Raw genomic sequence first — 72,089 nt, 5'->3', positions numbered from 1 at the left:
ATGTTTAGATGCAGAATGCTATAAAACAGTGAGAAAAAGGAGCATGCATAGAAGACAGTAGATATTCAATCTGGGGAAGAAATTAAGAAAATTATTCTGTGAACAGAACTTGAAGATCAGTTTTACATGTCGAGAGTGTTCCCTTTAACATTAGAGTAGAAATAATTTTACTAGGCATTGTGTTGGGGACATTCATTTCCCTGACACGACTTGGAGAGTAATTGGTATTGGTAATTGTAAGACCACCAGTAGTGTGTTGTGCTGACAAGAGAACAATGCAGCACATTTGGGGATGGATTTTATTTAGTATTTTCACTATTGAAAGTGCTATAAAATTCTGGAGGATGACCATGAGGTTTCGTGATGCCATAAAGTGAAGACGTACTGCCAATATCCAGCAGGATCAGACTATCGTATGAGAAGCATTGGGTTACTTTGAGAATTACAATGCTAGCTAGAAATGGCTGAACGTTACAAGAAAAATGTACAAGTGTTTTTGAAATAAGCCAGGGATTCATTAATGGAAGACAATAGACACATTGAAAGATGTGCCTGTGCTAACCTAAGGCTGAGAAGAATCAGGAAGACTAGCTGATCACGGGACCACCCCATAGTGCAGAAGCTGAAGAAGGCACCAGCGGTCATAGGACGTGTGAGATGAGCTGTTTCTGAGCGAGGAGGATGGAGACGATCCTTGGCACCCGCTGAGCAATTGCACTCACCTGTGCTTGGGGAAGCGAGCTGCCCTGAAACAGAGGAGGGACGCTTGACTGATGGGGAGCCAGAGACTCTGCTTTGTGAGAGAATTTAAATCAATTCTCAGGAAGAAGACTGAAAGGGAACACCATGATAAATACAGCATGTGTTCAGATCAAACTGGGAGTGAGAAGAAATATCGTAGCCACCAGAAGTGGAAGGTTGTGGAACAGCCCTCCTACTGCAATAGTGCAGGCAAGACCCTAGCAGCTTTTAAGGTGGAGTTTAATGCATGGGAGCTGTCTGGCATGAAGGCGACTCAGTAACCCAGATGCTCCTGTCCCCCAGCAGTCAGCCAGGACCCCCAGCTCCACCTGCGGGTCCAGGAGCTCGGGGCAGGCACAGGCTGGGACCCCAGGTCTGACGGCGGCCATGTTGCCGGCGGCCATGTTACCGGCGGCCATGTTACTGGCGACCATGTTGCCGGCGGCCATGGGCCCGGCCCTGGGCCCAACCCAAGCCTGCAGAGCCTGGTGGGGCTGTCCGGACGGACTCCAGCCCTGCCGCCTTCCCTCACTGTCTCCAGTGATCGCCAGGGGTTGGCAGTGTTGTGGCTGTCACCATCATGGCCCTGCTTGGGGGCTGCAGGCCTGCACCCACCAGAAGGTTACTGCCTGGCCAGAGTGTGGGCTGCCTGCAGCTCCTGGCTCGTCCTGAAGTGGGCAACCCCACTCTGGCCACTCCATGGCAATTCCCTTCCAACCTTAGGGGTACCTTCCTAGAACAAGGCAAACAGGAGGGTCATGTAATCCAAGGACTGTTAAAGAACCTGTGTTAGTATGGATCCAGGTCTTGAGATCCTAATAAAAATGATAATTGCTAAGTAATTATGCACTGGTTGTGCATGGTTGTCTATAATGCACCGGTTGTAATTTCCTCAGTGGCTTCATGGCCTTTCTAAGGAGATCAATGTTTGCATACATATCTTCTGATTGGAGAAACAGCAGCCACCCAGCAAAGTGGGGGCAGAGACCGAAGCAGAACTGAGCTCTTCCTAAATCTGCTTGGGGTCTGGCCGACACCTGCTTAGAAAGACCTCAGAAAAACTGCATTTCTTATGGTGGCCTGACTACAGTGAGTAAAAACCAGGCCCATGGACTGTGCTAATGCTTTGCCCAGTATCTAAAATGCTAAATAACCTATCAGTGACATTAGATCTAAGTTTAAAAGATGCCCATTTTTTATGGCAATGCCTAGAATGGAGGAACAATAATAGTTGTGTTGGTTATAGCACTGAAAACAACTTTTAAAATGTTTAGAAACATCAGTCATTGCTCTAATGGCCAAATTGTCATGGATGGTCCAAGCAAAGGAAGCTAGTCCCTGTATTTGGTTGAAACTCTTTTGAATGCTCATTTGTCTTGCATTTTCATGAAGGCAACAGTTTTTCCTGTCTCTTCCACTCAGGGAGTTAACTCTTTTCCAGCGCTGTATTGGAGGACTGTGAAACCCTGCATCCGATCCTGTGACTGGCAACAGGCATCTCTTCTGTCGAGCGACCCAACATATCATCTGTCTTGCATGTGGTTAAAAGTAAGAGCTTTAATATGCTTGCTGATGCCACGGATGCTTCCCTTGGAGTATGCTTCAGTGTTGGGGAGTACATCCCCTGAATTGCATTTTTTAAAAAATCTGGTCACAACATATTGTACAAGGACTCAGTTGATTAAGTTTTCCATTTTTTTAATGGACTAAATATCAGATCCTTTGGTAATTTAAATGAGTGTAGCTTTTGGAATGGCTTGTGTCAGCTGATAATCTGTCTCTGTCTCTCCTAATAACATCTAATCTCAGTTCACTCTGGTATTCAAAATGATCCAGATAGATTATCTTGGAAGTTATTGCAAGGTGAATAGGCTCCTAACATACAGTTAATGCAAGTCAAATGCTGTACTTACCAAATTTTTCTGGCTGAGCTCGATACCTCTGAAAACCAACAATAGAAGTGTTGACAAAGCCTTTAAGCAGGGAATTGTAATAGAGGTGTTAGACTAAATATATTAGCATGTATTTGAGAAGATTGAATAAAATTGTAGCTTTTCTGGAGATGAATGTCAAATTCTGTAAAGAGAAAATCAAGGTCTTTGTACTGAAGTGTGGCATCCAGGGCAACCTTTTCCAAGGTATGGAATGCTTTACCTAGAACAGGCTTGGCTAAATCCCTCTATTTGCTTATGTGCTATAAAGTGAATTTAAAATAACTGGAGCAACCAGCAGAGGTTTTCCTGCTGCAAGGGAGTCCTCTGCCTGCAGAAACATAATGGCGGTGTGGAAGTATCTTGTGCATCGGTCATGTTTTCACCCTTGAAATAAATGAAAGCCGTTTGCCACATGTGGACAGTGGGGCAGGCTAACACTGAGGTATGTTTGCTGAGGCTCTTCATTTGGCGGAAAAATAAAAAGATCTACTTTTAAATACAGATCTCCTGGGATTAAGGAATTACAATCAGCTTTTTTTGCAGCCCTTTTCTCTGCTATCTCCAAATATAGATGAGCTAGAGTGGAAAATCTAACTCTTAGTGGAAGTGTATTCAGTACACAAAATTGGTATGTGCCTATATATTGGTAGGTTAACCACTTTGCATGCTCTGCTGGGACTTTTAGTATGTACTCAGCTATTTATGTGCTGGGATTTTTCACATAATTTAGGGGTACACAAGCTCATACTGCTAGTTTAAAAATGTAAATCCATTTATATAAACATGTGCAGCCAATACGGAATTCTGTACATGTGACAGCACTGAAACCATGAATGAACCAACTGAGATGAACAAACTCTAGACAAAAAGTGCCAGAGACTTTAAAACAAAAAAAAAAGGAAATGTTTATGTTGGATGATCTTGAAAGTATATAACAATACCAGCAATGTCAGTTTCTTCATTCTATGGTCACCATGGGCATCCCAAATTCCCTATGAATATCCAGACATGTGCCATTTTAAAACAAACTGACCCTCCCATAATTATTCCTTTTAACTATTAATATGTGTTCTTGAACACACACTTGCATTTATATGCAGACAGATGTCTATGATCTATGCTTTCCCTTGTGCTAATAATTTAAAACAGAAATATTTAAATTTGACTGTCTCCTTTGTTAAAATATTTGCTACTTGAATATCTGAATGTTGTAGTTTTTAAGAAACTGCATGAAACTAAAACATCATGTGGCCACACTTGATGCCTGATGAACAAATATTGTGGCTTTTATCTACAAAGAATTTTTGTGATGTCACTGATAGGACATGACTTGTTTAGAACAAATTTGGGGAGTGGCCTTATAGTCCTCATTCTATTCATTAAAACTTCAAAAGAAACTAGGAGGCATTTGGGATGAATGACACTACAGGAGCAAGTTTACTCAGATGTCATTTACCCTCAGGTGCCATTTTGCTGGCATAGAAGGTTTTTCGGATTATCACTACCTTGTAGCATCTAAATACTGAAATCGTAATTTGCACAAAAATTTTTTTTTTTTTTTAGGATTAACGTAAGAATAATATTAAAGATGGAGGAAGGAGTAGGTCATCTGATGTGCTCCTACTCCCTTGCATCTGGAAATTTCTTAGTTTTCATATACTGAAAGCATTTGTGGTGTGTTTTTTAAAAAGTGTAAGTGGTGGAAGAAGAGTCTGAAGGAAGAAGTAAGACAGGGCACAGAGGAACCTAGGGAGAAAGCTAAGGTCCAGAAAGTCTAGTATGAAGCCCATTTGCTTGTTGAAATAACTGCTATTTGCAGCTGAGAATGCTCATCAAGTTCCAAATACTTGGCTGCGGTTCTCTTTCCATAAACATTGGAGTCACATCATACATGTCTACAAGGCTCAGCCACACCTCTTCTGCCTGTGCCTCAGAATCCCTGCCTCTAGTGGTGCAGCCAACACAACAGTCCAGAACACTCTCCTTATCATTCGCAATTCCTCCATTTAAAGTTTGTTTTGGGGCTGCAAGAGGCAAAGTCTTTCCCCTATCTTTCCAATTCAGTGTGGCTGACCTCTTTGGACATTGGCAGACCAGGTTTTTCTTATGTTTCATGAGAGCCTGAGTTTAATCTATGTGTTGATAGAAATAGCTGGTGATGTTTTAACTTTCAAGAAGAGTTTGAAGCTTTAGGGGCTATCTCCACCCTGTTGACCTATTTAGCCTAAACAGATTGCCAAAGCTTTGGGGATGCCAAAGGTTGTGCTAGCTAGTTCCATTTGGGTCTCCCACCCAAACAAAAGGGTGGAGAATTCCAGATGCAGTGTGATTCAGGAAGGCCAAAAACCCTTCAAGACTCCATGAAAAATATTTATTTTTCATTTTTTAAGCCAATCCAGAAGAAGCAGCACGTCCTTTTTGCCTTTAACTCAGGCATGAGAGAAATTTGAACCACCACTGAAGGTGGAAATTCTGTGTACCTGATCTTATTACTGTGTTTTTAAGCAGAACCACAATGTTTTTAGTGGAGTGTTTTGGTTAAAACAAAGGTCAGTCTACTGCTTGCGCTGTTTTGGTTTGTTGCATTTAAACATACATGGTAAAATGTAGTGACAGCCCTTTGCCTGTGTGTTGACAATGTATGTGCAAGTAGTGTTACTTGTAGTTACACTTGCGTTTTAGGTGTAACATGCATACAAAACACAGCTTGTCACCAGTGCTAACTGACAGGCTTTGCCAAAATGGACTGATCTTGTGCTTTCCCCAATATCCGTTGGATGAATCCTAGGAAGCATTTCATTATGGCATAGATAACCTGACCAGGAGTGCAGCAAAAAACTCTCTCTAGAGCATAGTGGAGGCAGTAGCTATCTATTACCTATTGGAGGTTTTCTTTATTCAGATTTGCACTGGTTTTGGCTGGGATAGAGTTAAATTTCTTCACAGTAGCTAGTATGGGGCTGTTTTGGATTTGTGATAAAAACAGTGTTGATAACACAGGGATGTTTTGGTTACTACTGAAAGGTGCTTACACAGGGTCAAGGCCTTTTCTGCTTCTCAGACTGCCCTGCCAGCAAGTAGGCTAGGGGTGCACAAGAAGTTGGGACAGCTGACCCCAACTGACCAAAGGGATATCCCAGACCATAAGGCATCATGCTCAGCAAGAAAAGCTGGGGAGGTGGAGGTTGGTGGGGGTTGCCATTGCTCAGGAACTGTCTTTATCTCAACCCATGAGTTTTCTCACTTTTACCCTTCTGATTCTCCCACCCATCCCACCGTGGGGGTGTGAGTGAGCAGCTGCATGGTGCTCAGCTGCCTACTGGGATTAAACCACCACAAGATTTGAACTGCCACGTGAGCCCATTTGACTCTCTTCTGAATCCCTGGAAATCATAGTTCAGAATGTGGTTTGGGTACTTGTCATGAACGTACATCTATAGTGCTTAATTGGCCTTGTTTCTGCTGTGCTGCACTCCTAACCAGTTTTATTCCAATAGTAATGGAGAAAAAGAATAGATAAAGTGGATTAAATTCATCTGACTAAATATAAACATCTACAATAAAAATAATCACTTTTGGCTCCCTTTGTAGTTAATGGAGAGAAACAAACATTTGTGGAGTATGATTCATCTTGTTCCGAGGTAGGTGTCTAAACTCGTTTGGATGAATCATGTCCTAAAAATGCCTGATTCTCTACATAATGAGAGCTGCTGGTGACAACTTCAGGTGTAGGTTTCTTCACTTTAGAAACCCTTATCCAAAGGGAGATGAAGTGAATCTCACCTAAGGAGATTCTAAGAACAGATAAACTACCACCTAAGGCCAGACCATCTAGCTTAGTACCACCAAGGACTGATGCCTGAGACAACATACTTAAAGAACAATGCAAGACCCAGGCAAGTATTATCTTTCCTCGTTACACTCCCCCAGCTTCTGGTTGTCAGCATATTTGAGTCTCCATGTGCCAGAGGTTTCACCCCAGTCATTGTTTATTGTAGCTATTAGTGATGTCTTCTATGCATTTGTCTAGGCCAGTGAATTAATGTACCCCACTAACCCTCCCCACCATACTCTCCTCTGAGGCTTCAGCATTCTTGTCCAGGATTAAGAGTGTCATACTATCTGTCCATGTATGGAAACTGTTTCAATCTAACCACTGATACTTTTCTCTGTATTTTCTCTATTTCTATTATATGCTCTGGGTACCAGAACTGCATGTTGTATTCAACACATACGTACTGCACGGATCATACTGATATATTTTATTCTCAATTACCTTCCTAATATTTCTTAATGTTCTAGATGTCTTTTTGATCACTACTGAGCATTACATTATTTTTGTAGGTAATTATTCACCATGTCTCCAGAACTGCTTTCCTTAACAGTGAGTATTAATAAATTAACGAACCGTAAGGTACTTTTTCCTGTGTGCATTGCTTTACATTTGTCAATAGTAAACTTCAAATTCCATTTTCTATCTTAGCCCTAGAATATTCTGAAATTCTGCTGCAATTCTTTACATTTATCTTGGTTATGGCTACTCTGGTTTATTTTATATGATCTGCAAGTATTGCAAGCATATTTGTTCATCCAGTTCCTGTGTAAATGTAAATCTGTTAAACAGAACAGATTTGGGAACAAATTGACATAGTACAACAGAGATACGCTCCTATAAAAAGTGATCTCTTAGCCTCAATCTTTGCTTTGTATATTTTAAGCAGTTGTTTATCCTGTAACAGCTTAGTTTTTTTAAAGTTTCTTCGACAGAGGATCTCACCAAAATCTGTTACATTTTATGGTGAGTCTTTGCCAGTTAGAGATTAAAGGGGGTTTTCACCACAGAGAGAGAAAGTGAATTGTGAAATATTCATTGTATTAGCAGAGAACTGGGATATTAGGTAGTGGAGGAAAAGCACGTAAGATCATTTTATAATAAATAACAAAGGAATTCTGTGGAAAAGGGAAAGAATGGGAAACGAAAAGATAATTGCTTTCAACATACAATAAATTAGTTTAAATAAGTTGCGATTCTAGTACTTGGAAAGAGCAAGATTCAAAGGAGGAATCTTCCCTCTCTCTCTGTTTCCAGCCTGCTCCTTTAGAGTCTGCCTGCTTCTGATGTGAAGCTGTAGCACACCATGCAAAGTATAAATATGGATTCCTTCAGAGGTTTGATGACATTTTGTTGGAAGACACAAACATGTTTCTTGCAGATTTGTGATCTGCAAGAATTCCGTGTGTGCCAGTACCTTAGGGACCATGCCATAGATCACAGTTCAAAATTGCCAGTTCACTCTATTTATTTACCTGGGTTAATAGTAACAAAAGAATATTGAACTGCAATTAAACTGAACTTGGAAAAGGATTTATGAAACCTTGTCAACTGTGTTATCCAACACAAAACCATTTGTGGGAGAACAAAGATAGTTCATTTAGAATATGTTGAAACCATAAGTGAAATCACCTTACAAATATTTTTCTCCTTGAACGGATAACATCTGACAGACGGGAAAGCAATGCCTAACCCACTATTAACCATTACCAGGTTACCATTATAGTTAATTAGCAAGGCATTACCCATAATCCTCTGAAGACAATTGTTCTCTGGCTGTCACCCAGGCCTGCTGCAGTATAGGCTCACTGACTCCAGAAGGCTGAGGAGAGTTTTTTTCCCTGCAAGAAACATGTTGTGAAAGAAGCCTGGTGAAGGTGAAACACATGTTGTTACTTCAGCTTTAGGAGACCAATTTGATCACATTAGCTGGCAGCACTTCTGATGTTCACTTCAATGTCAGGGAAATTTCTGCATCAATTTTCAAAACATAACTCTATATATTAATTGCTTTTTCTCTTTGGCAGATGCCTAATTTTAACTATGAACTAATTTGAAACCTGTGCCCTTGTTGAGAGCTCATCAATAGGTCATGAAAACCAGGTCACACTTTGAAAAACTGCAAGTTTTTTTCACTCTGTGAAGACAAGAGTTTAACATGTTCCTTAAAGATCTGGATGTTGGGGCAGAGTGTACCCTCATGAAGTTTGCTGATGACATAAAACTTTGGGGAATGGCTGATACACCAGAGAGTCTTATTGCACTTCTCTACAAGGATGGCCTGACAGTAATGGTGAACGCGTTTATGTGGCGGATGTGTGTTTCCTCTTTGGACTGTGCTGATATGACCCACTCTCTGACTTGGAAGATGCTGGCATTACTGTGGCAGCAGCCCATACAACTGCTGAAATGAATGAAGTGCCATGCTTTAATCCATAATGACATATCTTGATCACTAAAAAGGAGACTCAGAGGCCTTCAAAGTGGTAGCTCCCAGGTAGCTGACTGGCATCTGGATGGACCATGCAATAAGCATGTCACTGGACTGTCAGACCTCTATCACACACAACTTGAGAACAGTCCAGCAAATATCAACACTGACCACTTCAGACAGTAAAGGAACATAAATAGGGATTGCTAAGTTTCTGTTCCTTACAGGATTTCTGACTCGTGGCAATAAGCTACTTCTGATGCACATCCTGGTATTTAAGCCCACATATTTTCAAGGACTTTGGAAAAGAATTCTTGCTTTTCCATTCCTTTCATACTTTTGACCCTTACTTTTATTTTAACAATATTCTAGCTGGTGATGCCAGAAGTGAAGATTGGAAAGAAAAACATATGTCATTACTCAGCAGTCTCATTGCTCAATGAGGCTGCATTCTCCATAACCCGCATTCAGTGCTTTGCTCGCTGAAACACCAGTGTGCAGATTGCATAGCCCAGAACCCATGTTGCATTATAGGATCTGTGTCAGGGGTATTGGAAAAGAAGACATCATGTGACAGTCACTGCACAGGGCATGGTGGCTTAGCACTTCCATTTGTGGAGCAAAATTTATTAAACAGAGTGTGTATATATATACATGGGCTCATTCACCTGCTTTTCTTGCCATCCTATCTGCCAGTGTCTAGAGGCAACAGAACGACCAAGGTTTCATGGTTTTAGTGGTGACAAAGGACCCCTCTGTGAATTTTGTTGTTGGGCTGCTGAGACAAGAGTCACTTGGCACTCTGTACTGGTTCATGGGTCAGGAATGGTGAGGGACAAAAATGGAGCATGTGAGAGAAGACTGCCCCAGTAAACTAAGTAGCCTTGGATGGATGTTGTGCATAAGCTCATCTGGGGTTCAGAATTTAGACACCTCTTCACCAAGCACACTGAAGAGGCTTAATCTGGAGAGCAGGGCCTACACAAAATGTACTGACAAAGGCATTTCTCTCAGAATTTGTCTGTGGGTGCCACCTTGACTATAAAACTAGAGCATCCCCATCCTCCTCTCTATAATAATCTAATAGTGTGAGCCTTCGGCCTGGAGGTATAGGAAATCTGGATTCAGGCCATCTTCATCTTAAGGACATGCAGATTCAGATCTCCCACTAGAGTGCCTTAATCCTTGGCTGTGGGGAAGCATAGGGAAGTGATCTTAGTCCATTTTGTCAAAGTAGATGCAAAGAAACCCAGCCAAGATTCACTAGGCCAGAAAAAGAGGGGGATCTGGGCAATTTCCTGAAGGAGGGGAGTCCTGCACTCCTGATCTTTACTTTCAGAGAACAGTTGCTGTATATTATATCAAGTCACTGGGTGAAATGAACTGAATTGAAAAAAACCCAAAACAAACCCTTTTCAGGAGCTTGAGTCTTTTTGGATCTAACCATAGGTCCTTTCATTGCTAACTTTTATGGTGCTATATCGCTTTGATGACCCTGTTGTGAATTCCCTTCGTTTTACTGTAGCAAGCATGGTGGCCTGTTACTATAACTTTCCTTCTGAGAACAATGACATGACTGTAAGCTGTGCATGTACATGCAGAATGCATGGCATACATTTTAACCTCACTTCCCAGAGCAGAGGTATTATTCTTACTTTGGCTCGCTTAGTAAGTTCACTAACAGGCGGGAGAAGAATAACGGAATCCTGGAGATCTGGCTCATGAGATACAGCTGTGTGCCATGAGTAAAGCCCCCTTTGGAGATATCATTTGGGGCCAATTTCTTTATTTTGTAGTCAGGCAAAGCTCCCATTGACGTCAATGGGAATTTTCCTTCCATAAAAAATGGGGACTCAGGTTTGGCCCTGATTTTTTTGTCAGTTTGGGCCACTTTAGATAGTGCCAGTATTCTGAACGCCCACTGGTGGGCAGAAAGCTTTTGTAATGTACTTAAGATATCCTCAGGTTGGCATAAAAAGGTAAAAATAAGGAAAAACAACACATCAACCAGCCTTTTTTTCAGTATTCCCAAACATAACTTGTATGAATAGTTGGACCCCCTCAGATGCATAAGGATAGCAGGTATTTTGAATTTAATCATTCAAAAATGCTTTTCAAATCAGACATCTGGTAATAGCTTGTAAATAGAAGTGTTAATAAAAATGCATCGTATACAGGGATATTCACAATGTGAACCGCTTACTCCACCCCAAGCTTAGGAAAAGTAAAAGTTATCCATTTTCACATAATTTTTTAGCCAAAGTCTTTTAAGCATATAACTTTACAGTTTTCATAAAAAGGGCATAAAAATGAAAAATGTGTTTTGCAATGAATCTGCCACTGATATGAGTGTTCAATTAAATGGACCGTGCAAGAAAAGAGGAAAGATTTGCTACTGGGATATTGCCAGTGGTATCCTTTGACACTTCTATGGTCTCATGTGTTCCTGATCAAGCAGCACAGAGCACTGGAAAATCCCAAACCAATAAGCTTGAAACCAGAGCAGTCTGCATGCATTTGATATGCAGTCAGAAGAGGCTGATTTGAAATGATTGGCACTGAACTATGGCCTTTCTATTAACTTACCTTAAAACATTTTTGCCCTTTTGTTGACACAGAACTTCACCAACTCTATTTATACCCTGGAAAACTGCATGTTTCTGCTCAGACAACAGATTCAAAGTGTGTTTTTACTAGTGGCAGCCATTTGGAATTCTTTCCTACCACACCGTATCCCATTTCACTTTAAATCTTCTCTTCTGGACACATAGAAGATTCATACTTTTGTAAAATCTAGTTACCAAATCTGGTAATTTATCATTGACATTACCTTACCCAGTGAAATATGTAACTGGTTTTAGTCCAGTTCCTGAATTTGTGTATTTTGTTTCCTTCACAGAAATTTCAGTGTTCCTGATGCAATTCAGTATGGTTCCCACTGTAAGATCCAGGTTGCCATGCATGCTGTACTGCAGGTGCAGAGACAAGAGTGTCAACTGTGCTGTCTTGTCCTTTCTCTCCAGCTCCAACCCTTTCTTCTATGACCCCAGGATGCCTGTCCTTCTGTGCACCTGGTTTGAGGATAGATGAACATAAGCACTGGTAGTTGATCCATCTTGGCCATCGTTTAAACCCTTAGTAGCTGATGGATGCCAAGACTGTCATGGGTCATAGAATTGCCCACCTTTGTGGTGCAGGTTTCTAGGAGTGAGGAAGAGAAGTTCCAGGGAAGAAAAGACAGGATATCTTCTGGTGCCAGAAGGTCTGCCTGCAACCTCACCTGGGAACCAATGTTGGGTTCCCATGGCTTCTCTACCTGTGATCTTTTGGTTTTGGTGCAACCTTGTGAGCACCAGATACTAAGAGCACCATTGGTTTGGGGAGACAACTCCTCTGCTGTTCCCTCATTGGGACAGCAAGCACTCATTCTGACTGATGAAATAAAAGGAAACCCCAAGAAAAGGGTGCATAAATGTTTCCATCATCTACTCTGTCACACATACACACAGAAAGATGCATTTAGAGCATAGTAGGAGCTCTTAACAAAGAAGGTGTGAAAAACAGAATGTCACAGAGACAAATTCTCCTTGTAAAGCTAAAAAGCAGAAGTGCATCATGAATATATTTGCATTCTTGCCACTCACTGGCTTACCTTCCATAAAGCTGAGGTCTTCCTTTTCCAGTGCTACAAATCTGGCACCACTCATAATGCTTAAATTCTCTTAAAGAAAAATAAGAAAGAGAGAAAAAGAATTATTTTGCTGTGGCCAAGGAATGCACAAACTACTGGAAGAAGAATTTTTTAACTGCTTAACACAACATAACAGAGAGGTTATGCCAGTCTTCAGGATAAAAAAAACTCATGAGGAATTCTGCTTCTCACTTGCTCTCTCATGTAATTGCATTCTCATCTGTCCAGATGCCACTTAGTTCTAAGTATAAAACTACTATCAGATTTATTTTTCATATGCAAGAAATCCTATTTCCATCAGTTCAAGATTCATCTGCTATGACTGATTTTGTTTTCTTGTGCATGAGGAAAGATACATAGCTCATTTGTCAAACAAATGACATGTAAAGGACCTGTCACTACTCTTCCAAACACATCCAATTCAGATATATCTTGGTCTTTGTTGGTGAAGAACACAGTTGTTCAAGCTCTGGCTCTCTTCATGGCAACTCACTCAATTTCCATCTTTGGCTGCATTGACCACTGCATCCCCAGCTGGCACATTGACTCCCTGCCCTGCATATGGACAGTTGATTCCCACAGTAGAGAAAATGGGACAGATCTCAATCTCAGGGACAAGTACCATGGCAGACCTTGTGATTGCTAAACGTGTTTCCTCCTCAGAACAGGACAACCTTGTCCATGCTCCTCCTGGGAAAAGTCTCTGCCTGCGCTAACCTCTGTATCATTATCATACTGGGAGAGTATTAATTGTCTGATGCCAAAACTGGGAAGTATTCTAACAATTACATTTAACAGATGATCCTGGGAAAATGTTCACACTGATGTCCTGACTGTAACCTTTTTACTAGCATAAACGTAGTCCAAAATATCTGAAATCCACCCCATTAAACCTGGAACACTAAGGAGTAAGCTTGAATTGGTTTGCAGGGGAAGCACACATTTTAGTGTGTTATGAGTTCTCATTGGTCTTTCTGACTTAAATTGAAGTATCACTGAATATTGCCATTTAATGGTAATTTGGGAACAGAGGAAGAATGCTGAAGATAAGTAAGCACACCATTAAGAAATAAACTGAAGCCTTTGAAAATGTCGAATAAACGTATCTATGTAACTTTTAAAACAAATGATGGACATCTCTCTAGACTGCTGAAATAACATTATCCCTCCATTTTTTTCCATAACATTATTCCCTTGTCTAACCAGGAATAATTCAGTGCAGCTGAAATTCAGGAGCTGAAATGAAATGCAACTGGGACTAATCCCAGTAAAGTTACTTGCCTCATGCCAGCCAATGACTTCAGTACAATGAGTCATTTTAATTGCATCATGAGTGTCCAAAACACCTTCTGTTTCATTGACCTCTTGGAAAAGTGAAGGCTCCTAGTTGGGATAAGTCCTTTTCATTTTTCTCTTTGTTACAGTGTGTGTATGTTTGTCTATGATATGTATGGAGGACTACAAATAACTGAATCATCCAACTCCAGACAAAATTAACAGTGGTGTTCAGAACAAAGCAAGATGACTGGCAAACATACAACCCTTTATAATTCACTTTCAGTCTAAGTGGGAAAATAAACAGAGATGTCATTAAAATCTAAAAGAAAAACTAGTTATTTTTTGCATATTGCTACATGGACACCTTCAGAAATGAAAACTTGGCATTCTCACATTTGTTGAAGCAAAGAGAAAATACAAATCTGTACTTGCAACTGTATTATTTTTTCCCTAATTATTTCAGACCTTTCATCTATTGTATCATGAACTTCTTTACAGAGAAAAACAAACAATCCAATAATATAATTTGTGCAATTTCATGGCTCTAATTTCCTTTCTTGTGAAGTGGTCAAAAAGAGTGTGTTTTTTCTATTTTGGTTACAGAGCATTTTGGCAAAAACTTAATTTTGGAATAATTTCCTTGACATTTGACTTACCAGTGCAAAGAAGAATGAAGGAGAAAGAGGAATTTCCATCTGGAATCTTTCTATTTGGTGCTACCACTTATTCTGTGACAATCAGCAGCTATTCAAAACCTTCCTCAGGTATAAGCAGTGAATTATATTTGTATGTTAATACATATTTTATTTGATTTCATTTTGTTTATTACAAACAGTGTGGTTTGTTTACATGCAAGTTTGAGGTAACAGTTTACAGTGATTTTAAGAAGTGTTGTTTGATAAATAATCTAAAACTCTTCCTAATCTGCATGAGACCTAGGCTTTAGGAAATGAAAAGAACTTGAGGAGGTCACCTATTCTGAAGAAGATCTTTACAGGCTCAGGGCAAAAGTGTTCCTGGAATTCCTTCTCAGCAGAAGATAATGTTTCAGGGAATCATGACTGGGGAAAAGCCATGCGTGGTACGTTGATACGCAAAATTCCTGCGCAATACCTCTGTATCCCATTAAATCCCAAATTAGCCCAGTATAATTTGTGTGATGTACAGGCTTGAGTAAGCCTCTGCGCAGTTAAAATAGATTTATAGAGCAGTGTTTTCTTTACTTGTCAGGAGAGTTGTTGAAGAAAGTACCCCATAATAGCAGGAAGTGGGAATAAAGTGGGAATGTGGTTGCATGTAAGGATAGAAACCCCTAGTAAACACTGTACTCTGAGACTGAAAGACTACGATCCTGTTATTAAGCCCATTAAAGTTAACAGGAGCAGTTCTGACCACGAGAATAAGTGCGATTCACATATGGACTTGGGCTCTGTGAACAAGTTTGCATAAAACAAGAGCAAACCTGAAACCTTGCGAAAAAACTTGAACTGAACCAAGCCTTTTCCTGAGGGTTGGAAAAAATTTGATTAATTGTTTAATTTTCACATTCCTCATCTTTTCCATTTTCAGCTGGGAGAAAAAGTGGACAAGAGAGTATTCTGTGGTATTTTTACTGGCCTGACTGAAGCTGAAGAGGTATTAGAGGTAATCTCATGAGAAAGTTTGACCTTGCAAGATTTCCGATTGATTTCCAGAGCCAAAAGATTCAGATACATTTGGATAGACTTTGAACAAACATCCAAACTTCTGCATGCTTGTCTGAACTGAAGATCCAAATGTTTTCATACACTCTCCTTCCTCTCCTTGATGAATGCACATGTATATTGTGTGCGTATTTACATGTGTTATTTGCGAAACTTGGGAAAATACGTGTACATTTAGGCTCTTGTCAGAGAGGTTTCTGGGCTGAAGTGCTAATTCATTACTGGAAATAAAAGTTGATATAAAACATAAGTGCTAAGTACTCCAGAAAGTACATTATGAAAAATAGTTGAGCTATATGCAGTCTTCAGTCTCATTAGGAAGTGAGAAAGAGATGGCATGGAAAAAATTAACTTGTCAACATAGCCATATATAATTTTCAAAGAGCACAATGTGAACACAAGATGTTGCACTGACCATTCAAATAAATCAGAAAGCTGTGAATTGTTTCAGAGATTTATTGATTTAATTACCGATCATAACACAATGTGTTTGTTCTAAAGTAATCCCATAAAAAAGGAAAAACATGATGTATTTATGCAGCTCTTGGACAGAAAAGCAGATCCTTTGAAACCGGTGAGTTATGGACTGCATGTAAATCACGCATTTACTATGCAAAGCTTTTAAAGTTTCTGTAGAGAAGAGCAGCATCAACAGGGCATGTTAAATGTTAGAGATTCCAATGGAGATCTTTTTGACCTCAGAGTAGCTGAAGATTTCTCTATGATTTTAGTAATCACAGAAACCTGAAACAGCAAAGGAGCACACTGACCAGGAAGATGATTTAGCATGGGAAAATCATTGGCACTTTTCAGCTTTGCACACAGACAGCACCTGAAAATAACTACCCTGCAAAACTCATACTGAGACGGAGGGAGCCTGAAGACAATTACCTGATGTTCCTATCTGAATATTTGCCAGAATTTCAATATTTAAACACCCTGATCAGAAAAACTCATTAGAGTTAAGCACAAGCTAAAGTCTCCTGAGGCAGTTCACATGCTGAAGGTTATGCATGTGCTTAAGTAAGTGCTGCCCTGGGGCAGGTCTGTGTAGATATGGAAGCCAGTATACTGGAGCAGTACTGGGAAACAGGAGCAAACCAACAGACATATAATTAAGGATAAGGAGCAAAAGAAGCAAATAGCCACAACATAGTGGAAGAGAAGTCACAATGATTAAATTCACTGTCTTATGATGGATCCCTTTGTCTAAGGCAGATTTTCCTCCTCAGGACATGCTGCTGAAAAACCTTGGTTCAGTTACCCTAAGAACCCACAAGGCACATGAGAGGTCTTTTTGCCGTAACAGCACAACACAATTTATACATATATTTAAACAATAATTGTAATCCAGAAATTTCTAAGGTTTTGATTTTCTGGGACTTGGTTCATCCAGAATGGGACCAGAGTAAGCTGTGTGTGCTTACTGTGAGCAGTCAGGGTACAAGGCCCAGTGAAATGGGAAGTGAAGTGAGTGAATTAAACTTAGCAGTTTAGACTAAAAAGTATCACCTCCTATAAGGGATGGGGAACAAACTTAGCAAAGCCACAAGGATTCCTGTCTACCTGACTTTTGGTCCATGTTCTATGTGCAGGGAGATGAAATTAAACATAAATGAATGTGATTTGTTTGGGACAAAATGTAATTTTCCAGGCTGTCCACTGGAAAAATTAACCTCTAAACTAAATCTCTGGGATTTAATTCAGGCCTGATTTTTATTGGTCCTTAAGGAATAAAAGTTAGTAACATCTAAAATAGTGTAACCTACATCTCCCTCAGAGCTGGAATAAACAGAAATTTTAATGATCTATAAAGTTTTATGAGTGACTGAACTTTAGTCAGCAGTGTTTCAGTGGGATTTCTAGAAACATCAAAAGAATAAAAAATCCAAATATAACACCATTCCACTTTGGTGGCTAAGAGTTAATAAAGTTAAAACCTCTTCCATACTCTGTCATTTAACTCCATATCATAACTCTCGTTACACTAAGGTTCATTGCCAAGAATTCAAAGTAGTAGAATCAGCAAATGAAAAATGGCCAGAAAGACCACAGTTTTGTTAGGCAAAACAGTTCAGGTACAAGATTTTGGCTGCTGTAAAAGAAGGGGAGGTGGCCAAAACTACTTGAGTATAACAGCCTCCCCATATTTTGCAATTATATAACAATGAGTCTAGTCATTAATATCCATTAGCTGTCTCAAAGTCCTGAGCAATCCAGTGCTATAACCCCTCCCGGACTGCATCAAGCCAACAGCCTAAAGAGGTTCCCAAGACCTAAGCAAGCAGAATAATAATGTTAGGTGGGAATAAACACCTTTGTTCAGTAAAATTAATCACTGCAATGCTAGAGTCTGTGACCAGGTCATTACCTTAAAGGCAGGTCCTGATTGTGGCAGCTGAGCAACCTTAATGGAAAACCTCATATGCAGAGGACATGAAGCAGCTCTTTCGTAACATGTAACTAGGCCAAGGGAGCAAGACCTTATGAGTGACAAGGTGAGCTGGAACTGGCCACCATGTCGCTAGTGTAAGCAGGAATACTACTATGGCTATAGGCTACTGCCAGTATCTTGGGGTGACATTCACTGACTGGCAGAAGGAGAAATGAGAAGAGAAAGAGGATAACTGTGTAAGGCAGAGAAAGCAGATGAAGAAGCAGGGCTAGCTGAGACTAACACAGCACTACCCCAGAAACTGAGCTTCCCTTGCTGGGAAGAGATGCAGTTATACGGAAAGCCTTGCTCTGTAGTTGGGCGTAGGCAGTGCTAACAACCCACAGCCTCTGCTGCAGCCATTAGTAGTCTTGAGGTCTCCAAGACATACCTGCAGAGCTGGGGGGGAGGAAGTAGTCTATTTTCTATAAGGTACCTAACTTGCTACAGATTGCCTGGGAGGTTAGGCATCAAACATTAAGTTAGGCACCTAATACCCTGCATGGACTTGGCTCCCTATCCTTACAAACATAAGGTGATTTGGTTTCCTTAGTAACAATTCCAAAGAGAGATTTCTCACAGTCACTACTGCCACTTCTATAAGGAGCAAGGGTTCCCATGTAGTGTCCAGGTCGGAGGCAGATAGCAAAGGATACAATTCCTGTCCATGTCGGTCACAGTGGTTGAACTCAGTGGGAGTAAGATGAAAGGATAAGACAAGTATGAAGTGAACAGGGCTTAGTAGCTATGCTGAAATCACAGCTTTGCATCTGCTTGGCCAGTGCAGGAGGGCAGTTACGGAATTTATTTCTCTGTCCCCAGACAGAGAAGCCTGCAGGGGAGGTTAAATTAAGAATTCTCCATAGTAGTTTTCCTTATGCATAGGGGACAGGCAGATGAAAGCATAGAGGTGGCTGAGGAAGAAGCAGACATGGTGATCAAGGCTGTCATCTTTGTCAGATCACAGGCAGGAGCTGACAGTTTGATAGGCCAATATATTTGACATATAGGGTGAGGCTAAATGTGAAAGATCTTAAAGGCAAAGATAAGATGCTTCTGTTCGACAATGCGAAGCCACTGGAAGGACACAAGGAGAGTGGTGATGCAGCCAAAGCAACAAGCCAGGAACATGGTTCTAATAGTGTTTTGAATGGAAGTGAAGGCAGCAGTAGTGCTGGAACATGGCTGGAGACCAGATTATTACAGGCGAAGTGCAAAATGACGGGATCCTGCTATGAGCCTTAGCTGGCTGCTGAGAGAAAGGATGAATCTGTGAGCTGTTATGTAGGAGGAGGCAAATAGTCTTGGATCATACAGTGACTGAAAGAGGGAGCAGAATCTTAAATGTTCCTGATCATGGACTGGAGGAAGTGTGAGGTTAAGAGCAGTGGAACAATTGGGAAAGATGGACAGAAAATTTAGTTTTAGCCATTACTGATTGTCAGAGATGTGGAAGTGAAGTGTTAGAATGAGAATTACATAGAGAAAAAGATAGTGAGAGATACAGGAATCATCTGCAGAGATAAATTTTTCGGAGAAGGGCACCTACAAATGGGATAGAGCTAAGATCTTTAAAGAAATCTTTCTGCCTCTCTGGCTCTCTTCAGATGTGTAGGCAGCTGGAAAAGTCATGGGCATCACCAATAGCAATTCTTCCTTTATTTGCTTATGAAAAGCATAATTTTCTTAATTTTGCTATGTTTTCTCACTTCTACAATAGCTTGTGCACTGCCAATTGACTCAGGTCCAGATATTGCAGATATTCCAGATACTGATAGGGGTTACTGGCAATGCTGGACTCAATAGAGCTTGTGAGTTTTATGAAAAGGACAATACTTTCAGTGCAGTGACAAGACCCATCCCAAAATGTGACAATCTACTGGATGCACAATGGGTTCCGTCTTCTATGGATTCGATATAAAATAGCAGGGATATATGACAAGGCCCTGGGTATTCTTAAAGCAGCTTTATGTGGCTGCTTTATTTTTCACAATGAGATAATCCTGTGCTTTTCTATCTGGTGAGAAATGAGAGTCCTCATGGGAGTTACCAGACTGACAGACCAGGAAATACTTGATGAACATGTCATTCTTATCAAAGCCACCAGCTTTGCAGCCAGGTTGGATTAAGTCCCATCAGCATGCCATGGTTCAGCCTTTCTGTACTCCCCACCCTCCCATCATTCTTGTTGATGGACATTACGCCCTCCTTGCCAGCCTCAGGAGGAGAGGGGCAATAAGGGCTCCTGTGCACTTTTTTTGCTCACTCCTTTAATCCCAGAATGGCAGACTTGGTCTCTGATGCAAGATGCCAGGATGAGCTGGCCTTCAAACTTGTTCCATGACGCATCTCGTGACAGGTTTTTACTCCATCAAAGAGTATCAACAACATTCTCGCAGATTTCTGCTGAGAAACCGAGGCCAAAAGCCAAGGAAACTATTTGAAGAGATGGTAGTGATTCCTTTTTCCCAATAAATTTCTAGCTAATGTCTAAAAACCAGGGTGATGGCTGAAGTGCTGAGAGTAATAAACAGAACATCTTACCAATCGTTTTGGCTTAAGAGAAAAAGAAAAGCAGCAAGTCTTTGTATACTTGAAATAATTATTAACGTTTTTATTAGGAAGAGACCAAACTTGTTCAGCTTCTTTTATAGTAAACATGTCTGGTGGGGTGGAGGGAAAGGAGGGAAAATCACGCATACTTTTCGTACAGTCTGGTTGGATAGCTGGCAAGTGCACCTGTAGGGCATATGTGAATGTATAAACCCACACATGTTCACTTAAAAGGACACCGTCAGCTTGCTTCAGAGCTTTTGTTTGCTCTTTAATCTGCATTATTTTAATACCCTCTTAGAAGCTTAAAACACATTATTTATTTCCCTATTGATTTCCTTCTTCTCTTTCCCCTTGTCAAACCCTTTCTGTGCGTGTTTATTTTGCTTTGTTTTGAGTGGAGATAAAATTAACACAGCTGGTCTTATTTAACAGCCCAAACAAATGCAATTTGTACCACACTTTATCAGGCCAGTGTGAGCAAGGGCAAGAGCATCAGTGGACAGCAAGTTGAGTGGACACACTGTGGGAGTGCCGCTTCGTGGTGCCATGCTTAGACTGGCCTTTAATGGGACACCAAGGCAATGCAGTTCCTGTTTTGGTCACCTGGGGCTGGGAGAGAGGACAGACACATTGAAGAGGTTCAGTTCCTGTAAAAATGCGAGTAGCCACTTGCTGTCCCTTCTTGAACAAAATGGATGAATTAAAAAACCACAGTGGCCTTCCTCTTAGTCTGTGCAGTCAGGTTAACACCTCTCTGACAATGCAGTAAGACCTGGTGTTAGTATAACTAAGTGTGAGAACCTCTGTTTTCAATTGTAACTGACTGCTATTTTCAATTCTTACTGCTGTTATGAGGATGGGTCTGTTTGCCATGACACAGAGCTCCACGAAGAGCCCTGGGGACAGAGGCTGCCTGTCCTCGCCATCCCCTCGGGGTGCTGCAGGCAGCAGACACACCAGGAGAAGCAGCCTGGTGGGAGACAGCCAGAGAAAGCCCCTTGCTCCTTGCAGGGGAAGAGGGTTGCCAAGAGGAGCTTGCCAGAAAAACAGGGATGGTAGGGAGCCGTTCTGAGTACTGGGCTTTCCAGGTAGATTGAAGTGGAAAGAGCGGAGAAGTGGGTGAAGGGGAGCTTCCTCGTCAATCCACTGTGCCATAGCTCTGCTGTGGGACCTCCAGCTACCTTGGGACATTTAGCTGTGGTCACTGCTCACTCAGCCATTGCCTTTAGGATCTGTTCCAGGACAGAGTAGTTTAGCTGCTGACTCTGATTTTTAGATATTAGATCAAGTGAGGAGGCTAGAGGGAAAGCAACAGACGTCCAAGGATCAAATAATGTTTCTGTCTTCAGCCTTGCAGGCTTTGTCAAAATCTAATAACCCCTCTTTAAAGTTCCATGTGGATGAAAGGATTTTGTGATTTCACCAAAGTTTCACTTGAAAGGAAGAAGCATGGCCTTTGACAGCTTGCTTAACACTGAATGAAAGCAAGCGGGACTGGCACCGCCACTGTTCTGTTGTTTCTTCTTCCTGATGGTGCAGTGGGACCGGCTTGCAAATGAACCCTTGCAAACTGAAAGTAAGGGAAGGCCTTATTAAGCAAAGCACCAGGCTAAACCATACAAAATAAGCCGCACAAGAGCTCCAAATCTGGTGTTTCAACCATTTTTGAGAATTCACAGGATTGCTGTCCTTTGGAACGTGACTCTCCAAAGGTTGCCACAAAAGAGCAGAATCTGATCTCAGCAATAGCCATGGCTACAAAAGCAGTATGAAATAACAGGGTGAAAAGAGAAAATCACACCCAGCCCATTACTGGATTAAGCCTTTTACGTTCCCACAGTGTTCAGCTATTCTCCAGTACTTCTGGTGTCATAGAAACATAAGACACCAAGGCAAAGAAAACACCCCAAAATGCCAAGGTGAAAAGCCTCCCTCGCATGGAGATCAGATGTGGCTACTTCTTCCTCTGTGCCGAGCAGCTCCGGACAGGGCTTTCCCACCTGGGCTGGTGGGATGCCATTTCAGGGCTTCCTTCTGCCATCTTCTGCCTCTTTGCAGTATTGCGAGCCGGGGAACAAACGCTTCAGGCTCCTGCACAGGTCTTTGGTCAGTGGCAGCAGGACCTGGGCTTTTGCCCAAGGGCAGAAGATCTGATTATAGTTGTACACCGGGAAACAACTGAAAATAACTTGTTTACAATAGTAATTATGCCTTATTGAAATGATGCTCTGATGTGCTTATAGGCATCCCTGCCTGAGATCTAGTGACTGAGCACATGCATGAAGACACAGACTAGCCGACGTAGGTAAGCGACCATTTTTTCCCTGAGGGTTTTCCACCTTGACCTTGTGTTGCTAGCTGTCCCCCCTCCTCTTGAGGGAGGAGCTTTGTCCACCCCGACAAGGTAAGGTGCCCAGCACCTCTGCAAGGAGGTCTACAGGTTGCATCCTTCAAGACAACCGAGAGGGCAAAGACAGAAGCAAGAAACCATCTACTTCACCGGGTTAGTAGATGGCTGTGTGCTCCCATGGGTGCTCAGGTGTTTTGCTTCCTCCTAACAAAAATGCATCCAGTGACTGTGTAACTTTACCATTTGTGTCTCAGGAGACTGTTGTCTGATGGGCCCGGCTTACAGTCGTCCCTTTAATTTGCTCTGACCAGCTAACTGCGTACCGAATGCTGCCTTATGCCTGGATTTTAGATAGGGATTGTCTCCTTGGGCTACTGTAGCAGAATTATACCCAGTAACGGTTATCATCCCTGATCAGTTGTGATGGAGTAGACTGTGAGGGACCCTCCTTTGCCCCTCTTTCTTTTAAACTTCCAGACTGAAGGATCACACTCATTCAGTAAGGTGGAAGGCTACTAAATGGACACCTCCCAAAGAGGGCAGTTTTGTGTGTGTGTGTGTGTGTGTGTGAGACCTGTGTCCCTTCTGAAGGGGCTCCCACTCAGCTTTTGTCACTGATGCATTTAGTATTAGCCAAGCAGCTTTCTGAATATGCCTGCCCCCACCTCGGTACACAGTAGTCCCTGTCATTGCTGGGTTGGGTATGAGTATTTGAAAATATTTTGCGTACGTTAATGTGGCATTATTTCCTTCCAGCTGTATCCATCCACCATGCTGTCAGCTATCTCACAGCAGCCAGGGTTTGCATTGGCATTCTGCTGCATTTGTTTTCTTATCAGTTAGTAGAGCAATATTTTCAGCTTTTGAGAAAACCTCAGCTGCAAGCTATATATACACACATACTTTGTGAGGCATTTGCTGCTGGCATTTATTCATGAATAACAGTGACAGCTACCAATTTATGTTCCTGCTGTTTGGGTCTAAGCTCCAGATCTACTACCTGAGAAGGTGGAATGAGTTCAGCTATTTTCTGCTTTTTCCTAAGAAGCTGATTTATAGTTTCTCATATGCTTTTCCTCATCTAATTCTGGCCCTGGAAGTGTCTCTTTCTTGTCTCTATTTACAAATGTTGTCCCAGAAGTATAAGGTTAAAACAGTGGTCGCCCCACTGACCTTGGAGCTATGGTCATAGAAGTCCCTTTCCTGCCAATTTCTATGAACAACTGCATCTAAAAGCTCACATGATGGCTTTCCTGGCAAAATGCTGCTTCTCATTTCCCTCCTTTTGTTACATTTTTGTCCCTGCAACAAATAATTAATACTTTCTGTTCTGCTTTCTCTTACCTTTCACTCATCTTTGTTTCATTTCCGACTTTGTAAATTTGTTTTGGAATAGAAAGGTCTTTCCAACAACCTTGTGTACTACATTTTATGAATGATTGTGACTTTTACAGAGTACAGCCTATTTGTGTGTGCAATTTTGCAGTGCTAAGGTTTTCAACAAAATTCCTCTCACCACAGAAGTTTAGTTAAGTAAAAAATTGACTTTTTTTCCAGTTCTGCTTGGGGTTACTTTTATGTGTTGTTAAGCACATCTAATTAACATTGGCACAATAAATTTGTCATAAAAGTGGAGACAATACAAGCTAAGTAATCCTTGCCTAAGATCTCAAACTACAGAGAATGTTGGGGTTTTGTGGTTATACTGTAATTTATTTTTAGCAGAAAACAATTTACTCCACCAAATCTTTTTGGGCATTCTTAACCTGTGAGGTTTGTTTCCTTGCTTAGGAATACAAATATTTACTACATCAATTATTTGCTAATTTTCTGTGGTTATGGGGAGTCTCTGTGCCGTCCCGAGCAAGAGGCAGGGTTTATTGTGCCTGGCTGCCCAAGCAGCCCCGGGGGCAATGAAGATTTCCAGGCAAAGCTCTGGGCACAGAGCTGGTCACTGGGGGTTCAGCAGGGCTCTGGAACAGCACAGGTGCAGGAGACTTTGGGGGCCAAAGTCTGAAGTAATGTGAAGACTGCTGCCAGCAGTAGAAAAGCATTATTTACACGCTGAGGAGTAAAAAATACTCAACAGAGAAAAAAAGCCTCCAAGAAATGAATTAAAAGGTGGGGAAGGTGTAAAGCATTATGATAAACCTATGTTTAGTTTATAATTTCTGGGACAATATTATCTTACTAAAACTTGCTAAAATATGCTCAATCAGTTGCACCCTAGTAAAGAAGCTGGGCGCATACTGAAAAAAGAGAGAGAGTTTAGTAGAAGAACATTATGTTTGCTGGGGTGTTCCTTTTCCTTCCTGTTTCCTCAGCAAATGTGTGCGTTAGAGTACACACCGTGTTTTAGATTAATCGGTACTGTACCAGGCACCAACAGTTACACATCATCACACGCAGGTTCTTATCATCTCTCAAGGTGTGCTTGTAGATAATGTGTAATGTAAATGTGAGTGAAGTCTCCATCATTACAGGAGTTCCACGTACCAGTTGTTGTTATCTATGAAAATAATTTATTAACAGGATAAGGGAGGAGAAAGGCCGGGTGCAGTTTCAAACCAGCGTTTCTTTTGCTTACAAACTGAGGGGTACGAATGTGTATCTAAACCTGTGTTTTATTGCCTCAACTATGAATAAGCTCAGGAGCATTTTAATTTGTCCGTCTCTGATCTCTGTTGTTAATAGTTTACTGTGTAGCACAGTCCATGTACAGCCCCCATCTGTCTTGATTTCCCTTGCCCTAAGCAGCCCACGGTATTCTTCCTTCCCCTGATTTCCCTGGTATTTTCTTTGTCATCAATTCTCTGCCCTGTTTCTGTTTTCCAGTTCTCTCTCCCACTCCTGACACTGGAGCAGAGCATTTGGTTTGGAGAAGTGTCAGGGCTGCAAAAGCCTGCTTCGAGTACTGCGGTGTTCCAGCAGTCAGGGTCACTATTGCTTGGGCATGCCCCAAAAGACTTTCTATAACCAGAGGTGGTGCCAGAGCAGTTACACCAATTCGGTAAGCGTAGAGGATTCCTCTGTGAACAGAGGATGCGCGGTTTGTTATTTAACTACCTTTAAGTTTTGTCATGAAATCTGCAATGGCGCCCGAACAAGCCTGATGTGGTTAAGTATTCAGCCCAATGATCTCACATCCTCCACAGCAGTTGAAGACTCATAAACACATTTTATGTCTGTATTGGTATGTTGTCATAATTTGGGAGACACATTGCCTGGAAACACAATAGTTGGTTATGAAAGTCTAGTTTGATGCTGAAAGATCTCAGCCAGATGTTACATTCCAGTAATCAAAATTAAGTTATTGCAGGAGCAAATAGAAAGTAGTGAAAGGCTAACTTTATATAGCTCTGGTTTTTCTTTTTCTTAAAAACATAATTTATTTTTGTCTTTAAAAGCAGGAACTACGCAGAGAAGACAATGATGAATAGGAGACTACTGGGAGAAGAAATCCAAAGAATTGTGGTATCAGTAGAGCTAGTCAGAGAAGACACTTCATATTATGCATTAACTCAGAATGTATATCTGATTAGAGCTGTACATGCATTAAGTATATCAGAGCTCAAAAAGATCAATAGACTGTAGAATCAACTGGTGCAGGAGTACAGATAGATATAGAATATATGGTAGATAAAAAGCTTCACAGAAAATTCAGAATTTGCAGATACCTACTGCACGAGGGAATCTCAAGGCTGTTCTAGGTAAGCTGACCCAGGGAAGTATGTCTACAAGAAAAATGTGAAGGAAGAGAGTGCCAGCTGAAAGACACAGAGGTAATTAAGGCATGAGTTTTCTGTGCTGTAAAATGAAGAACAGGAAGGGTGAGAGGGCAGGAAAGAAGGAATTTGGAGAGAATAGCCAGCTTCACAAAAGACAGGAGGAACAATGGGGATACCTGGCAGCTACGGTCTGGGGAGGAAGAAGAAAAATACACAGAAAAGCTGTCTCTCTGAAAAAGGAATGTGAAATGAGGACTCAGGGCACGGGGGTAGAGGGCAAATAATCTTGTTGGAAGCAAAGGAAGATTCACCCACCTCTCTGAAAAGCAAGAACCTTGCTGGAACAAATTGAAAGTCAGTGTGCTGGGCAGAGATGAATACTTAAAGGTGGAACTCAGGGATCTTCTCTTTCTGTCACATATTCAAGAACCAGTTTAAAGCAATATGCATAAACACCTATGGTAGTTGAATCCCACAACAGATCCATGGTTAGTTTACTGTCCTAGTGAGTAAACTAATACAGAATTAACCTTATTTTCCTACTAGTCACCTGGGTTCTGCTTTCTTATCTCCACAAGGGCCTAGCTTCAGGAGATTAGGTTTGCACACCCCACCTTCATATCCCTCCACAATGCACTGTCCCCTGCTACTGGGGATTCTTCCCTCCATTCAAGGCTGAGATTTGCTTAGACCCTAAGTCTTCTGCTTCTCAGGAAAGTACTTCAACTAATATTCAGAAAATGACCATCACTGGCCTTGTCCTGAAAGATGTGCAATATGCTTAGTAAGACAATCACTTCTGCAGACAATGGAAATGCAGAAATGCCGGAGCTCTCCTCTGTCCCGTCTCAGTAAAGCATGTGATGGGATGTCATATAGGGGGTTATCTGTTAAACTGGGGGAGATGGAGATCAATGGAAGCACTCTATGGTGGGTAAGGAGATGCTTAAAGTAAAGATGTCATCATGTAGTGTTGAAAGGGAAGATGCTGGCATTAAAGGAAGTTAGTTTATAGAGGAGCAGAGCAGGAGCAGCAAAGGAGCAGAGACGAGACTTGTTTTTTTTAACATTTTCATTGTAGCGTGGAGAATGGGGGAGCACTGATGAGAAATGCTAGCGACAGAAAGGTTTGAGAGATGATCAAGATACAAACGCTCAAGATATACAGAAAAACTGAATGGCCTGAGGACTGGCAGATTAGTGTGGGATGGACTTCTACAAAACGTAATGTCAAGTATTTAGCTTGGAGAAAAAAACTTCTGTTATAAACCAGAAACTAATCAGGTAAAATCAACTTAGGATGGGAACTTGAGCACATTATTTACCAGGATAAATATGCACTACTGGTGTGATACAGCCAAGACAGACAACTATGGTCACAATAGTAATCACCTGTAGAAAGAGGGATGGTTATGTTTCAGACCTCATCTGAAACTACATGTCCTACACGAGTCTCCCTTATTCAGGAAAGATGAACCCAAAGGGAACAGGCGCAGAGACATGGTTAGGTCCAGCAGGGCAATGGCAAGCATCTTGCGAGGAGAATGTGGCATCTTTTTAGCAAAGCAGTCTTTCAGTTCATGATGGTGTTAGAGAAAGAAAACAACTATTTAAGCTAAAAGATGGGGTTGTCAGAAAAGACAGAAATAAACTATAAATGTAAACTGGCCATGTGCAAATTCAGAATGGAAATTAGAAAAACTTTCCTAACCAGTATAGCAATGGGAGTAGAGGAAGTGAAGAAAACAAACTGCTAAAATGGAAGTTGATAAAAAAGGATATAATATGATGTCTGTAATAACAAGAGACTAGTTTATGTGACTCAGGAGTACTCACTGAGCTCAAAGGCCAGTTTCTTAAATTAGATGTATTTTTATAGTTCATGAAATCAGCATACCTATGGCAGTGAAGTACTGTCTAGCTAAATGAGACTGGATTCATGTGTTCAGGTGAGGAGAGAGCATGAAGATCATCTATTCTGAACTCTAATGTAATACAGCCCATAGAAACCCACTCATTCATTTTTGCTCCAGGCTCAATGCATCTCTTTGATCTATAGCATATCTTTTCAGAATGGTATTCAGATTTAATTTAAATGCTTCAAGTGAAGTAGAATCCACCACATTTAACAGCAGCATCTATTGAAACTGCAATGCAGATGGGGTTTGAGAGAACAGCTTTTGACCTTCGCAATTTTTTTTTCTTTTTTGCCATCGTTGACAGGCTTTATGAGGAAATACATCAGACGGATCATAGTGGAAGATATTAAACTTCCTACATCTATTCTGATCTGATGAATTCCTTTTCAATAGTCTCAGGAGGAGTTAATGGCCTGTGGTGTGTTCTTTCTGCTATTGAGCCCAGTTTGGAGATCAGTGAAATTATTCCCATTTACACCAGGTAAGAATCTGATCCTTTATGCATATGATTAACAGACTTCCTGGGACGAGTAAATATTTCTAAGTAATCCAACAGGCTGAAAAATAGCTATATATCTTATCTCTGAGTAAAGCCAGCAGACTTTGTTTTATGGTACGCTGTGTGCAGTGCACAACATTTCATTTCCTACACAGATAGAAAGTTCTTAGGGTAATAACTAGCTCCTTTAATATTAGCTTCCTAATATTGGCACATTCCTAACTCTGGCACATAATCTGAGCTATTCCTTTAAATTGTCTCTATAGTCGGAAAAAAGAGACAAATAACTTCCCAACAGTAAGCCATCTCACCTATTTTATATACTTGGGATGGATCTCCTTCAGGTTAGAGAACTAAGTTAAATTACAGACTAACCTTTTAAGTGGCTGCAATTAAGTGAAAGGACTCCTATTTATAAAGTCTCTGGAAAAGAAATAACCTCATGACAGGGAATTCCGGGTGGCTGTCATAGAATAAATTTGGAGTAGTGCAGTAGTAAGATTAAACCAAAATAGCAGTACCCCAATGCAAACAGAAGTCTGATTCCTGTGTGATGGGAAGAAAGGGCAGGAGAGGAAGCTATTCAGATCTGGGAATAAATTTGACTCCTCATAAAGAGCTATGAGCCTTAAAAATCATGTATGGAGCTGAACCCAAGCATAGCTAAATAGTGATTAGATTCATGGTTATTTTACTCTTGCAACATTTCTGTTCGGTTGTAGTATTTCATTGGCACCCCTTCCAGAGATCTTGGGCACCCTGGAGCGCAGTCCTGTGCACCCAGCAGTGTGCACCCTGGAGGATGCTCCCATGATATGTGACATCTTGTGACAACAAGCTTATTGTTCACAGCACTGTGGTTATACCTTATTTTTAGTACCCAAAGACTCTTTCAAGAGCAAAGTGCAGTGGTGCCAGACTTTGAACTAAATCTCAGACTAATCAAAATCCTTGCCCAAATGACCTTTTTTATGTATAGTCAGCGCACTGACTAAGCATGTCTTTTATAAGGATAGTTTGAATATGTTTAATCTGTACTATGGTGCTAAGAAAAGAAAGACGATGTGTCCAAACTCTGCTCTTAGCTACAGCAGTCAGCACAGCCATCTGGAGGTCAAGTATTTTTAGAGGTCTGACTTGGATTAGAGTATGACCCCTATGCGCATGAATCATCACAAGGATTAATGAAGTGTATAAAGTGTGTGTGCTTGTTAATCTCATCTATGGACATGACAAAGGACGAAATTCTTCACTTTAAGATAGTAAATGGTCTAGCAAAGAGAAGACACAAAACCTAACCATATGCCGATGGGGAGCCTACAGCTTAATGGAAAAGTGTCTTTTATTATCTTAACAGTTAAGAACTACAGTGATTGTGCTCAAAGGAGACATGACATGAAAACGATCCTGTTTCATGTTTAGCCATGAAGTTTTCACTCTTCTTCCTTTTGGCATTCCCACCTCTGTTTTAAATGTTATTTCTTATATAGATTCTATTTTAAATTAAAACTAGACTTTCACAATTTGCATTGATTTTAGTTCACACTTCCTGTAAGTTCCTCTGGCTCCTGCCATGGATATAAACATGGTTGTTCAAGATTTGGCTTTGGCTTGGCCAAATACTTTCGCAGGGGCAAATATTTCTCATAGAAACTCTGATAACATAAAATAGGAAGTTTACTAACTGAGTTTTGGCTTGAGTTGTTGCATTATTCTTTAACTGTAAGGTTAACAGGGGCCTCTGCCATTCCAACTATCCGCCTAGGGCAGATACTCTGAGGCAGAGTAGTTCCATAAATATTACCTTCCCTAGCCCTGCAGAGGAGGTTTTTAAAGTTTCAGAGTCAGCTCTAAGACGAACTGTGTGCAGAGCTTTGAAATCTTTCATGGATGGCGGCAATCAGAGGCTCACCTTCAGAAGCTCATCCCTGCTGGTATCGTACTGTTTGACACAGAACGAGTCAAGGGGATCAGAGAGCAAGTGAGGAAGCACATCATGGCCTCCAAAAGGCCAAGCTGGTCTCTAAGAATTTCTGTAGATACAAAAGCCCCGGGCTTGTTCCAGTATGCGCCTTCTTTCTATGTCAGTAAGGGTGGGGTTTGGACACTTCTTGTAGCATTGAAGAGAATCATCTTTATGCAACAGCCAAGAGTATCCTAGCTCCGTGTGCTTGTCTGTTCAGAGGGAGGTAATCCCAGAAAATTGTGAAAGCTGAAAAAAGGGGAGCTATTTTTACAGTAGTGGTTAACATTTGGAGCTTAGTGCTGGATGGTACTGAGATTCCTCTGAAAGTAGCTCAGCACTCTCAGCTCTGATTACAGTCTTGGGAGGCCGACAGTCCCTCAGCATGGGCTTCTTAGCTTTTCTGAGGACCAGACTCTTTACAGCATCTTTCTTCAATGGCTTCAGTAGGAAATTAGTTTTTAGTACAAATGTGAATTGCACATGTGCAAGTTATAAATCTGGATCATTGCCAGTAGGTAAAGCCGCTAACTCTGCTATTTGGTAGTTACTATAAAGTTTTCAGTAATACTCTTCAGTTCTCTTCCTGTCCTTTCAGCTACAGAAAAAACATTTGGAAAGAAAAGAGCCTTTTTATGTATAGAGGGGATAAATGAATAGCACTTGCGGGACAAAGATGAGTGGGAATGAAAATACGAGTTTTTTCTGCAAATGTTTATAGTCTGCAAATGATAGAATTTTCATATTCAAGCTTTGTAAAAAACGGCACTCAGGGGCAGAAATGAAAGGTTTGTGTGTGGGGGGATTAAACTGAAAAAGCAATACAACTATCTGAATCAGAAAAGACCCCAGTGTCCACGGAGCGCTGCAGAGCGGCAAAGTTTAATGTCAGCGGGATTGGGAAGGTCAGTGAGCAGATGAGGGTTGATGGAAACTCCTCTCTGGACTGTGAAAAGACTCTACACATCTGGTAGAATAGTCCCAGAGGATCTCCGAGTTTCAGGGGTTGCGAAGCCTGTAGCTCACTTGCTGTGTAGTGCTATTTTGATAGCATCACTTTGTCTACAGCAACCATAGAAAAATAAGAAAGCTCCCATTCAACTTTCAGAGCACGGATGTTTTACCCCGAATGAGACGTAAGGAATTAATGATGTTGAAAGCTAAAGCTTGCTTACTTATATTTGTTTTTTAATTTTTGTATGTGTTTACTTACTTTGCCAAACAGAGGTATGCCTCAGTGAAAGTGGGGATTGAGTGTCATATTATCCTGAAATAGAAGAAATACACTTGTCAAAATAAATATCAAATCTGCATTTTTGGGGGCAAAATTTCATGACAGATGTTTTGTACTTCCCATGTACTAATTCTAAACATAACTGGTGACCACATTGCCTGCCTGCCCATATTATGTAGAGTTTTCATATAAAGCATTAAGAAAGCATCTTTATAGGGAATAATATAATTATAGTTACATAACTGATGTCTATAAAACAACAACAGAATAACCTAGTTCTCACTTTCTAACATATAAGTATCTGATTTTTGGATCACAAAATAACTGTATACCTGTCTAGGTCTCATATCATTTGGGACACTTCCCACCCACGGCTGGAGGGCAGCAGGGAAAATTCAGAGAGAAAGTGTCACATTTTTCTGGCAGGTTTATTCTTTTTCCCGTGGAAAAATTAGGGCAGGGAGGAAGGTTAGATATATCATTTCTAATCTGTACTGACAGAAACTTGCCTTATAAACTTCTTCTGATTTACATGAGCATAAACAAAATCAGAATCAAGTTGACGGTGTTTAGACCTGAATATGAAATATGCATGTCCTCTTCCAGGAGAAACACTCCTGGCTCGGCTCCCTCCTGCTTGAAAAAGAAGATGATATTCGGAAGATGCATCTGAAGCCTTTTGATTCTTCATAGACAAAAGCTGCTCTCTATGTTTTTAACGCATCTTTCTTCACAGCAATCTGTACTTTACGGCAGAGAGTTTCAAGATAAGCTGAAAATGCCAAGGGTCAAAAATACCACCTCTTATGTTAGTAACAGCTCCCATACATTGAGCCCTGCCTATACAATAGAGAGAATCATATTCAGTATGGGTTCTTTAGCAAGCATTTTTTTAACAAAGTTAGGCTTAATAATATACTTACAGGTTAGATAGTGAAACCCTTACTGACACTGATTAGCATGTTAATCCAAGATGAATTCATTTTGAAACCAACAAAATATTTTAAACCCAGAGATATACAGTTTAAATGAATCCTGACCAGGCGCTGGGAAATAGGAAATCCCTGACATAAGCCCTGACATAAAAGAACAGCTTAGTTCATGAAGTACATAAATGAGCAAAAAGGATGTAAAACAGCCAAGAGGGCTAGCAGTAAATGAAGAGGTCTGGGGAGGCAGGGAAGGTGAAAAGAGAAATATGTGGATTAGGTATGTGAGTTTATTCATACCTAAGGACTTCTTTTATTTTAATATGAGCCAAATTTCAATGAAAGCTTAAAAATACGTATTTCAGAGAGTTTTCAGATGAAAGGTTTAGAAGAAAACCGGTGGTGTATGGGAAGAGGAGGCTGCATCCTTTGGGAGGGAGAGCGGATCACAGACCTGCTGCACAAGGTTTGTTTTCTGGTGGAAGAGTTGTTGCTTTAGGGGAAGTGAGAGTGTTCGAGACACTAGACCTCGCTAAAGCAGGAACATATGAGTGATGCTGGCGTCAGGCCACAGAGCGCCTGGATAGGAGTTCAGCACAGAGCCGGCTGGGGATTTTCTGATGAAACTCTTTTGTCAGAACAAGAACCTTTTGCGGAGACATACCCCCATTTCGATTCCCTTCCCCAGGGACAAGAATTCCAGTGCTAACGTGAGAAGTGTGGTCAGAGGGAGGGCATGATGACCCTCTGACCAACACCCCAATGGCCAACACACTGACACCGGCGTCCCCCTCTGAGTACCTGTTCTGGGACAAGGGATATTACACATCTGCGTTGCCTTTCTCCAGCCCTCGTCAAGAGGGGAGAGCACAGCCTTAACCCAGCCTGGAGTTAACTTAAGGAGTCCCTTAACCCAGGGACTGGCATGGGACACAGCAGGATTTGCCTGCTCCTGAGCGTGTAGACATGGCTGGGACTTCAAGGTTTGTTTTGATGGTCAGGCCACCACCTCTTCCGAGCTGGGCTGCTCACCAACTCATGTGTTGGGCTGTATCTTTTCTATAAAGAGTTTACGTTTTTATTGGCTGGAGTGCAGAGGAACATAGTCATCAATAAAGAAGGGTTTACATTGTTAATAGCTACAAACACGTATTATTTCAAAGTGAAAGTAAAAGCCCTAACAGGCAAGACATCAGTTCCCAGTGTGACACTAACAGGAGCCCAGTTCACTCCTGTAGCCCATAGGAAATGGAGGGGCTCCAGATCCTGCTCTGAGACACAACTTTGTTCATCCTTGTAACAGTTCAGGGTGTGGTAGAAGGGAGGAAAAGCAAGGAGAGAAGTCAGTAGCAGGATTTGGCACTGAGGGACCACACCACACTGCTTTCTGGGGGGATTCTAGCTCACTCTGGGGTGGTGCTGGGTCTATTGAGGTTGCAAGCTCCACACTGAATATAGTTCTTACCCATCTTCTCTATTGGACGTTTATCACCGCACTGAACAGAAATTCCAGTGGCAAGCACACTTTTATTATCCACTATCCACATGGCAGTGTACAAAGAGCTCGCTGCTACCCAGGACAAACCAGTTTTTCAAGTCCGGACCTGAACATATGACTGTCTATACAGTGAGTCATCTGATACGGGGCTTTGGTCACAAACTGACCATGGAGAGGCACCTCAAAAGGGGAAATGGAGGTTGTAAAAATAAAAAAAAGACTCAGAGCGAGGGAAGGCTGGGAGGAGAAGGAAGATAAAAGCACTATAAAACCAACTGTAGCTGCTTGGGAAGTGTCAAAGGGGAGATGCTTTACTCCAGGTTCATTACAGGTGTACTGGCATTTTTTTCTGCCAAAATATGCCTCTCCCTCTCTGGTTTCTTGTGTGACACAGAGGGCAAAGTCAGCATGTCGTCAGAGCTCACATGTTGTGATGTGGAACTGTGTGTGCTGTGTGAGAGGCTCGCACCCTGCGCTGCACCCAGGCTGTGCGCTGATAATCCTCCTCTTCTGATCTGTAGGGAGGAGCAGTAAGTGAATGGGGTTTTACAAATTCTTTATTGAGAAAAGCTTTTAAGCAGCTTGTGGCACAGGCTTTGTTATTGGTAGAGCATAGCTGATTATCTAAACAGTTAGTGGAGGGGTAATGGGAGCAATTTTACATGCAGACAAATAGCAGCAAAATTTCTCATGCCTGTGCTGTCATTCCTAAGGCTCTGCAATTATCTGCATGACCTTCATCCTTGTAGGTACAACTGCAAACATGATCTGTGCCATAATTGTGGCTTTCCCCTTCTCCAAGACATACAAAAAAGCACTCTGTAGCCAGGAAATAAGAAATCACCAACTCATAGAGAAGATTTAACCTGAAAATCTGTCACTTAATGGAAAGTGCTTGTTTGCTTTTAATCTTAGATGACATACTTCTACTTTGGATACCATTACATATAGATATAAAACATGTAGGAATTGGAGTCAATTCAGATACTGAGTTTCTCTTCAGTAGCCATATTTAGCATGTTAGAAACCCACTAGGAAATATATTTAACTTTGACATTACTTTCTATTTGCCATCCGAGAAAAAGAGCATCTATTGAGTTCTAGGAAAGTCTATTTTTGCTTTTTCCAAAGAGATCAGTAAACATTTAAAATGCAGGTAGATTTTTCAAAGTTTAGGAAGAACGGGGATCTTAGCAGAGCTTGCTTGAGGTTAATGTTCAATAGGCATATTTAAAAGGCTCTGGGAGTCACGCCGGGGCATTGCTGGCACAGACCCTTGCCTGCCCAAAATCTGAGACTGCTGTGAAGGAAAACAGGGAGGCGAAGAGGGATTGGACCTCTTGTGCGTGAAAGGTCCTTGCACACCGGCCTTTTTCAAAGGGCCAGTGTGTGTATGCTCACACTTGCTCCCTATATTATTACTGCCCTAGCACAGTTTCCCTCAGACACCCCTGACTGAATGACTGGGCTAAGCATCTCACAGACAACAGTGCTACAGCTCAAGCCTCCTTTAACGAGTATCTACTGCGCGTGAAGATTTATAGCTGTCTAGTTTGGGGTACAAAACGCTATTTCCGAACTGCACTTATAATAAACTTAGTTTACTGCAATTGCATGGTCTGATTGCAGACTTATCTCTTCAAATCCTGTGTCATCTGTGATTCTCTTATTACCCTTCATGGTCCTTTTCATACAATTTTATATGGCCCTTTAAACTTTTCTCATGATTCATCTGTGGCTATGGCATCCCTCCATAAAGACACCCACATTTCTCAACTTACTTATTTGTTGAGTGCTTTAGATCTAAACCATACCACACAGTTGTTTCTCCCAATCCTTACAAAATCTGTATTTCATGAGCACAATTATTTTTAGGAACATTCTCAGATTCAGGGTGGATATTGCGAAATAAGCTAGTCAGACAGCCGATCTCCTAGAGTTAGAAAAAATAGCATTACTGCAGCAAAGAGCCCAGAAAGGCAAAGGCAGGTATAGAGCCACTCATAAAAATAGGAATGGTTGTGTCTGTTTAAATATAATTAGTGAAAGTAAATGGAGAGATTACAACATCACACCTTCATTAAAAGCTGTTTTAGAGAGTAGCTAGAGGAAGTTGTTTTCAATGTCAAGTAGATTATTTTTTTGTGGATCCTACAAATCCAGGCTCTAAGTTACATCTTTTTGTCACCATCTACAGGTGTGTTATATACTAACACTTCCCTTTTTTTTTCCAAATATAGACAGCAGAATTGAAGAATGTGAACAGACAATGAAGACTGAAAAATGGGCTTAGGCCAAGGGGGCTTCATAAATCAGTTCAGTCCAGCATGTCCTTAATCTCTCACATTTAAATCCTTTGTGCTCACCTGCAAAATAAAGCTGCTTTTTTATGATGAACTCAGGGGAACCTGTGTCTGACCCTCATCCCTCCAAGGACTGCTATACGGGGCTTCTCCAGAAAATGGGCTGATTGATAGAAAAAACAGAGCAATGATACCTTTATCTTCCCCTCAGGATTCCTAGTCTGAGGAGAACAAAAGAAAACAAACAAGACATAAAACAAAACTAATGAAACAGGTTTATTGCCTTGTCTTCTGGGACGAATCTAGCTCCTGTTGCTGAGAGGTATCCTCCATCGGACACAGAAACCCTGATTGCTATGCTGGGTTTCACAACACTTTTGGAAACCTGCACAGCAGGACGTTTTGTGCACCACAGTGCCCAGGTTCCCGGGGTCTTGATTTGGTGAGGAAGAGCAAAATGATCTGAGGCAGACACCGAGAGGGAGAAAATGGTGGCACGTTCCTTACCCCTCCTCTGCCACGATAACACAGACCCAGCCCTTCACGCCAGTTGAATGTCTGGAGTGGGAAGGTGAACATGACCGAATGAATGTTGGCAATGACCAGTGGGTAATGAAAGAGTAAACCCTGTGACTTAAAAGCATTAAGAAATGCAATCATTTGCACCTCTTGAAAGCAGGTCTGTGAAATGTTTTTATGCTCACTTCCCTTTCTCTTGAAACTATGACTTCTGCTGCATTATCTATTTACTTTCAAGGTGTAGGACAGGACTGACAGGACTAACATGATGATAGAAAAGTACAAACCACAAAGATGCAATAAGAGTCTGGAGACTCAGTGATAACACCTGGTAGTGCTTCCCCAATGCTCTGGTTAATATTTACCCGTTGTACAGGAACTATTTAAATAATTGTTGATGCCTTGGTCACAATTTTTGCTTTCAGTAGCAGAGCACAGTGTATTTGACGTGGTTTGAGAGGTTTTCCGAAGACGCAGGAACAAGTTTTTTATTGAGGTCAAACTCTTAGGAAGCTTCTTCTGCAGTGCTCGTTTTTGTCTCAGCTCGTTGAAAATGGCGGGTGTAAGCAGCTGCATGAAATACTCCATGTTCATCTTCAACTTCTTATTTTGGGTAAGTAAGTTGGTGTTTAAATTGTTATTAGTGATGCATGAAATGTGTTCAACATTATCTGAATGCTGTAGTTGAAGGAATTGTAAAGAAAATAGAGTATAAGTGGAACCAGAGTACAGTCCTAAATCAGGGAGGGGAGAATATGTTTAACTTTTGCCCTTCCCTTTGTCTTTTTCCTTCAAAATAGCTTTCCTTCCACATTCAAAAGTAGACCAGCAATGAGTCTGTCTCCCTGCCTGTATCGTGCCCCTCACGTCAAGGGACATCGCTTACTTCAGTCAGAAGATAACAGGCTCTCCACTGTGAACAATGCATTGTTCTCTTGCTTTTATTGTCTGCTGCTTGCCTCCAAATGGCATAATCCTGAAAATGTAGTTGCAGCAGGAGATACAGAAAATTCACTTGTATTTTTAGCCTCCTAATTGTTAAATGGTTTTCATATCCTTCTTTGTGGTTCTTTGCTTTATGTTCAGTGTCATAATTAGTTTCTGATGGTAGACAGTAAATGTTTGTAAGATGGTATGGGCTGGCAGTACTGCCAATAGCTGTACCAAGGCAAACACAGCACAGGATGGCAGGGAGGTTTCTGGGTGTCGTTTGAACCGTATTTATCTATTTATCATACCTCAGCTGGTTTGCAAGAATTTCAGGTCCTGGAAGCTCTGGAAAGGTTTGAGTTAAAGAACATTTCTCGCATGGTTCAACCTCACTGTCAGCTTTCCCGACAGAGATTTGTCAGGTTCACCAGAGGTTCACTGAAACCAGAAGCGGAACTACTAGCCACAATATGGGCTTTGCCTCAAGGGATTTTTTTCAAGTGAAAAGGTGATACCATTCAAAAGGGACCACAAACAGTAGCCTTGGAAAATTTGTGGCTAGCCAAAATGACAAGAATTAGCAAAATTCTTTGATCGCTTCTGAACCTCACAAAGAAATTCCTAACAGGCCAGAGATGGTTTGGACTGCCTCCCCCCTCTTCTTCCTCCACCTCCATCAAGGCAGATTGAAGATATCTGACATCTGTGTTGAAGTTTTTCTGCAACGGTACTTAAAAGAGTCTGTAAGTTTTTGACTCGGAATTCCTGCCCCTCAGGAAGTTTTTCCTGTTCACATTCATCTGTATTTACTGTAAGCTAAGACATAGGCAAATGTCTCAGCCGAGCATTAGAAAAGCTCCAAACTACTTCTGGAACAAACATGTGAATAATGCCCTGTGCCTAAGCCTCCAGTGACAGCATGGGTTTCCTACGAAAAAACACAGGATGCGATCCTGGGAGAGTCTTGAAAGCTCAGGAAACAATCAGGCATGGAACAAACTTCCCAAACCTATCTTTATGCCAAAGGTAGGAAAATCTGTACTCTATTCTGGGGAAGAATATGCTGAGAGCATTTGCTGTGCATGTGACTGCCTGGATGGGACAGAGGAGGACAGGAATGCAGCTATAGTTACTCATTTTAAAGGAAGGTGTTTAGCACTACCAAGATAGAGAAGAACAGACGTGGTGCAAACAGGAATAAGGGCTGACAGAGTACAATGAAGCTGAATTCTTTGATTCACATTCCTGTGTCTAAGTGCTGGAAATCATTAAATTGCTGCAGCAAAGTACAGGGATCAGTGACGTCTTTACAGCCACTGGTCCCACAGCTGCTCTCCCTGGTGCACAAGGCAGTTGGAAAGTGGAAAATTAAACTGATAGTGGGAAATGAAGGTGACTTTAACCTTAATTAGGTAAGAGCAACGGCTGCGTATTTACTTGGCGCCCTTTCATTTTAAGCCCTTTGCAATCTCTCTGGGAGTGTCCCCTCTTGGGGAACTTGGGAGTGGGCTTTCCAGCCTTCTGATGCCTTTTTCTAAGCAGCTCTTACAGCATAGCACTAAGTAAGCAAGCCCTGGAATAGTCTAAGCTAGCTCTCCAAAGTGGCTCTGGCTGCAGTACATGCCGTGTGCCCTCTGGGAATCTACAGCCCCGTGAGCCCCATGCTGGGCTCCAGCGTGTCCCTGCAGTGTTGCCTCCTGGTGAAAGAAAGCTGAGCATAGGCATGTGAAGAGCTGGGTGCCTATATGGAGCTTTTAATAGTCCTTAAGTTAATCCTTAAGTCAGTTTTCTGCATTAAACCTGATACATAGGTCAGACTTTTCCTCTTTCCCTTCTTCAGAGCTTGCAGGATATCCAGTCTCAGCTGCTGCCCTCATTCTGTCAGCTTCTGCTACTCCACGTCATGCAAAATAGTAGAACTACCATTTTTTTTCCCTGCTAAATATTGATGTCTGATCCTAGTTTGAGGCAACCTGATGAGTGACAGAGCAACCTTTCATCAGTTGTTGATACCAGACTTGCAGTCCCATCTACAACGAAAGGGGCCGCTTCCCCATACCTTACCTCTGAACATCTCGATCCCTGAAAGTAGCAACGCAAACTTAGCAGGTATGCTGAGCCATAGGCCGCATTGTCTGTAGGACCTTCCTAGCACTCCTAATTTCAGGTATCTCAAGGAAGTATTCCAGCCAAATGTTTTCCTGAACAGGAGCAAACTTGTAGAATGCTCCTCATGATACCCTGAAAGTGGTTGCTTAAAAAGTGTGTGCCAGGAGAGGGAATTCCCCATAGGATTGGTTTTTCCATGTCTGGGAAGTGCAGAGTCTTGATACACTGCTGGTCCAGAGTCAGGGCAGGCTCATCTGAGGTGATACTAATTTAACTAGTATGTATTTCTTCATCACACCAAGACTGAAGGGCTTGAGAAGAGAAAGACCAATTGAATTTGAGGGACAACAGTCCTGTTCCTGGTCAGTTTATGAGACCGTGATGACGTCACTGCTTCTTGGTCACGGGTCGAGGCAAAACTATGATAGCCACCCAGTTTTGGGAAAATGGGTGAGGATCTTTTCAAAGCTCTTTTTATTCCATTGGAAAATACTGGTTCATTAAAACTGAAAATTTCCTGAAATGCAAGTTTCTTTTATCAAAACTTTATTTTAAGGAAACTTAATAATTAGGATTGAGTGTTCCAGCAAACTTGAAATGTTTGACTTTGACTCTTTGGGAACAGACCATTTTGATTTGTTATTTCAAAACTTTCTTTGCATGTTCTTGTACACTTCGTATATTACGAACATAAACAGAAACAAAACATTAAGATTTTACTGAAACGGAGCATTTTTTTTCAGCCTAAACCAACTCTATTTTTACAATTAAAACATATACACTTTACTAAAAATTTTGATTTATAAATGATGTTTCTTTTTTGAAGGGAGGAAATAAACATTGTAGCATTCCCATCTGACTGGTAAGCTCCTGTACATTCAGCTATATTTACTTCTACTACTGTGCTGTATTTTTATGGGAGGTCCTATGTAACAAATAAGGCAGTGGGCCAAATTCTGTTTGGATTTGTAGCAATAGCTACTTCAGTGGAAATTTTCACATTAGCAAGCCCATGTTGTCTGGTGCATAGCCACATGGCTCACATAGTGCTGCTGAACAAGACCCAAATATAGAGTCATATGATACCAGCAGTTTCTAGACAGATTCGGTGGGATTCAGAAGGTTTCAGTGGGGAGTTCTAGTTAAATTTGATAACATGATATAGCTGTCATCGATTGTACAACTTTCCTTTTCATGTTTCAAATGTACTTATAGGAACTTTACTTAGAGCAGGAAAATGTGTGGTACTCATGTCCGAGTGCTGGCTCTGTTCCATATTAAATAATCTGCTAAAGTCGTTATAGTCTTTGATGCTGAATATTAGATGAAACCTTTTGCAGGGAAAGTATTTTTTAAGAAAAATTATCTAAAACATATAAAAAGTATCTCTCTTAATTTTAAACAGTTAGGAATAGTCCCAGTCTTCATGGGAAGCTCATAACAACATTTCAGGGCCATTTATGACTTCAGTATTAATGACATACAGGAAGACAATTCTAAATCTGACTAGTCTCTGGCCCTCAGTGATCATTCTTTCCTACCAGTCGTCTCAGTCCTCAGTCCTTACACCTGATTAGTCTCTTAATTACCTGTCTCCAACACTTAATAAAGAGAAATTCTGTGTAAGAATCATCACGGACAAGGTTAGGAATAGAGTGATGCATAGTGGAATGGTACCTCAACGATCAACGAAACAGGAGCCCAACTAGTGATTAAGGAATGTGTCTGGACCTGAGATTCATCTGCCCTGACTTCAACACCTTATAGCAAGTCACCCCAGTCCAACTTTCACATGTACATGGCTGAGTATGGTTGTTTCCTGTAAAAATGTAATGGAAAGAATAACTATAGGCATTTTATAGGAGGAATATTCTAAAGACTGGAGATGGCCAGCCAGATACTGTTGCAATAGAAACAGCAGAAAGACTTTATTTAGAACTTTTCCTGAGAGTTTTAACATAAAGAATATGTCTCTAGATGTGTGTCCTGAATATTTCTAGAAACAACATTTATACAAACATCCCTTATCAAATCTCATGTGTTTCCATTATACAAGAAACAATGTGCTTTACAGCCATGTTATATACATACAATAGCAATTCATATTCCTCCCTCATCTGACAGAATTTCTGTGTGCTTCCCAACCACATGTATAAATCATCAAGGAAATGCAGAGTCCTCTGAGGTAGAAACATCAGGGATCTGGTGCATAACTGAAGATTTAACTACCCTTATGAAGTTTCCTGGATATGAATCAATATTCTATGCTCCAGCAATTCATGTTTCTTTCACTTTGCCAAACAAATGATTTCAGAATTTTGGCCAGCATCTGGTGCAATTTGGATGCTGAACGTTAATCTAAAATTTCTGATCTTCCTAAATGTTCTTTATTTTCTCCTGCAGGTGTGTGGCTCCGTTATATTGGGAGTCTCTGTATGGATACGTGTTAGCAAAGATGTTCAGCAGGTAAATGTATGCAGTCATACCAGAACCATGTAAAACGTGGAAGCTACTGCATAATACTTTCATTACCCATCTTCATTTCCACAAATTTGTTATGTTTTTGTTGAGGTGTTTTTTGTCGGTAAAGATTAATGCATTTTATGATGTTTAAGATTAAACAAGATGGTGCAGGTAGTCAGATAAAGTGATTGACGTAAGCACAGACATGTGACTACAAGAAGTGTCTTCTAGTGTTATTAATGTAGGTTCTTGCAGATGCACACTGATTTCTGTTGGGCAACATGTCTCTCTCTCTCCTCTAATGAAAATGAATGATGGTTTTGTTACTGATTTCAGTGTTAGAATAATGAGGAGCCATGTGGCTCCTAGACTTTTCGATGTCTTTCCCTATTAGAATAGTATAGTCATATATATTCCTGCAGTTACTTCCATATGTTTGTAGGGAATATTTGTACCTTTCTCACTATCTGGAAAAACACAATTTTTATTTCCCCAGTAACTGTCACTTTGAAAGGGAGCAAGGATTTTTCATTTCTATTTTCAGTGGCTCCTTAAAAAAACCTTATCCTTTTCCCCTCATGTTTATATAGAAAGAGTTTTAGAGACCCCAGAATCTTTACTTTTAGGATTAAAATGTCCTAACAGCCCTCCTGGAGTGGGGAAGAAAGTCCCTGAGTTCCCTTCCCGGATTTTATCTGGGTTATTAAATTACTTCGGACTTTATACCTTTTCTTTCCTGCAAAGCTAGGGGAAATAGAATTTTGAGGAACCCTCGGTCTTGCAGACATGCAGCAGAGGCTGGACCTGTTGGTGCAAAGGCCCTTTGGCCCCGTGGGCCATGCCAGCCTTTTGCCAAGCATGCTCCCAGTGGCACTGGTCCCTGACTCGCAGCATGCTTTCAGCCACCCTTGAGTGAAGCTGATTTCACAGCTCGTAGATGCTTCTCTGAAAGGCACCGTGTAATCTTTGTATGTTGGTGCTTTGTTATACTAACAGGAAGAACAATCTGACTCTAAGGTTTAAGCAGTGTATTTCTTCTTGTGAATTTGGGTCATGGAGATGTAAATGAATTTGAAAATTTAACTCACATACTTCTATTTCCAAAAAGGCTTTCTGGCGATGGAAGTGAAAAAATGGCCAGGTATGACACAGAAGCATTTTTTTCAGCTTTCAGACTGAGCCTTTGGTATAGATTAAGTTGCAAAGCTTCAGATCACTCCTCTGCTGCTCTGCTGAAGTCTGTCAGTCAATAACAACAATTTTTAAGTCAGTATTTCCCACCTGGGAATGAAAAGTTGGTGGAGATAAGATAGCTTTCCTGCCATGTGGCTGATGACGCTGTTGCCCTTAGCCGGTCCCAGATGGATGCAACAGAACTCAGTTCACGATGATGTTGTGCCATGGGGTAAATTACATCATGGTGGAGAGCGCTGCCATTCTCTGCTGTGGAAGAGAAAGAATGACAACTTTCACTCCTCAACCAACATTTTACAAGAAGCTAAAATTGCCATGCTTGCTAGTTGAGCATCTGCTGTGTGACGGCTCAGGTGGTACAACGGAGCTTTGAAAACCATAACCACTGTTATCCTTTCCTATTTTTTGAGAGATTTCCTATTCAGAAAAGTGTGTCCCAAATTGGTTTCCTGAAGTGACACTGAGTACTCCCCCAAAACTGTGAATTAAGAGTAGGGACCAAAACTGAAAGCATTTTCTCGCATTTTTGCCTGTAGGCAGGCAAAGTTCCCATTCAAAACCAATGTATATTTTGCCTGAGTAATAATTGAACAGACCATAAGGATTTGGCTGTAGATGAATAGAGCTTTCTAAGAATAAATAACAGGAGGTTCAGTCCAACTTGGAAGGGGAAAGAACAACACATTCTTCAAATTATACTTGTCTATATACCTTTGCAATTTCCATCAGAAGATAAATGTGACAACTTCCAGACATTTTTGCTAATCTTGGCACCAGCCACACTGGAAAATATTCTTTGAACATTTTTCTCTATTTTGGCCTTTGGCCTTAGTCAGTCCTGTGGGAACTGAATAATTTTATATTTAATAATATTGAGGTATATGAATTGTTTAGTTGAATGTCCCACACATCAAAATGCAGTCCTCATCTCTGAGGGTAATATTAGAGATCATGCCTAAAAAAAAGCAAGCTGCTTTGGAAAATACGTCTAACTATTTCTTTAGTATATCCAGCATTGCTCTGAGAAGTGTTCTCTCAGGAACAGCCACAGAGTATGTTCCTGGCCTTCTAATGACAAACAGAGGTTTTGTTTCTTTAACATTTGGTTAATGTAGGAGACATTTTGAGATAATCAATTTTGCTACTTCCAGTAAAAAAGCAAAGATTCATCGACTGAAAACTAACTGAAAGGCACTTTAAAGACAAGAGATCTTTATTTACTCTGTAAAAGTGACTTTCATCTTGTGCAGAGACAAAGACTGTGAAAAGCCAGGTTCCACCGAGCTCCCCAACAAAATGTTTAAGAAGGGGGCATTAGAGGTTTGTTTATTTATGGGTCAGAATTTCTCCATGGTTGCTAATCAGTTTATTTTTGAGTTATGAAGTAATTCTCTTGTTTGGGGGGATACAGATGTTTTTAGGAGTAGCTTCTTGTAGCTGAAAGATTTTTTTTCCCCTCTCTTTTCAGGAGTTGAATATAGACAGCAGCCTGTTTGCAGGGGTCGATCTGCTGATAGCCGTGGGCTCCATCATTATGGTCCTCGGGTTTCTGGGGTGCTGTGGTGCCATAAAGGAGAGCCGGTGCATGCTGCTGTTGGTAGGAAAGAAAAACATTTGGCTACCTCTAACAGGCCACAGCTACGTTTGATGGATAAGGTCCTTGCAAGTAGCATCAAATGCAGATGGGGAGCTGTTTTTTCAACCAAATGCTTGATTATGATCATGTGTTTTCATCGCTTACCTTGTGCTTGAGCCCCTTCTGAATTCTAGCGCAGAAAAAATGATGGGTGGTCTCATCAACAGGAAGACAGGGTCCAGAGAGCCCCGAGCATGTCACGAGCTTTTTTTCCATACAACCATCACCAAAGTTCCCTCCACCAGTCCTCCCCCACTACCTATCCCATTTAATTTCATAAATTCCCAGTTGCTCCCTTTGCTGGTCCTCCTAGAATGTCCTCCCTGTCCTCCTGCCCAACGCCTCTCACCTACGCGCTGCCCATCGTGGCACTGCTCCGGTGTGCACCTTGTTTTGTTCACCAGCCGAGCACACTCTGTCTCGAGCACCCCCTTTTCTCGTCACCGGAGAAGGAATAACTGGAGCGGCTCTGATTGGAACTTCAGTTCATTCTACCCACATGGTTTTTCAAGCACATGAAAGCTTGACATTCACTTAGAAGAAATCATATCGTCTTGGTCAAAAGTACTATAGTTTTCTCCCCCTTCTGTTTTCTTCCTAGTTTTTTATTGGACTGCTTCTGATCCTGATCCTTCAAGTCACAGGAGGTATTTTAGGAGCAGTGTACAGATCTCAGGTACAGTATTATTCTGCATTTTCATTGATGTCTTCCGAGAGTTTTGTTTCTACCCTGAAAACTAATAAAATATTTGGACTTGCAGATTGAAGCATCCCTTAACAAGACTCTCCTGGCAAGTGTGAATTCATTGCAAGGCTCTACAGAAGAATCTAAAGTGTTTCAAGAGAATTTCCAGAAGTTTGAGAGAATGGTAATTAAAATGTAGCAAAGGATAGGGGTTGTTGTTATCTGTTCCATCTCTAGCATTTGTCTGTGCTTCATTTTATGGCTTACTCTGTCATAGATTTGAATTTCATTCCACGGGGATGGGGAAGTGTCTGACTTAAATGCAAATTAAACCACTAAACAAGGGGCTTCTGCTCTCTCGATATGACCTGGGCTTTCTGCGGTCATTTCTTTGTGCAATAGAGTTCATAAGAGCAACGGAGCAAGGACACAGAACATGCAAGTGAGACTGACAGTTAGCTAAGCTCTTTCATGAGAAGGCTGCCTGCTCCTTTGTTACAGCTTTCCCTTCTGAAGGGACATTGCTCCTTCACTCTGTCCCAGCTAAAAACTCTCCAGTACTCCTAAGGCAGGATTAGGCACTCCAGGAGTGTATTTCATTTGCAATAGCCTATTCCTATGACGACATTAAATGCCATAATTTACTATGTAAGAAGGGGGAAGAAAATATGATAAAACAGAGGTTTGTTTTGACTGTGCTTATACCTGTCCTGGCTTCTCCCACCTGCAGGACCCCCGAAGGTGGACACTTGGTGCCAGCTTGCTCCTGGGTATCACACAGAGAATGCCCTTGAATCTCACTGATACCATTGACGGTGTAGACCCCTACCCCTCCCACTAGTACCTGTGGGTACCTGCTGGTTTGGGGTTTTTTTAGGCCCTAACACGTGATGACTTTGATGGGTAGGCTTAAAGAATTCCTATATTTTTAAGGGCTGCTGGCCTGAAAGAAAAGGAAGCAAGGAACTATATTTGGGTGGCTTATATTACTTCCACTTCTCCTTCCCCATTCTACCTCCAGCCCTGTCCTCTGCTTCTGAGCCAGCTTATTTCTTCTGATATAATAAGCAGCTCCCTGGAGAGATGATTGAGGGGTGAGCAAAATGAAAAATCCCATAATTACTGTATTAATTTTTAAATAGACCAGCATTGCTTTATTATGTCCCACGGCCTTTGCTTTTATACAAAATTATGTGAACATTTCCAGCTGCTTTTTAAAACAGGGAGGACCTCAAACCCAAGTCTGCACCCCTGAGCTTTAGTGGCTTGAATAAAGTGGAACATGAAGTGAAACTGCACCTGGTTTAAGTTTCACAAACCCCAAATGGAGCCCTGGCCTCCTCAGTCCATTTCTAATTTAAAGGGCTAACCATCATTCAAGGTGGTTATTTTTCTAGATTTCAGAGTTTTACATGCCTGAATTTTACGTTTTCAGCCTGGCTTTTCAAGATGTGAAATGTGGATGTTACTGGAGCTTTTACTTACTTTCTGCAAGTATAACCTGCAGGAAGAAGACTTGATTCTCAAAAAATACTATACTCAGCATTGTTCCATGATGCAGTTCCATTCTGGCACTGACAATTAGCACTTTTATAGTATATTAATGTTTTTTGAGTTTTGTATACTGAAAATCTGGTCTTTTTTTCATTTTTTTTTTTTAAACTTGTGCACCTAAATTCTTATAACTGGTATGGAAATGTAAAGGTTGTTTGAGACATACAAATTTGCGACAACTTCCACATGGGAAAAGATGAAAGGAAATTTCTCCTCCGTTGTTCCTCTCAGCTCCCTTGCTTACTCATCTCGAAGTGCAAATCATTACTTTTTTCCTCATGTGCCCATTTCTTCCTTTCTTGCAGAATGAGTGCTGCGGTTTGCTGAATGGACCTGCAGACTGGGGAAAAAATTTTAATGCTGCTTTTGGTGGCAGTAAAGCCTGTGCATGTGAACTAGAGGACCGACCAACAGACCTCTGCACCACCTTTCAAGGCAGATTTGTTTATAAAACGGTAAGAAGAACACAAAGTTCCACTCATCTTTCCAAAAAGAGGTTTTTAACTCACGGTTGTCTTTGGTGACTGGCACAGTCAGAAGTTCTGTATCTTTCCGAAAAGGCAATGTTTTGCCTTCACTTCATTAGCCAGTATTGCCCCTGTGCAATCTGGGGTGAAATTACTGTGCATGCATGAAATATGCTGCTGCTGCCTCTTCCTGGGATGCCTCTATTTTAGCTGTGCAGTGTAGTACCCTTAAGACCTCAGCAGTCTGCATGGTTACTATGGGTGAAAATTATTATGGCTTTGGGGTCAGGGTATGCCTCGGGGTCAGAGCAGCACGTCAGCTACCCTTTGGCTCTCACTCCTCCCTCAGAAGGTTATGTTCCCATCCAGGCTCATTTTGGTGGTAGACACGTTGACTCAGAGGCTTTCAAATGGCTAAGGGATATTGAAAACCAAACACATTAAATGCAAGACCTTTGGGGTTTTATAGTCCTTTAATAAAAAACCCCACACTCATTTTGCAGGATCTGCTGGAAGGAAACCTTACATATTGTAGGCTTCATGGCAGCATACTCAAAGTGTAATTTCCTACAACTACAGCCTTTTGAAAAGCTTGTGGTGGTTAATATAATAATAAGGCAAAAATGTCTGGTGACAGGCAATAAGAAAGCATACTCAGAAATTGGTAGGTGGGCAGCAGAGATCTCAATTAATTAATTTCAAGATTTGTCTGTCTCCTTATATGGAAATTTGGACTCCATGCATACAAAGAAAAATACGAAAGAAAAAAAAGTGGAAAACTAGCACATTTTTAGAATGCTGGTGGTACAAAGTTTGCTAATCTGCACCTAGCACAAAGCAGATTTTAGGAAATGTCCATTCTGCTTGTATACTTTTCTAAATGCACAGCTCCTTAGCCAGGTCCTGCCCGAACACTAATTTCCTCCCTGTGTAGTCCCACAGAAGCAAATACTGTTTTAAAGCAAGGGAACAGTCTGGTTAAGTAGAGGATGCCAGAACCCAATCTGGAAATAAGATGTATACAAAAAGGCTGTTTTGGCTACATTTTAATGTCTTTTTGGCCTCAGTCAAACCCTCAAAGGACACATGAGAAGCCATCAGTGAAATTACTGCAGGTGCAAGATATCGCTCACATGAACAAATGGATTTCATGGTGGTGTTAGATGCTAGTAAAGACATTCAACTCTTGTGATCCAGGCAAAAAGATTTGAAATTCAGTGCAGTTCTGAGTCAGCCTAAATGAGAGGTTTTTTAGAAGGACTAGAAGGAGAAGACCCATGTGTTTATTGTGAGGGAGGAAATATGGTGAAAGGATATAACTATATTTGGGGGGAAGGCAGTTGTACTGTTGGAACAGTACTGTAGTTTTGATGGATTTAAGCCATACTTGGCTTTCCCTACAGTTTGCAAAAGGAGTGTTGTCAATGCCTGGAGAAGATGTAGTCATTATAAGAACAGATGTATGCATTTATTAAAAAGGAGAGTAGCTCTGCATCGAACTTCAGATATGATCACTCTCTTCCTCCCAGCCCCAGCCCAAGACCACCAAACATTTGTCAAAATCAATTTTTAAGCTAGGTTTTATATCCAAATATTTTTAGTTGAGCCCAGTTCTAATAATAAGCTTTGAAGTTTCAAATCCAAAGATCAGGTTAGCGGGAAACTGAAGTTCTCTTTCAGATCTGGTCATTGCTGCATTGGTTCTTTCCTAGCAGCAAATGTTTATCAAGTGAATAAGCTTCTTTTGAATAAGAATAAAAGCTTCTTTTCTTGTCAACTGAAAATCATACAAACATAAGGCATTACAGCCATATGTCTTCATTTAAAATTGTACCCTTTTATGGTCAGCTACTAAATTCATCTTCGTATTTGGGAAGGCAAAGACTAGATATCTTTCTCAGAGCACAAGGTACGTATAGCTGTGTTCATTGTGTTTGTTAGCAACAAGCCAGAGTAAATTCAAACAGTCTTTCTTTAACACAGAGAGAAAGAGAAAGAGAGAGAAGTTATTTTAGAGGATGCATTCCTAATAACCTTAGGATAATATTGCTTACATATAATTAATCACTTTTTTCTTATTTTTCAGCCTTGTGGAGAGGTGATTGTCAAATACCTTAAAGACCATCTGCTCATAATTATGGGCATTGCCTTTGGACTGGCCGTTATTGAGGTACCAGTATACACCATTAAAATATTTAGTAGCTGACAAGCAATGTGTTCTACTTAGAAATACACTGGGAATGGGATTAGAACACCTGGCTTGCTCAATTAATAGACAAGGGAAAACCACCTCTCACCTTAGCTATAATCTTACTGGTATTTCATATAAACAGTATGCGGCTGCCGAGCTGTGAACTTGAGGTGGGATCAGACCACCCTGCTGCCTGTGTAAGTGTATCACATGGGACTTTTTCTGCAAAGATTTGACAGTCCTGGGGTCAGGCTGTGCCTTGACAGTGAGCCCCGTGGACAGGGGGGCGTGCGGATACCCAGCCCCAGGAAGGCACGAGGCAGAAAAGCCAGTCTTTTCCTCCTCTCTTCCTTCTTTTCTTGAGGAAAGAGTAATCTCATAAGAAACTTAGCCCGTAAACTGCATATTCTTATCACGGAGAAATTATGGTACAAAATTATTATTCTGAGGCACAATTTAGCTGTCAAGATGGTGCATGAATGTGCCTGAGTGCACACCTGTGCTGCTCCATATATTCCTGTGTGTAAAAAAAGCAGAGTATGCGAGCTCTTTATTTTAATTGCTTCATCATACACTGAAGAATAACATGCAAAATTTTCTCCGAAGAGAGGAGGAAAAACAGTGAGGTTATCCAGTCAGCTACTTGACGAATGATAGGTTTTGATTAGGAGAAAATGACAAAGAAACAGGGGATTTCATCATGTTGCTTTCTTCGGTCATTTTCTTTCTTTTCACTATTCCTCTGTGGTTTCTCTCCTCCCCCACCCCCCGCCAGTGGATGTTTGAGGGAAAAGCAGAAATGACGAAGATTGCTGTGCAGAGTTCAGTCTGTTATTCCAAGTGAAAACTTCTTAACATCATTGGCAGAGGATTGCTCCTCGTGGTAGAAGAGTGGGCAAAAGCCCCAACTCAAAAATACATTTCCAGGAAAATAATAGTAAGCGGGGAAGAGTTACGCAGCTGCAGCACTGGGAGAGGACAGGCCAGTAACTTCTTATTTGGCACAGGCTTCATGTTATTTAAGGTGCTATATGTGGGGGGTCAGGTCTCTCGCCTATATGTAGACTTTGAGGGAAAAAAATAGGTGAAATACACCAATATTAAAAGGCCTTTAAAAAATATAACAGAAGTATAAAATTGCGTCTGTATCCTGAAGGTAAGTTACAAGTCACTTTGCTCTAGTTACTGCAGTTACATGAGTTGTAGCCTTTAGTTCATGGGCCATCGTTCTTCCCTGTTCTCCAGTTGGCATTTTCTGTGGCGGCTGCCTCTCCCAATCATAAAAGGATTCGAAAACAACATGAATAAACAATGTGAGCCTCAGCTGGTACAAATTGTCAGCTGGCAATTTACACTTGATAAACATTTAGCCTTTCCAAAGATACTAACGTATTATGACTTCTCAAGTAATTGCAAAGCAAAGGCTTAACCATGTCTGTGCTCTGGAAAACCCCAGATAAAAAGCAGTGGACAAGGAAAAGTGCTCCTCTGTAGCGTCCCCCCCTCTGCCTGCTCCTTTATGCCACTTGTGGGGTGTTAATGGTTTCAGCTCACCCTATTAGTGGAAATGATTCTGAGAAGAAGGGCCCAGGTTCACTTGGGCATAAGTGAAAATGAGAGCGTGGTATGTCAGGGAAGCTCTGTCAGCTAATCCCAGCTGTGAGTCCATCCCCTCATGTATACAAACACACCTCTGTGTTTGTATGTTCTCTGCTGTCTCTTCCTTAAATAAATGAAGCATCCTGGTGTTCATGGCTTCATAACTGTCAATTGGATACCTTCCACTTTTGTGAAAAACCTTCACAGACTGCTTAATTTTAAATCCAGAAGGAAGCTTTCTGATCTCCCCAGCTGTCTGTCACAAGCTGTGGAATTTCCCCCAGTAATTCCCACTACAGAAGGTGACCTTACTGAATTTTATATTTCAAGCAACAGCTTCTCTAGTCGACTCAGTCTTTCTATCCCAAATCTGTTATCAATAAATATAAAATATTTGTTGCATGATCATTTGCCACTCAAAACAGTGTGTATAGATGTATGCCTGTATACATAATACACGTATGCCTTTATATATATATTTACATTAAAAAGAGTGACAGTAGAAAAGAAAAGAGATTTCAAAGGGAAACAACCCTTAGAATATGCAATGAAATCAAGGAAGTTCTTCCAATTTTCTTAGAAAATAAAAGATTGAATTTTTGTCTGAATTTCTTGAACTTCTCAGTATTTGCTGCTCCACTGCAGCTAACAACTGTATTTTAAACCCCCAGAGTTACAGGGTTCCCCATCCAACAGAGGCTATCCATCTTTTAAACAAATGAAAGTTTTCTGTCATGTCTGCAGTCTTACCTGTGGTACATACTGATTTCATTAAAATGGCTGTATTCTAGAGTCATGTTCTTTAAGAATTACATTGGGAAAGATCTTCTGCATAGCAGATTCAGCCTGCATGTAAATCCAAGACATTTGCAAACAAAATGTTCCCACTGTGTATCGGTTGTATCCTGGGATTTCCAGAACTGCCAAGTAATACCAGAAATGTCTTTGTTTTCCAGATTCTCGGTTTGGGGTTTTCTATGAGCCTCTACTGCCAGATCCAGAGAAAATGAAACTGTAAAAGTGTCAGAACGATGTCACCAGCCAAATCAAAACCTTTGTAGATAGAAGGATATTTGGCTTGGCACATTCAGACATATATATGCATGTCCCAGGCAGCTGTTCTGATGAAAACGGCAGCCCTTGTGCACACGGATGCTTCACAATTTGCAAAATGACCTCCTCATACTTCATAAGATTTAATGATGTGAATGTGAATTTTTATTTGTAATAAATGTCTTTGTTTATGTTTCCGAGGAGTTTATTTTCTCTGAAGACAGCATTTAAGTCATGTTGAGATTCCGAGTTCACCACGCGGTGTGTCCACATGGGTGTTACACCACCCAGAGCAGTCACCCTAAACAGCTGCAAACCATCTTGCCGTGGCTGACGGGTCCGGGGAAGGCAGCTTGGCTTGTGGGGCAGGGTGTTTTCATTGCGAGTGTCGCGGGTCAGTTTGACACCCGATATGGTATATATGGTCAGGGTTTTACTCGTGAGAAGCGCGGGGACTAGCTTTCCTCCAAATAGGAAAGCCGCATTTCCCTTCGGGGACGTTTAAATCTATCTCCCGGCGGATGAGATGGTCGCTCTCAGGCCCAAATGATGCTCAGATTGCACGCGAGAGTTGGATTTCGTGGCAAGTGTTTTGCAAATATGCGTCAAGGGTGAAATCCAAGCCCATCTGAGGGCGAGACACACACAGGAGTCAGGCGGGTGAGCCTTCACCCGGGGGGGCTAAGGCAAGCGGTGGGCTCCCCAGCGCCGGGTGGGCGACGGAAGGCACGGCTGGCAGCGCAGCGGCAGCCGTCTAAAGCACCCCCGCCACCTCAGCCCCCCCGGGGGCCATCGGCCCCTGCCCCATGGGTCCGCGTCCCCTCAGACGGGTCCTGGCTGCCGGGTCCTGCTCTGCCACCCTGGGGGGGGGGGAGCATGCGTGGTCCCAGGTCCCAGGGAGCTGCTGGCCCAGGCGGTTCCCTGACAGAAAGTAAAACGGCGTCAGGGAGCCGATCGTTTTTTTAAAGGTAGGAAGATGTCTAACGGTGCCCGTAGGGATCTGCTGAGGTTTTCCGACAGTGTGCCGACGGCCTCGCTGCCTTGCGTCGGGGGCTAGCTGTTTTCACCGGTCCTGCTGGGCCCCCCGCTTCATCTTTAGGGGCGACTTTAAACACCTCCAGACAGCTGCTCTTCAGAGAAAACCGCGTACCGTGCCCTCCAACTTTAAGACCCCTCAAGTGCCCGCAACTCTCTCAAAGCACGCTCAGACTGCTCCCGTCTTGACAGAGCCACGCAACTGCTGGTTATAAATGCATGAAGAGCTTTCCCTGAGCCGAGGCCTTTGCCCATGCCTTATACTGACAGGAGAGGGTTCAGGTAAAATTCATCTGCAGCAACCGCTTTCTTTTAAAACACAGCCAGGGGAAAAGTTTCTGTCCCGTCCCCCACCCTTTCCCTAGCACTCAGACCATTAGGCCAAGCAGTGAGAGCTGCTTTCAGAAATTCGTGTGTCTCCCAGGAAAGTCATCTAGCTACCAGACAGTTCTGGCGCTCGCCCTTCCCTCCGCTGAACCTCAGAAACTCTGCCAGTAGAACTCAAACTTTGTTGGACCAGAGAAAAAGCATGACTCCATAACCCAGACGTACTCACTGGAAGGAAAAACGCTGGCTTCTGGTCCTCCTCTTCCCCAGACTGTTTTTTTTTCCTGTGTGTATCTTACCCGTGATTTGAAATCCTGGGAGCTGAGCCTGAATCACCCAGATCATGGGATGACAGCTGGACTCTTGGATTATCCCTACAGAGAAAATGGGGAGTAGAAGGGCAAGATGCAGAGAGAATGGCATCTTCCTCTTCCTCCTTCTCCTTTGCATGAGAAAGAATGTTCTCTTCTTTGAACAAAGGACCAGAGGGTCTTCCATAGAGAGGGCGCTTAGAGCTCTGCATGCCTAACGGATGGACATGAAGGGGAAATTACAGCTCACCCTTGCTGCCAGAAGTAGTTCGCTTCAGGCAGCTGTAAACTTGAGTATTACTGCTATGGATTTGTCATATGGATTGGCACAAGGTTGGCATGATGTACGCTGGCTTGGATACCAGTCTGGTCCTGTGTGCTACTCTGGGGGAGACAGGTGTATAAAAGTGAGGTGTTAGTACATCTTAATTTTGGTTGTCTACAGCCTGCTTTTGGACACAGCCCTCAAAATGTCCTCCTCTTGCATTAAAATAATGACGTATGATACATTAGACTTTTTGTTAAAACAGTGGTGCCATTAAAATCAACAGCAAAATGTTGTTGTCTTCAACAAGGAACTTTGTTCGATCCAAGAGTTTCATCTGGAGCTAAGGTGAATAGTTCCTCTGTTTATTTAGGCAATTTGTGTTTATTTCCTGAAGCTCTAAGGAATAAAACTGAAGTACTATGATTATATGCGACTATGACTGTTTAAATGGGATTGACTTAATGAAGTAATTCAGAATATTACCAACTTGCTGCTGAAGTGGGTTTGCCTCTAAAACGTACCCATAGCCTTTGATGTTGCAAAACTTATTTACTTGTAATGTTCTGTAGCCTCCTGAAGTATCCTTCTCCTTTTTTTCAATTAAAACAGCAAAATAGCAAGCATAAACCAAAGAGAAATCTGTCTGAATGGGATTCACCTGGCCACATGCAAAACTCTACAGAGTAGAAATTCGTATCATGGAATCACGGAATGTTTTGAGGTCCTTTAAAGATCATCTAGTCCACTCCCTCTGCCATATCTGAGCTACCTGTTTGGACTCCTCTTATGATCAATGAAGAGAAATAAGCACATCTAGGATTTGAGCCATCTCATTCTAAAACAGGTGTCCAAAGAGGTTAGATGAGTCATTTGCACTGCAGGTAGGTGAAGTTAGAGTGAATGCATCCCACCCTACAATACTGAACTTGTTAAAATCAATAGCAGCAGCGGTCAGTCAGGAAAGAGCATTAGTATAATATTGCATAAGGGTGCATTGATTATCCATTGATTCACTGACCTTTTTGCTCAGTCATAATCCAGCCTGCTAGGAAATGAGCCCTGCTTACTCTCTGGGCTGGTAGGATGAGATTCATCCCGGAATGTCCCTCTCAGAGCCACAATGCTGTAACAGAGATCCCAGCACCACTCCATGGAGTCCTTTTGGTATTCTTATCAGAGAACATTTTGAGTTAGCAATTGACTCGAAATAACAATGGGTCATTTTTCTGAGCCCACATCCACTTTTTAATCATGATGTCTGGAATCACTGAAATGGAATTTGACAATAAATCCTCGACAGAACAATAAAACCATAAGGGTTTTCTTTTGCGGGGTGTTGGGGAAGGTTGTTTTTGGTTTTTTCACAATAATCTCATCCAAGGTTATGTTCCTCTCAACGTTACCCAATAAAATCAAGCGTACAGAGGAAAGACACATGGCCAAGACCTTAGTGCTTTGGAATACCAAAGGGAGAAAAAGCATATATTATTATAATCTTAAAATAGTATAAGAGTGGTATGAAGAAAGACAACGCATCCCTGCCTTTGCTAGGGGAGATGAATCCCAACTTAAACCCAAGCCTATTTAACACAAACTTGTGATTTATCATGTTAAAGCCAAACAGCGCTTTAATGGCAGCAGATAAGACATCACACCTGGGTCAAACTATCTCCAAAGAATGATTTGTTACATCATTTAAGGGATTTCGGGGGAACGTGTTGTTCTCAGAAGGGATTGCATTTTGGGGAAAAATACAGCATGAATAGAAAAAGAAAGAAGATATAGTTTATGGTAAAATATGGGTCAGTGAAGCAATGTCAGGAATGCCGTAAACAACGAAGGGAGCGTTAGTAAGTCCGTTGTTGGAAACAAAAAACAATGAAGAGAAAGACAGAGGCAGATAGACAAACAAAAATGAAATCTGATTTTGAAAAAATGAAAGAAGAATGAAGCAAAACAGGACAGGTTAGTTTGAAAGAAAAATGAATAAAGATATTGAGCTTATCAAGATCCAAGTGTTTGCTGCACTCAGCTCAGTGTGGGGGGAATTTGGCCCCGATCCACCTTTGTGTCCTGGCTGTCATGTTGAAAGCCAGTTCAACCTGTTCTTCATGCAGCGCCAGATCTGCCCCAAATTTGGCTGGCTGTCAGGGCCCCTAAGAAGCCGGTGTCGCAGCTGGGGCTCATCACAGCAGAGCTGGTAGGCAAAGGGTACCCCAAGAGACGGCTCTGCCAGCCGTACGGCCCCTGGGGACGCCTGGAGAATGAGCCTGAGGAGCTGGAACCGCTGGCTTTCCCTCTGGGAAGGACACCAGGGCACTGCAGATCTAGCCCAAGTATGTTTAAAGACATGATTAAGTGAGGCAGCAGGGTTTCTTTTTAAATTAAGATGGAGGATTATCAGTTTAAATTCTGAAATAGAGTTGAAACCACAAAATTAAAAGCCAGTTCTTTGGCTCTGCTGTAAGACCTGTCCTAACTGCTTAGCCAAAGGTTTTCTGGCATGGGAGAACTCAGCTGATATATGTTGGATTCAACTCTCCTCAACTGAGGGGATATTTGACTTTGGGTTGTTTGGGTCAGCCAGTTATAGAGCAAATACCTAACGCTGCTCCGGGCCAGAACCAAAACGTCCCCCTGCAAAGGTTCTGGCTGGGGAAGCTGCCTGGACACTGCTCCTCCAGGAGGGAACGGGCTGTGCCCATCTGGGGAAACGTTACACTAGGACCAAAGGGAGGCTTGGATCTCTTCTGGCTTTATCCATGGCAATTTGATTATTCTTGATAATTATATATCAAGAAAACTGGCAGGTTTTCTCCCCACCCCTGTCAATAGCAATATTCTCACCCTTTCACTGAAGGGCTCTCTTTTTGTGCAGTGGTTTGGATTAAATTGCTTTTTGTTCTTTTCAAGTCTTTCTTTTTTGAACTGAAAGCTGACCCTCGGTGTATTTTGCAAAATGCTGAGCCTGCTTGGGTTTCTTGGGGAGGTAGAGGGGTGATGTCATTCACCACTTGATAGGGTTGAATCCTTTATCTATCTGAACTTAGGCACTGGGGAGGAATGGGAAAATCATGCCTCTCCCCTTCTGTCTCAAATCCGCTTACAAATTCTTTCTCCTTGTAGAGGATAACAAGTCTCCACAGCAATATCCCCTTACCCCTCAATTTTATAAAATTTGCTCCAGCAGTCCAGAATTCTTTAAAAGACAGGAACCAGAGAAGTGGAAAAGGCATGAAGGAATAAGAGGCAAGAGAGGTCCTTGGGCAGTAAAGAGGGATAAGACACATGTAATATTCTTCCTTCCTAATCTGTGAGGAGCTCAAATTCACCTAGTATAATTCATCAGAGAGACTCCAGTTTCTTCATCTACATTAACCTATGCAAGATTCGAAGAGACTGTTGGGCCCATTTTTTCATGAAAACTGAACTAAACTGTGCTAATGGACCTGCACACACAGGACTATGGATGAAACTGGTAGGAACACCAGGCACCGAATATGGACAAACCCAAATGCACTCTCAGACGGCTTCATAAAACAGTCTCAAAGCATTTCAGCGTACCAGCTCTTTACGCTGAAAGTCTGTGATCTTGCTAACTTAAGGAGGTTAATTAGTGGAGTGGGTTCCAGGGCTTGCACCAAAAGGCCCAAAGTGTCAGTAGTTTCACAACTGTTATTAAATGAACTTAATGTGTTTCTAAGCTGTTTCAAACTCCGCCTTTGAGGTGTTTGTTATCTAAAAGATTTGTCAGATCAGCTAAACCCAGGTCAATTTAGGAATACTGATTATTTTGTTTCTGTAATGCATTTCCTTGCTAAAGTTTCAGCTGAATATATTACTTCACTGTAATACAAGTGTTTCCTGAACTCTATTTCATTATATTCATGGATTAAAGCAGCAGCTACACTCTGAACCATTAAATCTATCATTACTCAACTTGACATTATGTTCTTTATTATTACAGTTAATTCAGACCAGGAAAGATCTTTTGTAGATTTGATTCTGTAGGGGATGACAAAGGCACTGAATGTACTCTCTATTAAAAAATTATCTTTTAGAATGTATTTAGTCTTGTTCAAAGATGTTTGTCAAAACCATCTTTGACTAAGGCTTAATACCTGTATTAGCGGTATATTAAGAGTAACAAATATTAGGAAGTGAAACCATGGAAACAAATGTTGGCTGTTCATCAGGGCCTCCTTTATTTATTTCTGTTCCCTGCCTGGACAAGTGTCTACTGCTGTAAACACTGTTGAGATCCTCTGGCATACGATTAAAATAGACTCTTTCAAGAAAAGCAGTGACTGAGGAAATTGTTGAATAAAAAGTATATAGTAATGGTGTGAATAGGGGTAGGAATGAATATACCAAAGAAATACACCAGCACTACATTACTGCGTAAGAAGCAAATTGCAATCACCTCTCCGGCTGCTGTAGCAAAGGAGCTGGGAGCACGCTGCCTTGATACCCGGGCTATTGCACTTCCATGTAAGTTCATAGACAGGCAAACAGATGGAATGGGGAGTAAGGACCATGTGGCAACAAGGCTCAGAACATCGGAAAAGGAAGCGAATGAGAACAACATACCTAACTGCAACTGGGAGAGGAATTCAGGGAGCCAGGATGTGAATTACATGAACCGGAATGCGATCGGAGTGACAAGACCGAAGTTTACAACCCAACCTGATGGGAAGCGTGATGGATCCCTGGAGCCTTTTGCAAACGGATCAAGGACTGGACTGTTTGTCAGCACAAATGAGAAATCACAGACTACTGAACACAACTGAGTGTGCTGAAAGGGGAAGGAAATGAGGGCTTGTTTTATGGCGGTTGGATTTCAAAAATGTCCTCTGCTCTAAGAGACGTTCCAGATTCTGAAAGGGTTCGTCACATTAAGTACAGGAAATTGTCTATCAGATATGGTTTTGGGTACTGTGATCGTGGTACAAAGGATCCAGATGTGCTATCTCTGACATGCTTAATACCATAGCACAAACAATTATGATGAATTACCTTCTCCCTGTGTTTTGAGATTCTGCTCCTGTTCTACACATGGACTCTTACAGTGACACAGGGAACTTCCTGCTATTACCTATTTTGTATTATTATTTCTTAATCTTTCAGCCAGTGGAAAAAGGATTTGAATCAATAGAATAAAGAGGCCATTCTGGAGTATGGTGTGGTGAACTTGTTTAAACATAATTTTTAAAATATATATATACAAAGAAATATACAAACCATCTGAGAAAAAAAAAATTGCCTGCGGCTTTAGCATGAGATGTGCTACAGATGCAAAAAGTTGTGGACAAAAGTCTTCAAGAGCAGTTTTTCAGATCTGAAATTGGCTCCGCTTCCAATATTCTTGAAAGACTAATTTTTTTGGATGGCAGTGACCATAAGTCGATGTTAATAATGCAAGTCAATGTTAATAATGCATGGCTCTAACTGCAATAACCACAACAATGTTACGTAAAAGGAACAACTGCCATGGATTTCATGCTGGTGTGGAGAATTTTGTGAGCAGGTGGAGTGGGTTTTCTATCTTCCAAGAGGGACATTTGATGAATTTCTGGTCATATGGCAGCCGCTTCTGAAGCTTGAAATGATAAGTGATATAGTTGGTATAAACTTTTTGTGCTTGCAGATCCATGCTTTGAATTTATGCCTATTGTCTGATGGCGATCACTTTAAGTTATATTGGAATAGAAATGCATTAGAGAGCCTGGAACTGTGCAGGCAGAAATGAAAAATATGTACAAAGAGATGAAAACAGAAATGAATATTGACATTTACTCAAGAAATGCAGGCCACCAGGCTGAGTATTTAGAGAATATTCACAGGGGAACTATGTATGTACTACTGCATATTACAGCCCATGACCATCACATCACAAACAAGCTAATGTCTCCAAAGAGAAAAAATATAGAGGTTCCCTGATCTGTTCTGAACTTCAGTGAATCTATTATTTATCCAATTAGGATTGGATAAATTAAGTGGGATTCAGTCAGCATTTAGTGCCTTTTAGACTGCTAAGGTCTTCTGCCTGGGCTCTAGCTGCTGCTTGACGAGACCAAGTGTATCCCCTGGATCCTGTTGTCATATCTGGCAGCCCTGCAGATTTCTTCCTCACCTTAGCAGAGCTAAAGTGAGACAATTTACTTTAAGGTTCTTGATTCACTCTCTTGGTCCCTAGAAAAGGATTTGTTATCACTTGACAACCAGTTACCTGGGTTATCGCAACAGGCTGCTTAGACAGAAATATTAGAAGTCTAGAAAAGTTTGGGTTACGCTGGAAACAGAATCATTGTGTCAAAATGCTGTTATGCGTTAGGTAATGTACTATTAGGAATGCTAATGGGGCTACACCGACTCCACACCATGCTGGAAATAAGAGCACAGTATATAGTCTGTGTTCTGAAGCAGCTGACCCAACTGTGAGACTGAGAAACAGACACAAATGCTCTTGTGGATCTTGGGGACTTAAGTGACTTGTTCACATGAAGATGTGACAGGGAATCAGCAAAGCCACAGACATTATGACTAAATTAATTCTGTGGGCAAGAGAAAGGGAAAGAAGGCTGCGAGGAAGGGAATAACTAAATTATTTTAAGGCTGTGAAGTGCAGTTCAGCTACGCTTTCTATTTTGAGATTTTGTCATGCACCTGGGAGCAAAATCATGTTGGCATGGAAAATGCTGGGCAGTTTGAAATTGAGGTGATAGAAGAAAGCAAGGCAGCAAGGGCTGCCTTAATTAATATTCCTGGGCTGTCCTGAGGCTTGTCCATATGCCGAGGACAGTTTTCTTCAGCATTAGAGTTGTAGAACACGTGGCAAATTTGTGAACCCCGGGCTTTTACTTTCCATCAGTTCTCCAGGGTATATCTCTTGCATACATCTTGTATGTGGTATGTGTCTTATTACTCCAACCAACGTAATGGTGTTGCTGCACACTTTGCAGAGGTCAGGAGGTTGCCCGTAGCCTAGAGTGTGACAAATTCTAACAAGGACAGACAAGTATTAGGGCCCAGATGCGCAGAAAAATGTGCAAGTCGTCACTAGAGATAAGGGTTACGGTGGCCTCCATGCCAGCCGCCTGCTGTCAGGCACAAGGCACAGCTCAGCATCTGCCTGCAGCCAAGAAACGTCCACCCCACTGGAGTATGGATAAGCACCGTGCATGGAAAACGAGCTTTCACAGTCACCTTATAATTTGTTGGTTTGACTTTTCTGTATATTTTTTGCAAATGTTAGAGAGCAGAGTTAAGGACTCGGGGGGGCAGGTGAGGTGGTAGCAGACGGGATGGATTTGCAGAACAGCAGGGAACTAATAAGATATCAGCATCATTTCACAGATTTTTAGACCATGTGTTGTTACTCTTTTCTGAAACTGCAGAATTCTGCAGAGGATGGTACTCATTAATTGTAAAGGCTTAAACTGCTAAAATGGCAAGTGTCGGTTTCTTCGGAATGCATCTATTTTTTTCTAACAAAAACTGAAGAGTATCAGTCTGGTGGCCAGACAACATTCACAGGCAGGAGTCCATGTTCAAGCAGAAACAGTGAATTTGGGCAAGCTCAGAGTAGCAACAAAGAGCACCACATCGTGATCTTAGGAAACGGAAAACAGTTTTGTCCTGTTTACCCTGACTTAGATTAAAGAATCTTTGGGAATCAACAGTTTAAAAAAGCAAGTTAGTGTTTAGGGCAACAGTGCTGTGCCATTTGTGGAATAATAATGTTCTCTTTAACACAAAAAATCTCATTCACCCAGGAGACGAAATAGGGCCAAATCCTCATCTGATGTCAATCAGCATGATTCCTTTGCCATTAGCACAGCTCCAATGTGTTTGGTGGAGCAATACCAATTTACTTCTGCTGAGGGCTTTGGCCTTCTGTCTCATAGCTCAAAGAAATTAAGCTGCCTCCAAGTCTTCTGACTGAAGCTGTGTGCAGTTGAAATCTTGTTGCAAAAAGCCTATTCAGATACGTTTTTCCTTTCTGTTTCAAATGATTTTGCACATTCATCATATGAGTTTAATGGCATATGTCTAATTTTCATCAAACCATGGAAAACCAAAAAACATTCACAGGTTTCCGCCAATGACCCGTTTTGCTGAAAAAAATAATAACGCACTTAAGCTAAATTTAGTTTGCAGAAATGGTTTCTCTTTATTTTTTCTTCTTTTTTTTTTTTTTAAATTTGTAATGAAATGTGAAGAAAGTTAACATGTGAGCCATTTTACACCTTATTAATAACATTTTGACAGCCCTGCTTTGAAGGTCTTTTCAAAATAATGTGAAAATCCGAGAAAATTATGTCAGTATTATTTTAAGTTAGAAAGGCACCCTTTTTTCATCTTTGGTTTTTCCTTGGTCATGTCTAAAGTGGCCTGTCTTAAATTTGGAAAACACCATAAATTTGCAGTTAAAGATACGCTTCAATCCTCATTGAAACGAACGGTTTCCTGTATTACTTTAAGACCTCAGCTCGTTATCTCATCTCACAAATCAGGTAAACTATGATGCTCCTACAAAACAGGAAAATTACAGGAATTACCATTTTCCATGTTACGCAGTGAGAACATCCTACACAGATATTAATAGCAGCTGGGATCAGGAGCGTTGTAGACTTTCTCCCGCTGTGATTAGGTTTTGCAGTTCTTTCCGTACCCCTGCCACCACTAGGGTTAACTTTTTTATTAAGTGAGGTATTGGGTAGGTTTATGCATTCATTTCATTTCATATTTGTTACAGCAGCCCTAAAAACCCCACAGTCTTTCACTCGTGTGGGCCTCGACTTGCAACTGGCTGCTCCCTAGGTGCTCACCGAGGAGGTGAATATTGCTGGAGAGCGATAAGCAAGATCTGCGGGGAGCTGATGGGAGAAAGAGATGGCCCAGGAGGGGCTGGCCAGCCCCTGGGGTGGGGAAGACCTGCCCACGAAGAGCCGAAAGTCCCGGAGATGGGGGTGAGGACACGGTGACCAGTGCTGCAGGCTGGGCTGGGAAGGATCTGACGGCACGTCCAAAGGAATAAGCCCTTGTAAGGAGAAAAGCAGACGGCGTTCCCCAGAGGAACTACACGAGATGACCGAAAGAAGCTGTTTCCCAGCAGATCCCGTCTACGCTAGGGCTCTGCTGGCATGACTGTGTCAGCAAGTCTGGAAACCCCTAATTGAAGCACAGCCCCAGCAGCCAAACTTCAGCGCAGATCAGGCTGCAGAAAGGGCCAGGACGCTCTGATGCGTTATTTCCAGTGCAGGTCCCGCTAGATTAGGATGTGTTTTTCATTTGAAGTCGAGCTACTCTAACCCAATTCCCTCCAAACAAACAAACAACCGAACGAGCGAGCAAACAACCCCGTGGGAGGGATGGCTTATTCGTGCGCAGCGGGGAGCAGAGCGGGGTGGGACCGACTGGCTCCGAGCGCCGGCGCTGGGGTTGTTTTCCCCTCTAACTTTCATCCTGTTTGTCACTGTTACCAGGAGTTTACAAACTCAGAGCAAACATCTGGTCTGGTTTAATACCGACAAGAAAGAAAACTGGATATTAATTTTGATATGACAGTAAAGCCGTTTGATAGCGCTCACGCTGACAGAGCCGCCACACCATTTACGATCTCTAAAACTAAATTGATTTTCATAAAACCCTCGGAAGAGCATATTAGGGCTGACAATTAAGATTATAATGCAGCCTAGCCTGCTAAGGAGCAGTAAATTTTCCTGGAATTTGGTCAGTTGGATACGCTGATTTTATATTAAGTTAGAGAAAATTTTGGTCATGTAAAGGCAAAAAGCAGTTTAAATCTGTTTCATACACTGCAGCATGGTCTCACTGATTAAAAATACCTGGGCCTCTTCCAAACTTGTCGTCATATTGGCTACATGACTGTTATAAGCAAACCCCCGCAAACAGAAAGATCTGAAAGTTCAAAGCTTATTTAACTTGAGAGTGCTTGTAAAAGGGGAAAAATGCCATTTCTGCATGGAATAATGGCTTGTAACTTTTCCAGCATTATTTTTTCATTAATATCACCTGAATCTGATATGCATGTTTCACAGCAGACTCTAAATAAGAAATCTGGTACCTTTTGGCCTGTTATTCCTGTACCATCTGGCTAACAGGTACTGTACTGTTCTTGCAGTGTGACGCACCAAATAAAAAAGTCAGATCTTTTTAAAGCCACAATAAATTTCCCAAATGAGTTTGTGTGAAATGTTAAAAAGCAGAAGATAGAGGTTTTGGGTTACATTGCCTCTAATTTGAAAGGGGGATAAGTGGAGCCAGGTGGGCTACTTAGCCAATACCTGCCTGTTCCAGCTTTTTGAATCTGTGAACATTACACCCGGATACAGATGGAAATTGGAAACAATAAATGATTATTACAGAGACTTTATCATCCTGTAACTCGTGCACAAAAGATGAGCCACTCTCAAGGACACTTTGAAAGTGTGCTGCTTGGGCATGTATCCGGACAGATGTATGGGAGTAGGAATGTGCCATATATCAAGCGAGAGGAATAAGATTTCTTAATTCCACAGTGACAAGCACAAGTATCTTTTAAAAAATGAACCTCCCCTTCTCAGCATTAATCCAGTTTCTTTCTGATGTCTCTTTTTGGGTTAAGATGAGCATCCACCCATTTCCAGCAATCTGCTAGTCCACAGCTGGAAATGGGGGATGGTGAAGCAGACAGATAATAAGAGAAGGGGCTCACGGTATCTTATCTAAGTTACAAGTACAAGAGCTAAACGTAATCTCAGACAGTTAAGTTCTCCGCTCCCACTGGCCGCTTCTGACTTGTAAGTCTGCATTCGCACCGATGTTCAAAAAGCTACGTTTCAGGACAACAACTGCAAATAAAACCAGATCAGAAATTACTCAATGGCATATTTCTTTGTTGATTAGTCACAATCAAAACTTTCCACATGGATGGCCTGACTCTGCTGAGGAATGGATGGGAAGCAGAAAAATTTCCATCACAAAATGTCCAGCTTTCTTCCAACTCGCTTGGCGGAGGCCAATTACCCTGTGGCCTGGGGTCCCCGATGCCCATCTCCTACCAGCTCTTGGGAAAAGAGCTTGAAGGAAAACCAGAGATCTGGGTGCCTTGGCAGCAGCTCAGCACAGATCCACCTCAACCTCAGGTGAGCCAAATCCCTCTGCAGAGGCGCGTGTCTTCTCCCATTAAGGAGCAGGGCAGCCTGGACAGGCGCAGGCACCGTGCAGAGCTGGGCTGCTGTGGAGTTCAGGGCTTTCCTTTGGAAGCCCTGAGTTGGTGACAAAACCGATGCTGAGGCAGGAAAATCCCCAGCAGGATGGGCTGGATTTCTCAGCACATCTCCCTAAGGAGCTGACAGGCGTTCCCTTTGGGATGGGAGACCAGCGCCGCCAGCGCAAGTCCTGACCAAGCTTGTAAGCGCTGGGCAGGTCATCCTACGTTTGCCTCTGAATCTCACCTGTGTGAAGAGGTTTTTCCATTTCCATTTAATTTAAGACAAATACGCCAAGGGGCTGAGCATCGTGATGCTCGGCACTGCCGTGTTAAGGGCTGGCATGAAGAGGAATACATCAACCCAAGGTAGGGGTCCCAGGCAGCTGTACCCGCAGCGGAGCGGGAGGGCTGTAGGGGCTTGGATGGGCACAGCCCCTGCCCCGCACACAGGCGGGTGGGCACCCTGATGGGACAGGGGTGGATGGAGCATCCACCTCGGTCCTGCGTGGGATCCTGCCTCCCCAGCTGGGATACAACCCACGAGCTCTCCTCAGGAGCCTAAGTCACTCCTCTGCTAGAAGGGGCAGACTTCACTCTCTCACAGTACTGTAAGGCTTTCTGAAGGTCCACCGAGCAAAGCGCGTACACTTTGGGTTAGGCAGGAGAGGGCAGAGGACTCACCGTGCTGGACTTTGGTGATTAAATTTGCTCCTGGCTTTTTTCTGCCTCTCACCCTCATGCCTTACCGCTCTGCCAGTGTCTTCTGTTGTCAGCCTTTTTTCCTTCCCAATGGTCAGCTCACTTCAGCTCCTTGTAAAGTGTCCCCAAGCTCTGCAACACAGTAATTAATTAAAGGGCAGAAGGAAAGTGTAGTGATGGGAATAATGCAATTCTTACCCATTTTCTAGTCATTTTTCTTTTCTCTTAGGGAAAGTAAAACATGAGCTGGAACAGCAGGACGGCATTTAAAACAAAAACAAAAGCCTCTTCCAAAATACCTCCATGTATAAGAATGGGAAATTATTCCTTGCAATTAGATCAAATCAGGGTATCCCACAAGATGTAAGACTTAGCTCAGGAGGAACTGCTGGAACAAAGTGCGGTGGAAAGCTTAACACTATCTCTATTTAAAAGGGGAGAACCGAAACTTTACAGATCTGATCTTCATTGTATGAGAAATCAAATAAAATTTTCAACATTTATATTCATTCTGAATTAGTGGAAATGCCACAAGGATGAGAATTTTTTGGCCTAGCACAGAAAATGCCCATTTCATAACAGCTGTACATGTTAACATACTTGTTCCCTTTGGGGTATTTGTATGTCTTACCAGCTTAAATAGCTCCACTACTTATAAACTAGTACACAAACGTCTAACAGATGTACAAGTTCACATGAGAAGGAATAAAAAATGCACAAACCCCATCACTCTTTCACAACTAATCTGCTTTAATGTAGGAAACACAGCCCACTTGCGCTTCCTTCACTGCGAATGCTTTCTTGCTCTGTGAGATCCCTGAATCCCAGCCTACTCTTTGTTCTTTCATATTTGAAATAGCTGTTGGACTTTTAGAAATGCTCCATCAGTCTTTTTTAATTGTCTCATGAGACCCAGTATTCTGAGCAAGCATAAATAAATGCCTTTAAACGCTCTGAGATGGATTTACTGGGAGGACTGAGGTGGGTACATTCCCCCCTATATAACAGCAGAGGAGCTGTGACCCTGAGCGGTCCTTTCTTCCCCTTATCTACAACCACGCGGCATCCATCTCTGAACAGTCTGATTTTCATTTACTTGGCACATTAACCTGCATCTAAACAGTTCTGAGCTCCTGCTTCTCCTCCTTTCTGGTTCCTCTCTTGTTGTGGCTTTGGGCCAGAGCTGCGTAGAGCTGATGCTTCTTCTTTCTCCTACCTCCTGCTTGCCGTGTCCCTTCTCCATGGACGAAACTGGTCTCACATGCACATTTAGGCTACGTTTATGTCCCACAGTGTGGTCCTGCAAAAAGGTAGCCTGAGCAAGCTGCATGTTAGCAAGCACAGGCAACGTAGCCACCGAGATCTTTGCAAAATAAATCAGCCTGCAGTTTTACCTGAAGATAAATTTATCCTCAGAAATACAATAAAATAATCTCCCTGGACTGCTATATGAATGGGCTTTACTGCTTCTACTGTCCAAGCCAGCTTGCTTACAGTGGAGGCAGATCGCTTTTACGGCAGCGGTTTGTGTGCCACCACCTACGTAACTCGAATTCAGCTCAGCAGTGCAGAATGCTTGGGCTGAGCAGTCACTCAAGGGAGGTTCTCCCTCCAACTGTTGCACAGAGCATACGCTCTTGTGTGCTGTATGACACCAAAATGATTCTCACCTTATTAAGCAACCATGTATTTTCTGAAAGAAAAAGAGAGGAAAATACTTCTAGACCAATTATTAGTCCATGCTTGCAGGAGGTAAATGAGGAATACAGTCCTGCCGCTTCAGGAGACACCTCGATGCTCTGCTGAGCATCCGTTACCTTAACATCATCAGCTTTAACTAGATATCAGTTGAGTGACTGCAAATGCTGTATCCTTAACAGGGCTGTGGATCTTGCCGGTTTACTGGCACCAGTGAGACCTAGATCAACTGGGGTTTCTCCCCCCGCCGCGTTCTTTGCTGTAGATTCTGCCTATGGCTTTTGGGTTAGCTCTTCTCCTTCGTCAAGAGAAGCAGTAAACAAGCTGGTAAATCTGTCCTCTGCATTGTCAAAGTGTAAAGTTACACCGCATCTGTACTTTCTTCTTCGTTTTGTTTTTTAATAATCTATTGGGTTTGTTTGTTCAAGTTAATGAAAATAGTATGTTATTGTTATGTAGTTATGCCAAAACACTTTACCAGAAATTTCATAAATGTTTTCTGGTGCGTTGCCCGGTTTCATGTGGTTTCACTTTTTCCCTTCATATAGAAGAAAAGCACATGGAAGATAAAGATCTTAGGGTTAATACAACTAGAAAAAGCCCTGGGAAGATTCCCTTAAACAGCAAAAAAGGAGTTAATGAAAAATCAAGTACAAATGAATTATTGTCTGGCTGGCTAACAGTAAAGCTTTAAGGTCTCGATCACAGCTTTTATTTGCAACGGTAAGCATTTATGCTCAGCAGGAGTCCAGCCAACTTTTGGGGGGACCATTTGTGTGAGAAAGCACACATCACCACAGGGAAAGGTCTCGCCACCTAACATTTGCAGCTTCACAAAGTTTCAAAATTGTCCTTTGCTCATAGTAGCATTCCTCTTGGGCTAAAGAGTTTCCATACAATTAAAAGGAGAGGGTCTCTGCCTCCGGGGAGTTCACAGCTGAAGGTCAAAAAAAACCAAGGGGAATCAACAAAGGGGTTTTTGTGCAAATCAGCAGGATGCTACAAAACAGCATTGCTCTGGCCTGTCTTTTAGGATGCCTCTGACTTGTTCTGTTAGTACAAAGAGGCTATTTTCCCAGAACACCTCCATTATCTGTGCAAAAATGCTACTTTTGGAGGTGGCACTTGAGAAGTTCTAGAACTGTGAGAAAGCAAATTATAAGACGACAAACTGGAACAAACTGTAGTTTGTTCGTACAGATAGTGCAGAATTTGAGTGCAATAGACTTGCAAGGAGGAATATGTGCATAAGGGTAGAGTTTGTCCCTCTGATGGTAAATATATCTACTAATTTAATTTTAAAGCCTGAATTCGGATATATCAACCTTATATCCCATCTTTGTGTCCTGGCTGCATACACCTACTGAAGTTCAGGGCTGTGGAACTTAAGCAGTAAAATATTTCTCATTTCTGATTTCTCTGCTGTTCATGTTAAAGTTAATGGAAAGCTCTCTTTGATTTTATTCAAGTGGGATCAAGCTCTCAAACATAATTTAAGACCTCAGCCAGTTCCCATTGCAGCAACCAGGCCCAACAGCTAACAGCTAGAGTTGCACATGCAGATTGCCAAATGGAAGGAAAACAGGCTGAAAGAAGCATAAATATAAGGGGTACTGAAAATAAATTTATTGGAAATCAACACTGAATCTGAATGAAAATCTGAACTGCTTCCAAATCAGTTTCAAAGAACTGATACAGCAGAAAAAAGCCTTCTTAGCCAGTATTATGTCCCTTACCTTAGATAAACTAACATATTAATGATGTATCGCAGTCACATATTTTTCCCCGATGCATCTGCCAAACATCTATACGTGCAAGTGAATTCACAGATCCTGGATTGCTTTCAGAGGGAGGGATGTAGACATCTAAGCTCTCAAGTCAAAGTAATGTGACCCTCTTTGTAGCTGGATACTTTTTTCCCCTCTAGTTTCATATACACGAGTGCAAATTTCCCCAAGACCAGGCACAGCTGTGTGGAGTTAAGTGATGAGGCACATCTCCCTTGATGACCCACATGGTGGGGGGCACGATGCCAGCCGTGGAGCACAGTTTCTGAATATGGGGTCCAGGTCACAGAATTGGGCCACAGCCTCTCCCCTGCTCTAGGACATCTCAGGCCCGATCAGCAGTTTGGCAGATTTAAGATTAAGCAGACCAGCTGGATTTGGCATTTAATTACGAGGAAATTAAGCACAGTAAAAGGAATGAAGAGTCTCGCGTGGTGACGTGGTGGGCGATGGTAAGCTGCCCCATGTTACCTCTCAGTCTTACCCACCACAAGTCCCCATCCTCCTCCCACCCAGTGCTCTTCTCCTCACCTTTTCAACCGCACTCCTCCAGCGTTTTTCAGTCTGCAGGTCTCCAGACTCCTTCTTGCTCCAACCCCCTCCACTGCTTCCCATCTGCAGATGTTCCCGGTCTGTATTTCCAGACCTCCTTGTGCCTGGTCTCCCACTGCCCACTCATGTCCCCTGGCTGAAGCCCAGCTTGTTTTCAGGATGATGCCGATGATGTCCCATCCCTCCCCCCTAGGCTTGTTCCATCCCTACCAGTGTCCACATCCATCACTGCTGTCCCACCCTGGCCACGTCAGCTCCCTGCCCTGATTGTCCCTGAAGAAACAGTGATGTTTTAAGAACCTGGCCACAGGCTGCAACCATGAAAAGCCTTCCAGAGCTGCGCCACGAGGGTGCAGAGTGTGGGAAAGAGAGAGGGGTTTGCCTGGGATCACGAACTGGGAAGACGTCACGGTGTTGCTCTCCCAACATGCAAGGTACCAGTTTCGTGGGGGAAGAACACGAGGTAAGAGCCAGTTACAAGGGGGTTCCGTGCTTGAGACTTGGCCAGCCCACCAGCAAAGAGCTAGTAGTTGTTCACCAAACTTACAATAAATACAACAAAGTCTAGGACACTTGGAGTCGGGAGAACTAAATACGGAGCTATAAGTCCTTCGGGGGGTCCACAGAATAAATTCAGTTCTGTCAACTTCCTCTCACACACACAGACACGTTATTTAAATGAACACGTGTCTGTCTTGTCCTCTTCCTCCCACATTCCCCCTCTTCCTCCACCAGTAGAGGTACAACAATAATACAGATTTGCTTTTTTTG

General features: G+C 41.9%; 1 protein-coding gene across 1 annotated transcript; it reads left to right on the top strand.

Moving 5' to 3' along the window:
- The first annotated feature begins 37,828 nt into the window (after positions 1-37,828).
- TSPAN8 (tetraspanin 8) lies at positions 37,829-53,540 on the top strand. Its single transcript, XM_049792077.1, has 8 exons — positions 37,829-38,155; positions 42,985-43,047; positions 45,707-45,835; positions 46,476-46,550; positions 46,636-46,743; positions 48,419-48,568; positions 50,667-50,750; positions 53,327-53,540. Exons 1-8 carry the CDS (start codon positions 38,096-38,098, stop codon positions 53,378-53,380), a joined length of 723 nt encoding a protein of 240 aa, XP_049648034.1. The 5' UTR covers positions 37,829-38,095; the 3' UTR covers positions 53,381-53,540.
- Positions 53,541-72,089: the final 18,549 nt, after the last annotated feature.

Source organism: Accipiter gentilis, chromosome 34, assembly GCF_929443795.1.
Source record: "Accipiter gentilis chromosome 34, bAccGen1.1, whole genome shotgun sequence".
Classification (NCBI taxonomy): Eukaryota; Metazoa; Chordata; class Aves; order Accipitriformes; family Accipitridae; genus Astur; species Astur gentilis.
Note: the sequence above shows the minus strand (reverse complement) of the source record. Positions and strands in the feature narration are given on the sequence as shown.

Coding starts and splice junctions, on each gene's coding strand:
- TSPAN8 (XM_049792077.1), top strand. CDS start 38,096: ATGGCGGGTGTAAGCAGCTGCATGAAATACTCCATGTTCATCTTCAAC. Junction 45,836..46,475: donor GCCGGTGCATGCTGCTGTTG/GTAGGAAAGAAA, acceptor TTTTCTTCCTAG/TTTTTTATTGGACTGCTTCT. Junction 48,569..50,666: donor GCAGATTTGTTTATAAAACG/GTAAGAAGAACA, acceptor CTTATTTTTCAG/CCTTGTGGAGAGGTGATTGT.